Source organism: Spodoptera frugiperda, chromosome 7 (genome assembly GCF_023101765.2).
Source record: "Spodoptera frugiperda isolate SF20-4 chromosome 7, AGI-APGP_CSIRO_Sfru_2.0, whole genome shotgun sequence".
NCBI classification, from domain to species: Eukaryota; Metazoa; Arthropoda; class Insecta; order Lepidoptera; family Noctuidae; genus Spodoptera; species Spodoptera frugiperda.
In genome coordinates this window covers 270,662-342,750 of record NC_064218.1, presented here as the reverse complement: position 1 = coordinate 342,750, position 72,089 = coordinate 270,662, and the positions used below count along the sequence as shown (strand labels likewise).

The window sequence follows — 72,089 nt, the reverse complement described above, 5'->3', positions numbered from 1 at the left end:
TACCAAGTTCGCGACATTAAATGTTGCTTATAACTTGGGAACCAACTTAAAGGTTTACTTTACTCGTTTAAGTAATATCGCGCTTTGAATCCATTATGGAGTTACTAGAGACGGAAGTTTGCTAGTCAAAATGTCTTTAGAATATTTTAATTTTGACTGCATTGGTAATGGGCCCAGAGGCTTAAGACGCTTCGCTTCTCGTGAATGGGGGTTCGGAACCTACCAACGGCAAAGTATCAATGTGACTTTTTCACAGTTACATGTACTTTCTAAGCATATCTATTTTGGGCTCGCTGTCATTGCAGCGGTAAGTCCCCTCTTTGAGGAGTGGCTAGAGAGGCGCCACGGCGTCCTCACCTACCGCCTGACGCAGGTGCTTACCGGACATGGAAGCTTCGGTAGGTTCCTGTTTCTGATTGGGCGGGAGGAAACGCCCGGGTGTCATCACTGCGAAGACCGCCCGGAGGACACGGTGGAACATACGCTTGCGGTCTGCCCTGCGTGGGCTGAGCACCGCCGTGTCCTCAGGGATGTGGTCGGCGACGGCGCCCTCTCGCGTCCGGCACTGATACAAGCCATGGTGCGGAGCGAGGGGGACTGGGATGCCGTCTCCTCCTTCTGCGAAGCAGTCATGCTAGCTAAGGAGGAGGCGGGGCGCGTGAGAGAACGAACCTCCTCACGCCCCAGCCATCGCGAGAGACACTCCGGGCGTCGGGGATCGCGCGACGATCTCCGGCCACCGTAAGTGCGGGTCTGCGGACGGTGAGCAAGGGTAGCTCGCCGCCCGACCAGAACCAGACCCGTGCGTGCGGCGCGTCGCGTTCTGCGCGCGCCTCAAAGAGCCATCAGACCACCACAGATGGGGCCCAGTAGGGCTGATGCCTAATCCGGAGCTGCGGACTACCTAGCGGGTTTACCGGGGCTCCGGCTCGACGGGCAGGAGTAGGAACGGGGTGGTTTTTAGTCAGTAAGAGTCTGACACTCCCTCTCGCCTCGCCCAAGGTGGGAGAAGTCATTGGATGATTTTCCACCCTCAAAAAAAAAAAAAAAAAAAAATAGCATATCTATTTATAGACACCACTGACTAGGTAACGGTGAAGGAAAACATCGTGAGGAAACTTGGGCTTATAATTTCTAATCATAAGTTTGAAATTGACAACCCGCATGGAGCAAGTGTAGTGATTAATGATCAAACCTTCTTGTGGTTCAAGAAAAAAAAAAGAAACATAAACAATAGGCATTTTTCTAATCACTTGTTTCACCTTAGCGACATATTTACCATGCAGTTTGCTGCAGTATTTCTTAATTTTTGTGACTCGTGATTATCCAGCTCGACTGAAAATAAAAATAATAATATCTAAACAATTTTTATTAATGAAGATGATGTAATGCCAAGTGCATACGTGGAATCTTTATAGACTACCTACATAAACGCAATATCATACGATGATTTGCAATATCGTAATCTAATTATACTACGACTACCTCACTATCTTAAAAATATTTACATACCGGAATAACAACTATATTACAAAAAAACTAGATTAAACTTGTAACTAAGTTAAGCTACGCTTGCCAAGATCAATTTTTGGATGGGTGACTGATAAGACTGCTTCGTGCTTGTGAAAAAATTGCTTAAATTAAAAAAGTCTATGTAATAAATAAAAAATACTTTGTAACCTGGTCAATAGGAAAATACTGGAAAATATGAAGATTAAAATTCACATTAGAAGGTTAGAATTATATTTTAAGAAAATTACTGCATTGCAAAGACTGGAATTCGAGAACATTACAAATCTTCCAATATCAATTTGAAACAACTATCTTCCGCATATCAAAAAAAGAAGTCAATTGTAAACATTACGATCAGCCCAAGTATGAGAGAGAATTCATAAAAAATAACATTAAACGCATGCACTGACTCCGCGTCACTTCGAGCGAGACTTCAAAGAAAGGGAAATCTCAATAAAAATATTATTGCCAAAGTATGTCTGTTTGTTCATATCACGAAACACGAGGAAGGTAGCAAGTGATATTTTGTATGTATATTGTCCTGGTATTTGCTGATTGCTGATGCATCAAATAGAATAGAACTTACAGCAGATGACGCCAGTATCAAATACACATCACATCAATATAACACGTCACATCAACAGCCTATACGGGGCACTGTTGACCAAAGCCTCTTCTCGCACGGGGAAGATTTGAGCATAATTCACCACGCTTGCTCAATGCTGGTTGGCGATTTTAAAATTATTATTAGACATTATAAACCCAGGTTTCCTCACGATGTCTTTTTTACTGTTTGTTTGTGGTGTCTATCTTAATAACTTCATTACTGCATATTTAACAGGACAGAAACCGTGGAGCGCCACTTCCTTAAAAAGGTTTTAGCTGCAATCTCGAACCCGGCTGCTAAGCATGGATATTTGGCACACGCCTTTCTTTAACAATATTATAGAAGAGGCCCACAGCTTAGCACTGCACTATCACAGGCTCTGTTGTGATATACCATTTCTTCTGTATATCCTGTAGCAAATAAATATAGTGTAATGGCTTCTATGAGAGTTGCCTGAAACCCGGGTAACCGGGCGGAGGTCGGGCATGCGGCTACAATAACGGTTGATAAGGAAAACTTCTCGAAATTTGAGTAATGACGCACACACGGTATAATGGCTCCTGTAACGAGAACGCTTCATAATATTTTATTGTACATTTCCCGGTATGAATGTGTGTTCAAATTTGTCTTTAAAAATATAAAAATATCAACTGATAGTTTTATAATGGAGTCATTTACCTACCACCAGAAACAAATAGCGCTAGGAAACACAAAAAAAATCTTCAAATTTTTGGCGGTACTTCTCGACCGTGCTAGTACTTAGTGATACATAGACACCTATCAAAAACAATTACACTGGTTTTTAAATTATAATTCGTTTATTTCAGCCATTACACCCATATTACTATTGTTGAAATGAAATTCAAATACAAAATAGCATAAGATAAAAAATAAAACATTAAACTAAAACGGTATTTGTTTGGGTCAAATTTAATAATTGGCATTTAATCCTGACGGCCGGTCGATCATATATATGGTACATACTCATAAACTTAATGACCATACAAAATAAGCCACATATAAAAATATTTTTATGACCTACATGTAAATAATGTTTTTAAAATCCTAAGTCCTTAAACAAATCTAAGCTCCATACCACTGCCAGTATAAACCTGAACCAAACACAAACCACCACATTTATCTGCACTTTATTCCTCCATGTTCGTTCCTACCCCCACGTGTAAGGCAGTTAATGTAAATCTAATAACGATTGTATCTCTATAATCTGAAGGCTTGTTTTGCTATAAACCTCTGCGAAACTTCCCTATTCCCGGCACAGAGTAAATCCTTGACTTTTTATCAACAATTATGTTGTACTTATTTTTCATGAAGGGCGATGAAGGTCACGCGGTTATCTGTTATCTGTGACGACTTGTGGTGTCTCTTGATGTTGTTCTCGTTTTGTTTTACGGGGGATCCAGTTATCTTTGAAATGTCTTGTAGTGAATTTTTTACCTTTCAAATAACCCTATTTATACCCCAAGCACCCGCTTGAAAGATCTATCTGCGATAGCATCTATGGCTTCAATTTCGAAATAATGGGTAGGTGTTTTTACCCCAAAATTGAACTCATAACCTACTTCAGCTCCAATAAACAAGGCAGTATACGTATCAATAATATTATCAAAAGATTAATTACAGCGATGACTTCAAAGCTCCGATACAATCTCCACTGAACAACATGAACTAATTTATTTTTCTTTGTAAAACCTCCTAGTATTGTAAATTAAAACAGGCCGCTATTTAACGACCTATTTCACTAAGCTACAGCAATACGAGCGAACTAATTTAGCCGTCCTTCTAAAATTAATTAGCTACCTAATAAAAACTTCAACGTCCCGGAAAATCAAACAGCCTGTACGAGTTTCCACGAAAAAATAACTAACGTAAGAATAAAAATAAAATCACAAGATAAAAACGTTTTTAGCGAGCATAGGTTGATGGTACAAGGGTCGTTAAATATTTCTTTATATTATCTCGTAAAACGCGAACGTTGTGTGTGCGTACATCCCCCGCATTATACGGAACTCCGCGAGATACCAATAACTTGATTTTAGCTAGCTTACTCGCGAACATAATTTGGTTTTGATGCTATAAAATATACATCCTGTATGTTTTAGGGTTCTCTTTCGTAAAAACATATCTGCAAACTATTGATATACTTTGATATGAATAACTAGATGCATACAATATTATTAGATCAGACATAATTCTTCCAAAGTATAACATGACATTAATAGGTGATTGTGTAACCCTCAAGTTGCTTAAAAGTAGCGTAAAACCTTAATCAAGAACTACTTATTACTATCAGTTACACTAATTTACCAAATTAAGTTCAATTAATAAACATTTTCTATTGAATATCCAAAGTATACAACAGTATCATTTTATCGGCTTACTACGACAATTGCCACGTCGTATATCGCGGAAATACTGCTCATGAATATGAGCCTCTAGCATGGCCTGAAACTAGTCAAGTTCCTCGTCAAACAGTTACGTGAGTAAGCCTCTATATCTCACGAAAGTTAAAATAAAATTATATACATCAGTAGTTATTCAGTAATTGCAATGTTTTCATTGAAAGCCAACACTCCACAAACGACTTTATTAAATCTGTTTGAAACTACGTACAACACGGATTCACTAGAACAGCTTACATTTCGCGCTTGCCAGCAATTTTTATGATTTCACGTAGGAAGTACAAAGCGGGATCCATTAGACATAGCGCGCTGGCTTACAATACGTCGTTATTCTGTTATTAGTATGTTACACCCTGTATACTGCGGAGATGTAACACTCTGTATACGTGCTATGATAATAGAGAAACAGTTTAGTGAAAATATGTTTCTTTTAAGGCTACTTTTTTTTTCATGATAAAGGTTGCAGAATTAGTAAAGTACGTAGATAAAATACTCTTTGCTCAGCAGTAGACGTATTCCAAGTTATAGTAATGTTCAATTAAATAAGCTTTAAATGGCAGTCATCCCTCTTGATGATGCTGGATAAAAACTTGTACGTGAATTTGTATGTTTATGTTAGAAACATAGGAGAGATGTTAGAGTCAGTCACATTTCTTTAAGATTTTTTTTTATTAATGCAATAATAATTTTCAAATATTATAAAAGCGTATTTTTAAACAGACTTCTTTATATGCTTGTACATAATACATGTTTGTTTGTGGTACAGTTTTCAGCATAGGATTTTTGACTTAAGTGAAGGTTAGGGGATATTATGTAACTTAAAAAAAATAAGGTCCTATTCTAAAAAAAAAGATTTTTTCAGTTTATATTTTCGACGTAAATCGATCACACCTAAGCATGATGCCAGCTTATTCTTCCAGATGACGTATAATCCGACAAGATTATTATGTTAATATGACTAGTGATACTTTTGGAACTCAAAACCGAAGTTCTTTAACCTACTTAGTCATGAAATTACGTTAAAATAGCCAAATCATCATTTAGTAGGTTACCTAATATTACTGTCTCTGCCTAACCATAATTTATCACACGGCACTGTGATGTCACACTGATAGCCACAATCTTTTGTCTTATCATACGTATTTATCAGTGAATCACAAAAATACTATAGTTAAGAATCACAACAAACAGGTACAAATAAACATGATATTCATATTATAATTCAAGTCCTATCGTATTAAAGTCCAATAGAATTCAGCTATAGAACGGCTCTACATGAAATGATGAAATCAAAAGTATATGTAATTCAAAATCTGGATCTAAGTAGTATGAAAAATAAGGAATTAACAAAAAATGACAATTTATATTTGGTTAAAGGTGTTATTATTTACATTTCCAATGATAAAAATGACCTTATAGCATAATTTGCTACGGAGACACAATTACAATTTAATCAACCCTTTAATCTAAACAAACGGTCCAATTGGACCTCCACGATCGAGCTAGCCCATACAATTTTATAACCCTACAACCCACAGCTTGATAGTCATACAAACACTTTTATTTCGGTCTCTGCCGTTATCCCGTAGCTAAAAAGCGTGATACATGGTAAACGACCTTAACAGCTATATCGAAATCCAGCTTTTGAGTGTGTACCTGGCCGTAATCGGGTGACCACGTGCGGTCCAGAGTATAAGATGAAGCGATTCTGGACATTAGAAGAAATAATAATATGAGGGTGGACATATTTCTAGCTTACGTCAACAAGATATTTATTTAGCTCGTTTGATTGGTAGCGTGAATATTTTTACACATCGGAACCTGTCTCAAGTTCTATGCTATTATACAATTCTATGGTGTGAAATATTAAAAGACTGCTCGATCATAGACCACATCATCGCTTAACACCAGGCACGATGAAGGCCAAACATCGACCCATCAAATAAAAAAAAACTTACTTTAATTGAAATAAAATTCTAGAAACTTTATCAAAATCATCGTGTTGGCCTCATCGATCATAGGCATATTGAAATAGATATAAGTACATATCAATTAATCAATATTTATAATCGAGATAAAATATCGATTAAGTATGTGGGTTCTGCGCACGGTACCCTCGCATGACTGATAACTTTTGCAATTCATTTGGGGTCGTTATCGGTGTAGTATTTACTCCACACCACCCTAATATCTTATTAATTTATGCTTGGTATGAACTCATTCATGATTTTTAATTTTTTATCTCTATCATCTAAATCACTCATCAGTTGTCATGCCATGACTTTCATATTTTTATTGAACAATTTAAAGTCACAGTATACACTAGCTGAGGTATTTGTTTATAATATTTTTTTCTTGTATGTAAATGAAGTGCATTGCATGTCTATCCGCTGCAGCTTACGGCTTGTGTCCCAACAAAGGTCCAGCCGAAATGGGCTCTCACAGTTTTCAGCGCACATTTGAATGGAAACGACTATATTCAGATAACTACCCGCGATTTTATCTTGCTATATTTCATGCTCAGATTACGTGCTTGCCTCCCTTTGGCTTTGTTTTTTCGCCGTCAAAACGCCAGCGTTGAAACGAAATTAATTGGTTCGATATTTGAATGTTACTGGGTAATTGGATGGCGTTATGTAAAAGGGTTGACGTGTTTATTTTGCGGAAACAAATATAATAATGTGTTGTACTAATACGGCAGTAATCTGATGTGTACATAATAAGTTGTAATGACAAGGCACAATAATATTTACACCGCCGCCGCTGAACTCAAACCTGATTGTTACCTCATTGATAAAAATTGTTCGCCCGACAGTTGGCTAAAACACGTATCTATATTATCGCGATCATGATGACACGTATAATCTACGAACAGATATAAAGCGCCCACGCGGGGGCCATCCTTCAGTATCGCACTACGGTTCACTATCACACAGTCAACATGCCTCTTAAGATCTACAAAATGGACGCGAGTCCCCCTGCCAGGGCGGTGCTGATGATGGCCGAGCTTCTGGAGCTCAGACACGAAGCTGTGGACGTCAACCTGATGGCTGGAGAGCACCTCACACCAGACTACTTGAAGAAGAACCCACAACATACAGTACCAGTACTGGAAGATGGTGACTTCTACCTCGCAGACAGTCACGCTATTAACACATAGTTAGCATCCAAATATGGCGGCCCACTGTCTGCGCAGCTGTACCCTGCAGACTACCAAGTGAGAGCGACCATCAACTCAAGGCTGTTCTTCGACATTTCAGCCATCCAAGGAGCCACGAGTCCTATAGTAGGAGCACTTCTAAGTGGAGCAATCACATCACCCACTAAGGAACACATCGACAAATTGAACTCTGGCTATGAAATTTTAGACAAATACTTACAGAAGACCAAATTCGCGGCAGCAGATCATCTGACGGTGGCTGACATTTCACTTGCAGCGTCTGTTTCATCAGCATCCATCATGGTCCCTATTGACGAGAAGTACAGCAAACTGACGGCCTGGTTCAACGCAATCCAGCAGGAGGACTGGTACAAGAAGGCCAATGTGCCAGGATTAGAAGCATACAAAGCATTCGTGTTCTCCAGAGTGAAGTAGATTATAATTGTAAGTCCCTACCTGTTAATGTTATTTATTATTTGAACTGAATAAATTATTATTTTAATGAAATTTTCAAAGTTGTGTTTTTATTTTGTTTGTAAATAATTATTTAACCTTGTGTTATTGTTATCAGAAGAAAATCTACGCTGTAGATTACTTTTTGTTTTTGATTAAACATGGATACTCGCAGATAAGATACATTTTAAATTATATAGGTATTTTAGACACATCATTTCCTTCCTCTCTCAATATTTTAGAATGGCATAATAAAAAAAATAATAAACCTAAACTAAAAGGGTCGTTCTAAATTAAAAAAAATAAACCACGAAGTCAGACATGAGTGGATAGTACTTTTTATATTAAATTAAATTTGGAAACACCCGATGATTCAGATAACACCATAATCGTATTTATTTATATCGATTGTGTAACAGTAATCACCATTCGATACACAACACTGCGATAACAGTTACATATAAGGCCATGGCCATTTACGTCGAGTCAGTACTTCAACCGGATAGTCACCATGGTCATCAGGATATACAAGAAAGACGCCAGCCCACCAGCCAGGGCTGTCCTAATGGCTGCTGCCATCATCGACTTAAAGTGTGAAGTCCAAGATGTGGAGTTACCATCAGGAGCTCACCTTTCTCCAGAATACCTTGAGAAGAACACTCTACGTTCAGTACCCTTCTTAGAAGATGGTGATTTCTACCTAGCTGACAGTCATGCCATCATCACATACTTAGTATCGAAATATGGTGCTGAACATCGATCCAAGTGGTACCCTTCTGATTTGAGGGTAAGAGCGACAGTGGACCAGCGAATGTACTTCGATACTTCTGACCTGTTTCCTCACATTAAGGATATTGTCAGTGTGATTGTGACTCAAGGAGTGGGCCCAAATGCTGACCAGATTAAGGCAATTAATGCTGCTTATGGAGTTTTGGATCAGTATCTCCAGAAGACCAAGTTCGTGGCAGCCAATCATATGACGTTAGCTGATGTGTCATGTGTGGCGAGTGTGTCGTCACTAAATATCCTGTGTCCTGTCGATGAGAAGTATTCTTACCTCCTCAAATGGTGGGATGCCCTGAAGGAGGAGGATTGGTACAAAAAGGCCAATGAACCCGGATTGGCTAAGTTAGAAGCGTATATTAAGTCGAAGTGGACAAAGTGAGGGTATAAAAATATTTTGTTTTTCAGCTTCTTTCGCTATTAATTGGTATTTTTATATTTTTGTAGGATACTTGTAATGTGTTCCAAAAGGCTTGGATATTTTGATTTGTTTTTATTTTACAAATATACTTACAAAAAGATTTTGCATTCCAATTTTTTGATATTCTTTTTATTTTTTCAATTGTCACAATAACAACCATGTTTTCAAGTCAACCATGCTTAGGTATTATTATTGGTTCGTATTATAATGAAAAATTTTTTTTTCGAACCTATAACTTAATCACCATGCAGTAATGATCCTTTTCCACCTAAGATGTACTATGTAGCTATGCTACGAAGATGTAATAGTTACGCTGTGAAACTATGTGACCGTTTCCACCGATACTAAGCTATGTAGCTGTGCGAAGAAGATGCCCAGCTAGAGCCTGCGATGTATCGATAGTAGGGAAGCCATCCACGCATCCATAGCACGCATCTTTCCATATAAAAACATAGTCTGTCTTCACCAGTGCTAAGCTGTGTACCAATGTATACGACTGGTGGACACCAAACGCACGCACCGCAACGTAGCATAGCACATCTCCGGTGGAAACCCTTAATAAACGAACTTCCAAATGAACTAGCATCCAATCTCGTAGTAATTCTGTTTGTTATTACAATAGAATAATACCTCCATCACTATGCAAGTAATGGCACATTAGTACTGTAACTGCCATCCGCCGCACGTTTCCACTGCATTTACCAATAACAGAACTTAATTGAGGAAACTAGTCGTGGAGGACCACAGCGGCCGAAAACTTTTCTATAAGAACATAATTATCATCTTAATTATGAAGCAATGGGGAAAAAGACTGCCTTTTTTTATTAAGTGTTTATTTTCTGTACCAGATACAATAATTATAAAACTATAGCAAAAAGAAATAAATTAAAAATACATAATTGATACTAAACTTGATCTAAGAATAGACCCTGAGACCTTGGTAGTCATGCGTGATCGCCTTATTTGATTTTAGTCTTACGATTAATACGGTAGATAAATTATAATTAAATATTATTTTGTTAGTCCTAATATAACAGATATACCTATAGTTACATGGATCGCGGCACAATCTTAACTTAGCAACTCTCAAAAGTATCTCAGTAAATAAGTACAGCTTAAGCAATAAGTTCATTTAATTAATCTCACAGCTCTCCTGCTAATAAGCGTAAACAACAGAGCTGGTGAATTTAAGGCTCCCCCCCCCCACCAGCCAACGCGTATTTATAAAGGGAAAAGGGCCAAATCGTAATGATATACGCAGTAGATTTATCCCGGTCGGTCCGTTTGTCAATGTTCACAGCGAAATTAATTACGGATCGGTCATGGGTTCGAATCCCGTGCCACGTATTTGAATGGTCATTTGGGATGGAAGTAATTAAGATAAAATATTGTTTTATTTGTCGGATTTGTATTGGAGAACGGTTACCATTTTGCGGGCAAAGAGTTTTTGTGTCGTCCCATTTTTTTGGCCAATATTGTTGATTTAATTTACGAGTTATTGAAGGGGATTGACAAATTGATACGAGTTGCCAGATTACATTTATATATCGGTCTTGTGTTGCCAATCGCGTGTGGATCAATTAATTCAATGCTTAATCACTTTTAAATAGGTTGTTTTATTTTATTGCCGGACTTTGTTTTGGTTCGTTGACTTATATCTTTGCTCATATAAATTACTTTACTTTTGTGACAAATATTTATTTCATTTCATATAAATTTCCCAAAAAGAAGTGAGAACAGTCCACGTTTAAAATAAGGAAAATAACACCCCATATAATAAAACAATAATGAAATTGCTTACAACGCTATTCCTTTCCTTGAAAAAAAAACATCCCCCGTAGGTACTAAAATAAAATGATTAAGTAACTTATTTTTCTTCATCCCCCAAATTAGCACGGCGGCGGCCATTACAAGTTTCGTAAAAAAATTAGTGATAAAAAGTGTGGGAGTCAATAAAAGGGATGTTTGTACCCTCGGCCGGCACCTACCCGGGTATCTTCAGAAACAACCCCTAAAGGGAAAATCCTCTGGGAAAATCTAGTTGTCTATAGGTAGGAACACCAAGCTTTGGTAATGGTATTTGAGGAGACATTGAAGGAAAATTATTTACGTTCAGTTACTTTTCAACATTAAAATAGTTATATTAAAAACAAAAGAAGGTGTTATAAATATTATACTGACCAACCTGTAAACAATATAGATAAAATCTACCTTTATGAACTCACCACATTTGAAAAATGCTGTTTGATGTTCTTAAATAATACTGCTAAATGTTTTTAAAATTAAGGACTAATTCCAAATGTAAGAACTAAACTATTTCCCTGCTTTGAAAACGCCATCTCACACATTTGACTAAAACTTCAAACAAAGAACAAAACACGGATCAAGCACACAAGCACAAGACTATCCTCCTAATCCCTGTACAGTGGTCACCCTACGTTTAAGTAACAAATATATCGTGCCACCTTTCTTTGTTTTTCGCACAAACTCGGCCGTTGGCCTGAGTTATCGTCGTCTTACCTTCGACATCCCCCCTACCTCTCTACTCCCCCCCTGGTGTCCTACCCTCACCCCCTCCGGTCATTTGTCATGCCTGCAGTTATGTTATCCCTTATTGATTGTTATGATTTGAGGATGAGCCACTGTATCGAGTGTGTCAAGGATTTTTACAACTGGACACTGATTTTTTTTATTAAAAAAATCTATCTTTGTTTTTTATTATTGTTGGTTCAGTAAACAGATTAAAGAGTTACTTTTTTTAATTATTTGATCAAATGATAATGATAAATGATATTTATTTCTGTAAATAGATTATAAAATAACACTTTTACACGTCAATATTTCAAATAGCTAGATGAGGCCGGCATTTCCTATCCGACTACTCTGAGAAGAAATGCCGAAACAAACTCAGAGGTCATAGTCTCTTTTAAAGTCCAGACAAAATCAATTAAAGATGTCGGAGAACCGTGCAAGTTTATTCTGTAGTGGTCTTTTGAGGAAAGAACCACAGCAGTTTGAGCGGACCTGTTCAGATGGCAGCACGCATGTGTCAGTTTACAATGAGCTCAGCTGACGGCTGTTGCTGAATGATCCGACGAACAATACCAACCAAAAGAACATTTGGGTAGGCCACACAAATGCTCACACTGTCAGAATATAATTAACTAAAAGTGAAATGACTAGGCAAACTCTCGCACGGTCCTCAAACTAACAATTTTAAAAATAATATGTTAAAAATAAAAATAAAAAATATCGAATGATATTAATGTATATCATGTCAAATTGTATAAAAATGTAACTTGTGTTACAAACATGTCAACATGACCTGTGTGGACATTATAGCGGCTCACTCCCAAGCCTGACTATCATCTAAGTAGTCTTTAATTTTATAAAAAGCTTTACTATACAGTTTTTCTTTAATAACATTTTTAAATTTATTCAGGCTCAAACTTTGAATATCGCTGGGAATTTTATTGTAAAAGCGTATGCATTGACATCTGAACGAACCACTTATTTTCTTAAGTCTAGTAGTGGGAACAATATATTTGTTTTTACTTCTAGTGTTTATATTATGTATATCACAATACTTTTTGAATAAATTAATGTTTTTGTGAGCATACACTACATTTTCATAAATGTATTGAGAAGGAACAGTCAATATATTAATTTCTTTAAATAGTTCCCTAAGAGAGTGCCTCGGACTAAGATTATAAATTGATCGAATGGCTCTTTTCTGCAGCACAAAGACAGACTGAATGTCAGCAGCATTTCCCCACAGGAGGATACCATATGACATGATACTATGAAAATAACTAAAGTATACTAATCGCGCTGTATTTACATCGGTCAAATTTCTAATTTTTTTAACGGCATATGCTGCAGAGCTGAGTCTTTTCGACAACTTATCTACGTGTGGAGCCCACTGTAGCTTAGCGTCCAGAGTTATACCTAAAAAGACAGTTGAATCTACAGGGTCCAACTCCTCGCCCTTGATTAGCACGCTGGTTTTCACATGTCTAACATTTGGTGTTGTGAATTTAATGCATTTAGTTTTTGATTCATTAAGTAATAAATTATTGGCACTAAACCAGCGTACTATTTTTGAGAGAGCACTATTTACATGATCACTGACTAATTGTCCACGTTTGAGTTTAAACAATAAAGATGTATCATCAGCAAACAGTACTATCCCATGGTTATCCTTCACAAGGTAAGGTAAATCATTAATATAAATAAGAAAGAGAAACGGGCCGAGAATTGACCCCTGCGGAACACCCATCCTAACAATAGACCCGGAGGAAACTTTTCCGTTAATGTCGACTCTCTGAATCCTATCACTCAAGTATGAAATAAGAAGATCCAGAGAGCTGCCCCGTATTCCATAATGGGATAGCTTCCTGATCAGTGTTTCATGAGAGACACAATCGAACGCCTTGGATAAGTCACAAAAAATACCCAATGCGTCGGCCGAGTCCTCCCATGCATCATAAATATTATTAAGAAGTTCAACACCGGCATCAGTTGTTGAACGACCCCTTGTAAAACCAAACTGGTTTCCATGTAATAATTTATTTCTATTAAAGAATCTTTGCAACTGATATAGAATAATTTTTTCAAAAATTTTACTGAATGTAGGTAGTACTGAAATAGGTCTAAAGTTAGTGGGGTCAGAAGTACTACCCGATTTAAATAACGGAGTTATTTTACTATTCTTCATGAGATCAGGAAACACACCACGATCGACACAGTTATTAAAGATTAGAGCTAATACGGGAGCTAATACGGGATCTTCAGATCCTTTCCATTATTAGGATGCTTTTCCACCACAGATGTGCTATGCTACGTTGCTGTGGATGCGTTTGGCTTCCATCTATCTAATTCATTGGCACACATAACTTAGTGTTTGTGGAGATGGACATTGCATACTACATAGCACATCCCTGGTGGAAAAGCAGTCTTAGGATAATATTGTTATTACATCACTTACTTTTGACGACTATGTGGTCATCAAAATATGTATGTAGACAAGATAGTTTTGAGTGATTTTTGGTTCTACACACTGTTAATCCGATCTCTTTCAAAATCCTACAGATCTTACCTGTAAATTCTGTTTTTTTTTCACACAACACTTGATACTTCAGCACTTGATCTTGTCTGAAGCTTTAGACAAGTCTTCAAGTGTAATGGAAAACGAAGAAATATTATTGCTTTAGATTGGAAAGCTATTCCATTGAATGCTTTAGTTCGTCTCAAATATACTTATATCGAACAACAATACAGTGAGGATTTACCTCAAACAACAACAAGCAAAAATGATAAACAGTACTTCCGTACTTGAGCGAACAAAACACAAATATGTTTGTCATAGTTAGCAGTGGGGGGGCGGCCAGAAATAATTACCTAATAAAGATTTCTGATACGCCAGTGTTACAAGGAAAAGCTATTTTCTGGTCGGTGGGCTGATGGGGGGAGCGGTGGTGGAAGGGGGGGGGGGGCGGCTGTCAGCGCCAGGAGTTTTGATGAACACACGTATTAATGTGCCAAGTGATTGTTCCCAGCGTTGCTGCGATTCCTTCGCAGTTCGGTTAAGTATTGTCGTTGGGTGATCGAGTAGTTTACTAGTTTTTTTTTGTTGTTGTTAGATTTAATTACAAACAGTTACTATAGGTCGGTTAGTGTCATGCTGTCTGACGCACATCGTCCAGTCTACATGAGGGTATAAACACGACTGCCTTGTTGGTCGAGTGATCGCAAGTGCGACTCCGGGACATGGGGTCTGGGGTTCGATTCCCGGGTCAGGCAAAGTATTGTTGGGTTTTTTTTCGGTTTTTCGAAAAATTTTCAGTAGTAGCACGGAGTCTGGAATTGTGCTCGGTATATGGCAATAGGCTCAACCCCTATTACATTGGACTTATAACACAAATGGTAAAAAGTGGGTGTACATTGTATTTGTAAAGTAACACCAATTGGCTAAACTCAATGTCACCTTGCAGTCTACAATTCGGTCCAAAGCAGTTGTAACAGTAAATAAAGCCCTTAACATCGATAGATTTCGAACATGACCTTAATTGGAAGACTATGGACAGTACAGACACCAGCACGTTAACCTTCACTAGTCTGTAAATAATTTGTATTGAAGTTTTAACTTTATACCAAAATGATAAGGTTGAAAATTTAATGAAGGAAGACGTTTGTAGTATCAACACAAAAGATTCGGCTTTTAAACTTCCTAAAGTTTCGAAGAAATCCTACTTGTATTGATTGGCTTATAGCCTATAGGTAATATTTAGGGATAACTATACTAAGATTTAAAAAAATATCGAATTAAGTTTAGTTCTAGAATCTTGAACGAAATGACTGCACGGTTGATGCAGTAGCTGCGCAACTGGTTGCCATGTAACGTGTAGCGGGTTCGACTCCCGAGAGGTGGCCAGTAATCCAGCAGTGGATTATCAAGGACACTGCTGATAATGATGTAGAACATGTACAGATACGTACATAAATACATGTGAACATGATAACAATACCAAGTAAGCGATATAAATAGGAGTTTTCCGCTGTAATCGAGGTTAGTTCTAATCAATGGATTATTACAAGAGTCTACACAAATATTAAATGGATTTTACGAATTCAGTACGATAACATTACATGGAACATGCATTCTCATTGTCATCATTACCTACATACATAATATTACATATTGTATTAATGTATGACATATACTACGCTTAATAACACTGCTTAAAATTTACAGGACAAGCACCTTTTTTTAAGGGGGGAAATCATTCATAGACTTCTCCCGCCTTAGACGAGGGAGCGAGAGGGAGTATCAGACTCTTACTGACTAAAAACCACCATGTGCCTACTCCTGCTTTTAAAGCCGGAGCCACGGTAACCCGCTTGGCAGCCCGCAGCTCTACTGGGCGCGCGGAACGCGACGCTCCGCACGCACTGGTAGGACAAACGCCCAGGAAACGAAAAACCCATCTGATTGAATATTCTTGAAACCATTTCACGCAACGTAACTTTGAATCTAAACTCTACAGAAAAAACTAATCATTGAATACCAAGAGATAAAAAAGTTTCAAAGTAAAGTAGTATCAACAGCTGCTACTGCAGTGTTTAGAGTTCATGAGAGTAATGTGACTAATGTGGCAATCGTACATTAATTACGATTGTCTAACGTTGTACTGTTTCCATTAAATCATCTTCTCTACTCGTATGTGCTATAAAAACAAAAACTATGAAATGCTGTAAAAAGCCAACACATGTGCGACGCTATCAAGTTTCTGTAACTAACTCTTTGTCGTGGTTTTACTCGTGATTTGAAGTAGATTTTTTAACTCTAGCAGAAACTCGACTTGTTTTTTTTAATTGAAATTACTTCATTTTGTTTATCTACGTTTTCGAACAAAAAAAACTGAAATAAATCTGAACTACAAGTAAGTAGGTTCCTGAAAACGTTTATTTACATTTAGGTACATTTTTAACTGATTTAAAAAAGGAGGTCCTCTCTTTACATGTACCTATGTATATCTCGCGTGTGGGTGAACCGATTTTAACGCGGTTTTCAGTATAATATTTTTCAGACTTAAGAGAAGGTTTTAGGAATATACCTGACCTTAAAGAAAAATGAAGGTGTCAAAAAATATTGAAAGCAGGTTTCTTTAAAATAGAGGATTTTTAGAATACATCATTTCTAATACAATTAATGTATATTTTTCAAAGGTCTAATCAACTAGACTGACAAATAAGCCAGATTTTTTATTCCAATCAAATCATTTGATACACTTTTTATAATCGTGACGTATGTTAGCCTGGGGTCATAAACACCATGTCTGTCTGTCTGTGCATTAGAGCAATAAACTTTATAATAAAGCTGGCAATCTATCATCTGCACTAACTAACAGTTATCACGTGTTACAGTATAAACAAGCAAAATAAACAGATACGGGTACATTGACAGCTGTGTCTTAAAGATTTAATGATAACTTATTTAAGTTAATATTTAATTCCCGTTTTTTTTATTTATTTTATTTTCACTGTTTTAAAACTACTGTTCAAGTCGGGTATTTTTTATGGAATAGGATGCAAACGAGCATTCGAATCACCTGATGGTAAGCAATCAGCGCCGCTCATGAACACCCGCAACACTAAAGGAGTCACAATTGCGTTGCCAGCCTTTTAAAAAGGAATACGCTCTTTTTCTTATAGTAGCTATAAGCACACTCACAATGAAAAGATTTAAGTATTCACCTATATCTTCATTATCAAAGTTAAAACTTATTAATTATCTTAATTAGTTACAAAACATGCAGATGACACGAGCACCATGTTAATGGTTACTTAAATCAGAATGTTTGTATGTTTGTGCGGCTCACACCTACGCAACAACATAAAACCACCGAGGTAAAGCTAAAACAATTTATAATGCGATTTACATAAGAAATTAAGCTATACCTACTTGTACTACGAGATTTCTATTAATTTATTTATTATCAAGCCCTTTGAATGTGGCGCCACCTCGCGGCTGTTTATGCTAATCCCATGAGGAATAACTTTATAAATATGTATAAGATTAATTTTCGAAGTTCTTGGCTCTTGTATCAATGATATTAAGATTACACAGATTGGTAAATAAAAGTATTTATGTAAGATTTCATTGAGATTTGTATTTTGTTTACTGTATTTAATTATACGATAGGTAAAGAAAAAATATTGCTGTGTTTTGTGCTGCTGTAGTTGAAGGAAAAAATCCTAAGTAACTTAATCATCTGCTCTATAAAGTAACCCAGTCAAAAAATATTTAGGTCTGTAATCCATGCAACTACAGATAATATTTCAGAATAGGAAAAAACCTAATAACACTTTCCCCAACTGTTTGTACCTGGTGTTGTACCAAATAAAGGATGTTTCTTTCTTCTTTATTTCTTACTTCTACTTTCAATCTGGGAATCAGACCCATAAACTCCACAGTCACTCTTACAAACCACTCCAGCAAAAAGTAAATACACAAAACACTACAATGCAACATAATGACTTTAACTACAACAAACACACCGATTCGCAAGTACCGTCACCAACCGTCAGCCGTAATAACCAATATGGCGCCGATCACAAAGCCAGCATTGTGCTCACTGCCTCGGGCCGCCACACAACTAACTTACCGCTCAAACACACCACTATTTAGTACTTAGTGCTTACATCTCAATACCTAGCCCATTGTGCTTTTGATTACGACTAGAACTGTAGGTATAGTAGTCTGTGTCTAGGTTTTGGACCTGTTGTTAAAAAAATGATAATTTTGATACGAAATGTTCACTTTGCGAAGTCTGTTACTTTGACAAGAGTCTAAAGATAAGGGTATTGGATGACTAGCCGAAACCTTTCTTTAACATTGCCCCACACTAAGATTTTCTACATACAATTTTATATCTGATTGCACTACGATTTTTTGCTTTCCTCTTTAAACTTCCCTACACAAAGTCGCAACGCAGTAATGATTCCCCTAAATTTTCAATTTTGTTTAAGCTACGGTATCTGCTTGCTATCATGTAGGCTGTTAGTTTTGTATAAAAGCTTACACAAAACCACGTTCTATAATTCTAAAGAGGTAAACCGAAGTTTACATTCTTCTCAATTGAATGCTTGACAACAACAAATCGTTAGGACATATTATTGTATTCTAATTTTACATTTTATTTCAAAGTGACTTGATTTAATATATTTTATGCCAATAGACCTACACGGCTATAATTGGTAAGTCTAACCCCACTAGTCATAAAAAGTGCATACTTATAATTTCTCATAACTGTCAGTTACCACTGCCATGATTAATTCTGTAAATAAAAGTAAGAGTGCATCAGCTGCTATACTTTTAGCCTTTTTATAGCCTCAGGAATCCTGATTGGTGGTCTATTTCTGGCTACTAAATGTCCTAGTCAGATTATGCAGGTATCGTGGAAAGCACACCTTGCCTATAACGTAATGAAATGCAGAGCTTCTTTCATAATTCAATTTTACTTTTATGTTACCTAATAGCAATTACGAGTATGTTAATTATTGACTAGTTTCACAATTAGATGGTCATAAAATAGTGCATTTCTTGTTCATTATAAACATAAATGAGTGTTAGATATTCACGGCTTCGTAATTATAAGGATAACCAGTAATTGGCAGCATAATGATAAAATAACTTGGATATTATTAAACAAAATAGCAATTACTTGAGCACAGCACAACATGCACGAAATGGAAACATGATTTAAACTCATGTCATTGAGATAATGGAAGGCCATCCCGATCTAGAATCAGAAAATAATACGGTCGAACCGAGTAAATCGATGTCCATTACTGGGTGTCCAGTAGTTAAGTAGATAGGTCGTAGTTATAGAGCAGCAATGGAAGGTAATGCGAGGGTTATGGTGGCGTGATAGTATACATGGCTTAGGATCTATTACGGCGCCAAATGGCGGGCAATCGGTCGTCGATGTGCCACTGAAGCTGCGTTTGCGCAACTGTAATTTGTAAGGAGATTGTATAGAGCTGTTTGATGTTGCATGTATTTTCAGCAAATAGTGACGATTGAGAATGGTGTGTTAATTACTTACTTATAAAAGATCAAAAGAATTAATTATATTTTTAAAACCTTCTTTTAGAGTCAATTATAAGTATAGTGTTGTAATCGATGACACTCGATAAGGTAAGACCAACCCTTAAATAAATAATAATATGAGTACTATCACATCTAAAAAGAACTCTATATAGATTTCAGTACCTATCCACATTCACTTTTATTACAAAACTTCAACTACCTCTTACTAACATAATCAGTAGTGGTATTATCATCTCTAGGTTGTATCCACTCGGGCCGGCCATAGCCCAAAGCGTGACATTTAACACAACGAGTGTCTCAACTAAAACTTTAATAGCCAGTAACGTACCAACCTCTAGCCAGGGCTGCTACCTACCTCTAAACATGGATAACACAAGTAAATATAGTCCTTATGACATCGTAGTATTAAAGAAGAGTTTGAATTGTACCTTGACTTTTATAAAAAGGTATACTTTTTTTAAGCATCTTAATATATCATCCAATAAATGTACAAAGTCTACTTTAGATAAAGAATTACGTTTATTTATTCTATATAAAGGCGTGCTTTTAGAGTTCATTCTTGTAAAACGAGAATTCGTCTTGTTCAAGAGACATTATAATAAAATGGCTGAGACCTTCAGTCACGGTTAGTTAACCCTGTCGAGTTCTCAGATAGAATTCTAGTTTCTAGTAATGTCGTCGCCTAGTATTAGCTGTCTGGACCGAGCCTCGAGGGAAACAAGTTTGACAGAACAACCAGAGATAATATTAGACGCGTTACAAAATCTGTACATCAGAAGCAATTCAACTGGCTTGTATTAAAACCGCTGGGGTTTTGTACTGAACCACTGGGCTACAATAATAATTTGAATCCCTTGTAAAACGTAGGGCTTCGAAACTAATGATTAGTACCGCGGCTGTGTGCGATGGGATGGAACATAAGGTTGGAGACCACAAGTCCCCTGGTGAAGGAGTCCGATATAAAGGTGTATTGTGTATAATAATATAGTGTACTATTCAGTTCAATGAGGTCAATGACCTATTTAAATTTACAATAGCTTTTGTTTAAGCTTCATTTTTACTTAAAAAGTTGGTTGAACTTTAGGATGATGCAGAAATTATGTTAGTATTGAACAAGAGTCTGAGTTTAATTTAATCTTTCTCATTATGTATATCAGAAAATAATGCCTTAAAAACAGTGCTAAACAACACAAATACATACTACCACTCAATCCAACTCCAACTACACTACAACACAGCACTTACATTAAAAACCAATTGTTCTAGCATTGTACTAGCTACAAAATGATAGCGTGTCAATATCTAATTAGGGGTTCTCATGTCAATGGTCCACTGGTGGCAGCCCTGTACGGGACCATCAATCATAATAAGTAATGTGCACCAGGGTTTAGTTCAGACAAGAGAGCACAGTTTGCACACCATTCATTACGGTGTTAATGATGTAACGCTTAAAATTGGATGGATAATTGATGCAGTACCAGCGTACCAGCGCGATAGTTGTGACGGTAATTAGCCAGTACTAGGAGATCATTACCAGGTATGTAATGTCTTACTAATGTTGCTTTTTTCTTGGTAATGTTTGTACACTGGTGTGTTTGATGATTATCTGAGTGTTTCGCCTTGTTCTTTGGTTTTTTTTTTAAGGTCTTACACGTTAAAGTAACATGTACTTTTTTTTAAGATCCGTTTTTTTTATTTAAATATTGTAAAGTATTCATTCATCCTCTACTTTCAAGTTACTTACTAAGAGACTGCCTCGTTAGTGTCGTGTTCGATTTCCGGGTCGAGCAAATTATTTGAAAATTTCTCAGTTGTAGCATGCAAGTCCTAAAATTGCCCAGTATATATGGTAAAAGACTCACCTCCTATTACATGGAACTTATAACACAAATGATGAAAAGTGAGTGTACATCGAACAACTCTGCCTACCCCTTCGGGGATAAAAGGCGTGACGAAAAGCTACGTACTAGAAGAGTAATACTTGAAGGAACTTTTATTGTATCTTGTCGGTATGAATATTAAACTCGCTCTAACATTAAAATTCTGCATAACCAAAGCAAGTACCTAACGCTGAGATGAAGCAATCAAGTATTACGACGAACTGCATACAGCTGCATAACAACTCCTGTAAATAAATTACAAACATCAATATTAAACTCTTGCTCATGTTTTCTTCACATTTGAATCGCAACAAGTATATTGACACCCTCTAATGGGTTATGTCCAAAACATGTCCATCATTTCCAACAGTGTCCAATTAAAACAAAAATCCAGAACACCTCATTATGTCATTCCACACGATTAATAAATGACTGCGTAACAACTACACTTAATACTTGTCTCAAATCTTAAAACTGTTGCTTTGTCACCCTCATACATCAAAAGTACAAAGTTTAAAAACCCCGACACACACGAAAATTAACCTTATCTTTATGCGACTAAGAGTGTATACGACTGCAGAAAAAGCGTGGTCTTTTGATCCCCAAATGTTAAACTTCAAATAGGAATTAGGAGCAGTCGTGACGTAACATATTGTCTGGAGTCACGGTCTCGTGTCATTTGTACAGGAGTAAATGTATTTATAGGTAACTGCGCAGTTTAGGAGTTGTCTCTGATTATGGCACCGGTGACAGATGGCGCTGTTACTGCCAACGATGGCGGAATTGGCGCGGAACTAGTATTTTCAAAGTATTTTAATAGCCCCCCTTTCTTTAGTGTTGAAAGAAGTGACAAAGGGCTCATCCCATAAGATTCCTCCACGGATGCTTTAGATGCAAGGTGATCAAAAGACAGTGATACTAATGTTCTACAAAGGAGATCGTAAAATCATTAACGCTACTTTATTTATTGAGATATTTTCTTTAATAATGTTGTGACTTTTAACCCGCAGTTTTTAGAAACGTCTATTGTAGGCATTAATGCATCCAAACTTCACAACAAATAAAGATATTGTCTAAACAAACTCTTTATTGAGGCGACCATTTTAGAAATTACCTCTTTATAAATAACCATAAAATCGTCCGAATCGATTTTCTAAAGCACGAGTTCATACTCACTTCTGAAGCTCAAAACATGTTTCCCACCCCGGCACCATAACTTTAACCATCAAAATTATAATTTGTAAACGGTGAACGAACAAAAAACTTCCTGAACGGAGTTCATGATATTTTGACAAACACTTCGCACTACAAACATATCACTCGATTGTTGTTTAAACAAATAATTCTAACAAAAGCCCACTCGTTAACGAGCAAACTTCTGTCTGAAATCAGCTGAATTTATTGTCTGATCAAAAGAAATTGTCCTAGTAAACGTTACAGACAAATTGCAACCTTAAGAAGAACGTATAGGGTAGGATTTTATTCAAAGATTTCTAAAATTAAAATGGAAACGAAATATGCTAACTAATGGCTCAGTCGGTGAAATAAAGTGCGAACAATAAATAAGTCATTGTAAAATGTTAGGGTTTTTGTTTTTGTGATGTCAGGTGGGTTCCGTCCTCATCTTTATGAAACGAGGAAGATTCTTCAAGTGTGACCAGAGAACATTGTAACCCATTACTTGCGTCCGATGCGTACTGAATCCTTGATTCGTTTTGATTTTGAAGATGAATCACTCGGTTAAAATACAGAGAAAGAATTCGACTTTTTACAACGCCAAAATTTCTAGCTTAATCTAGCACATCATTAAATAAATAATGACTTACACATTGCGCGCATATTCTACATTCTAACCAAAGTTCGATGGGAAAATAACATCAACAATACAATTCATGATTCATCTACAAAAACACAATATTTAGATCAACACAATGTTTGGTCGTGAGCAACAGCAATATCTTCCACGTGATCGGCTCACAACACCAGATGTCAACCACTCTAGGCGCCATGTAGGTCATGCGATGCTTTCATCCTCGCTCCATTATAAACCGCTTGCTTCAATGGTGTAGAACCATAGCACCATAAAGGTAAATGACTCACATGACCCCATTCTTCTATAGAAAATAGAACCCCTTACACAGCTCCCAAAAGACGCGATGATGTCACACCGATCCTTCTACTACAAAAATAGTTCAACTTTTCCTTTGTGATCCATAGAGCTTTATGAAAACATGTGTCACGGCTAAATCAGACCCGAAATATTCACTAGTGCTCTTTTTAGTGCCGGCTTAAACGGTAATGCGGAAAAAGGACCAGGATAAAAGTATTATTGGTCCTACAGGTCAGGTACGTGGTCCTCGCGTCCGCAGCTAATGTTTGCTGGGGGAATTAATGAGGCTGCTTATGAGAGTTTGGGAAATCTGTTCAGAAATGTTTACTTCTTATTTATTTTTATGTAATTCATGTTTGTGATTGAATGTGAAGCTCATTTACAAAAGAAATAAACTTTTAAAGGAAATATCTGTTTTGTTGGAATACCAACGAAACGTAGCAAACAAAATCGGCCAATAATTCCCTTATTTAAAGTGAAAACAAATCACCGAATGTTCTCATTAAAAATCCGTAGACGTTGGACGGAGGCTTCAGCAAATTACCAGTCCCTCCATTTTACTGGCCACCGCAATTGGCACGAATTGGCATAATTTACATATAATCAGCTGTCAGTGGCAATCGTCGACTCCAAAGGAATCTATTATTTGAAGTCCATCTGTAAGTCGCTTTATGAATAATTTCTATACAAATTTTCTCATTCAGCCTTCGTAATGGGAACGGTTGGGGCTATTTCTTTAAGCTTCTTAAGATGGTCCATTTTGGGATCCTGAATAAAATATGGTTTAGTATTTGTTTTCGTGTTTATTCTGATTGGTCTGCACTTAATCTTAATCGAAATGGAAGCTTTGAGAGTATTTCGATATCTTAGATGTGAATTGGCAATCACATTAGGGATTGATGTTGTTATTATATTAGCTTCTTATTGACGTTGATAAAAACAAATGTTAGGGAAACGAAACACTACAAAACAGACATGATAACATCACGGTTATTATTACTCTGAAGGGGTAAGCAGAGACTCACGAAATGTAACTGTTTGTAAAATAAATAAAGATACAAGTTTAAAAAACACATTCGAGTCAGTAGCAGCACAGTCATACATGCTAGTTCGACTCATGATTCAAAGCAATTTGGCAGCCGCTTCGGTGAATCAGATCAATAAATTAATACACTCAAGCACTCTCAGTTTTCATCTCTAAACTATGAGTATCTTAGTGTTTAAAAAGCAACCTTCATATCATCACAATTTAATACAATTTCCATCGCACATTAGATCACGAAGCGGTTACCTTACCTTCAGTAAACCAAATACAGTTAAGTTTAAAGTTCAAAATTATAACAGAACTGCACCCTAACATAAAGTTTTAACCGTAAGTTAAAACCGTTTAGGTACCAGTTAATTTGTTATCTTGTTAGAGGGGTGAACTAACTGAGCAGGTTGTACTGTCTTATACAAACTTAGTAGAATAACCTTTAAAAAATATTTGGATTTTCAAGGCTTCCTAACAACTGGGTTAGACATAATCTGCACGGTTGGCGCGCTGGCTGAGCAACCGACTGGCAGTTTCGATACCCGTACGGAGCAACTCTTTGTGTGATCAACTTTTTTTTTATTTCTGGTCTGGGTGTTATGTACCTACATGTGAACTTATATGTTTGTAAACGCACCTACAGTACAGGAGAAAACATGAGAGTTGGGCAAAGATTTAAAAAAATCTTATCTAAATAACAAACCACATTCTACAACAACTATTCTTGTAGTCTAAACCAAATCAAAATATTAAAAAGTGATTAACTAAGATTAATAAGCATCCGACTCCAATTTCAGTAACAGTTCTTTATTTAAATAACAGTGGCATGTCGATGTCTCTGATAGTTTAATTTAGCTCTTGTATTTTCTAGTCAGGGTCACCAGGTACTCCAGATCTTCGATTATCCTAACTACTGAATGCAACAATCCCTCCATAACAACAAAGAAGTTTACTACCCAACTGTTCTTCTTCAACTTCAAAGTTCCCCCCAACGCGGCCGTCTCAAGAAAGTGCCTGTATCGTCCATAGAACCCCGATCCGTCGCTAATTAGCAGCATTACAGCTACGGAGCCTAAGGCCTATATTATTATAATGGAGCCTCAACCGCTACAGGCTCGCAGTGGACTTGACGGGCCAATTGTTTCATTTCTTCTCCACAACTTTCTGTTGTAATTGAATTTTAAACTTCAACCTAACAATTCTTAGGGACCCGTCTCAGTATCGAGTTTTGCTATCTATTTGTAATTAATATTACAATAACTTTTAATGTGACTCGTATGTAGGACAATTGATATTGAAAATCTTCACATGATCAATTAATTCATCGTACTTGCAAAAACTTGCCACTTTTTACACGAGAGATTTGCACAAAAAAGGGACCCTACAATACAAATATTATCTTAGAATAAACTCAATCCTAAATATACTTCAAGATGAACATACAAAGATGAACTTTGCGAAGAGATTTAGGTCTTTTAAAGTATAATGATATATTTAAGTAGGCCGCGCTCGAAAACTTGGCAGTATACCGTGTACTTGGAGGGTGTTTTTAAATGATCAAAACGTCATATCCGCTGGAGATTGCGAACGGGCACCGATCCAACATGGCGACCGGAAATTGACGTCTCTATATAATGAATGAATCGTAATGGAAGGAATGCGAAGTATTTTTTTAAGGATTTCGCCAAGTTTGGTAAAAGGACGGAGAGGGAGGGAAATTGAAAGTCCGTGTTCTGTACACTTTGTATATTTAAATCGAGTTACTTGTTATTATTAAGCCCTTTGGTTCACAATCAGAAACCATTCTTAAGGATCGATATAAGCGACAAAATTTTACCTTTTACTACTTCAAACAAATGCAACTAAGCAACAATAGGCCAACAGGCCTGGACTAAATAATTCACATCACTGGCCACAACGAGCACAATCATGTAGGTCCATAAATAGTCCCTGCAAGATTAATATTAGCCCTAGATAATTACGTTCGTAGCAATAAATTAGATTAGTCGCAATTGGAAGCAAGTAGTGTAAGGCCACAGTCAGCCAATGCCCACTTGTGACCTAAATCCCCAATTGAATCATGTCAGCTGGTTCATATAATCTGATATTGAGTTTCAAATTGTAATAGAACATGTATTTTTAATATTTAGTACGAGTTACACGGTCACACGGACGAGTGAGCTAACTGATTGAATCTCAATTTAATAAACAATATTTGTTGTTTGAAATATTTTGGTGTGACCGCTTTTGGGAATGATGAATTTTTGATTTATGTATTTTGTGGTACATACATTTTGAAACAGACTCTACCTATATATGTAAACTACAATTCAATCACATCTCTATGCATTAGAATAGTAATCAACCATGATTTTAAATAATCATACAAAATTTTTCTTACTCCAAAGCTAAACTTAACATTGAACAACTACTAGAAGAATAAAGCAATCATGAATAATCCTGAAAACTACAGCCAACCTAACTAACAGACTTAATTCACAGCCCAAATTATCATGACAGAAAATAGCTTTAAAATGTTCCCACCTCCATAATGGCTACTAAAACATTCTATTAACATAATAATATAGAAACAAGTATACGATATACAATACAGGGAGTCACGCGAACTTTAAAACTACCATTTTTAATTAGTGAAAATTGTGAATCCAAAACACGGTTGACGTTTAACGGCACGCAACCCTGACTGATGAGCAAGTACGCAAACCTGACAGGTTATGATAGACTACGCGGCTCTTAAACGCACTCAGATAGAAAAGTGATGCGGTTGGAACGAGCAGTTTTTTAAGGGTCGATATAATGTTGTTTGGTATTTGGTAAGTATATTTTACTTACTACAAATTTTATACATTGCAACGTCACACCTTTTATCCACGAAGGGGTAGTTAGAGGTGCACATTACGGCACACAATGCCGGTATGCAATGTACTCCCACTTTTCACCACTTGTGTTATAAGTCTCATGTAATAGCTGGTGTGCCTATTACCATGTATTGGGCGCATTTCCAGACTACGTGCTACTACATTTTCAAAAAACCGAAAAAAGCCTAGTAATGTTTTGCCTGACCCGGGAATCGATGTTAAATGTATAGTCTGTTTCTTCTCAGATGACCTTTACTGCAATTAATATCTCATCTTTTCATGACTTTTGAACTAATTCTTACCGAATGACGAATGTAGGTACCACATGTATAAGTTAAAACTTTGTATAATAAACGTTGCGATTTACCCGCCGAGTGCGTGTACTAAAATTTCGTTCATACCGAGTATACGAGTGAAACTTTTACGTGTCACTTTCGGGAAATTGCTCGCTTTTTCAGGCGATATTAGTTGTATAATAGCACGCCTGGGAACAAATTAACATCCCTAATAACTGATGAGTACAGCCTTTAATTAAACTTTTGTTGCTATTTGACTTATTGCGAAGACATTCTACTCCATATTTCAGCGTTGAATTTGTATAACACAATACCTACATTAAGACTTTATGTTTTCATTTCTTGTTGTAATGTGTAATTTGCTTTAAAATGGAAATGTTTAACATGTAGGTATTTGCTTTTACTTCCAAAGATTTTAATATTTAGTGTTCCAGCCACTTTTTTGTCGTTTTCCATGCAGACAAAATACTTGGTTGGTAGGTTTACAATTTTAATTTCATACCATGTTGGCCTTACAATAAATAAACCAAAAAACACCACAAACCGCGAACAATAACTTAAAATAAAAAGCTACTTTATTTAACCAACAATGTTATGTTAACACAAGCAGAGCTTCCTTCCGTAATAACCCGAATTTTCATTGGGGGATATATATAAAATTATACGTACGTCTGAGTGCATTGTAAAGGCGTTCCTACCGTGATATATTGCAGCTAGGTTTATCCCGCGGCATCGCCCGCCCGGGTGTTTTAAATTATCTTATGGACTAGTTTATGGCCTGCTTTAAAAGTCAACAGGGATGGTTAAAGCTAAGAAAATGTCCCCATAAACCATGTGAGTTAGTACCTATGCACTTTGGTTACTCATTTTGGTTGTAGTTTAGACTTTGTGCGTCGCGTGGACTGATTCTAGTTCTGTTTATTTATTTGTAGAAATCTAAACATAATCGTAAACTATATAGAAGTGGTTTTCGCTGTGAACGATATGATTGATTACTGACTGATTTTGATACTGAGTTTAGTCTGTTTTTTAATTTTCTAACACTAAAACCTAAAACTAAATCTGGGATTGTGTCTAGTACATGGTAATAGATACCAGCAATAAGTGGTAACTTTTATCAGTTAAATTCTGAGTCCCACTTATAAGTGACTGAAAGTTACATTATATTTCTGTAAGGTCTGTAAATTCAAAAATGAAACCGTACGCGAAGTAAAGTCGAAAACCAACAAGTATTTGGATAATTTAAATTATCACGAAGTTGAACAGTTGTTAAGGTCTATTCGATAGTAAACTTAATGCTTTTCACACTCGCACACCAGGCTGTTAGATTCATACACACACTCACATACACGCACATTCATACACATACACATACATTCACACATATACACACGCACATTTATACACACATACACTCATATTCACACACTCACCTAATTACCTCATTTTATTTGAAATTCCTATATTTTTCTTTTTTTTGTATTTTAGGTTTTCTTTGATAATTACTATTAGACTAGTCCTAAGGTAAACGCTGTATTATTGACAGCCGCGATACAGGCTGTGCCTAGTGCGGTTGTCACTGTGTAAATTGGGAAATGTATACATTGAGTTGGTAATAAAGAATTTTATTATTATTATTATTTCTTTAAAACTTTTATGTTTTCTCCCATCTTGTGGGGTTGTAAAAAGCACGGGCCAAAGCCAAGTGCTGTAAATGAAATATGTTTTTCTATGTGTTGAGGAATTTTCGGGTTAGACGGCAAGTATTTAAGATTACTGCTTTTTGAAGAAGAAGGTAGGTTGACGGGCTGATATTTAACTGGTTTAGACTGTTATGGAGGGTTTTAGGGATTACTCCCGTGGTGGATAAAATTATTGGGACAGTTTTGGTGTGGGTAACGTTCCACTGAGTTTTTATCTCTATTGATAGGTCTGTGTATTTTGCAATTTTTTCGGAATGTGTGTTGGTGAGATTGTGGGTGTTGCATATTGCTATGTCTATGATGTAAACTAATTTCTTTTGTTTATCTAACATAGTTATATCTGGTCTATTGTTATATATTGTTTTATCCGTGATGATGGTTCTGTCCCAATATAGTTTAAAATTATTATTTTCTAATACGGTCTGTGGTTTATATTTATAATACGGTACTTTATCAGTGACTAATTTTGTTTGTATAGCTAGGGATTGGTGGATAATTGCGGCAACTTGGTCATGACGGTGTTTATAATCTGTCTGGGCTATGGCTCTGCAGGCACCTGTGATGTGTTGGATAGTCTCTGAGGCACTGTGACATCGTCTACAACTGTCGTTATAGTTGGGTCTACGGATGATGAATATTTTTGATAGTTTGCTGTGTCAATAACCTGGTCCTGTATGGCAATCATAAATCCCTCCGTTTCAGGGAAGAGTTCGCCTCGCCGCAGCCACGCGTTCGATGCTTTCATATCGACATGAGGTTGCTGCAGGTCGAGGCGATGTCTTCCATGGAGGGATTTACGTTCCCAAGCTGCGATTTTGTCAGATTTGGTGGTTATACGCTCATTACGTTGTGGGTCAGAAGATTGCAAATTTAGTGGGGTGAAATTTTTATCAAGGCATGAAATGAGTTTGTGAAGCGGGGATTGTTGGGCTTTATGGAAGAAAAACTTTCTCAAGTTGGCAATCTGCTGGTTATGTAGGTTTTCAATGTCTATAAGACCCCGTCCTCCATCTTCTCTCGGTAGCGTGAGTCTTTGCACACAGGATCGTGGGTGGTGCTTTCTGTTTGTGGTCAAAGATGTATTAATGGACCGTTGTAATTTGATTAGATCGGTTTTTGACCAGCTTACTATTCCAAAAGAGTATGTGAGTATTGGGATGGCAAATGAGTTTATGGCTTTAAATAAATTACGGGATGTTAATTGGGATCTTATTAGCATATTAAGTCTGTGTTTATATTTAGTGGTTATCTTATTTTTAGTGAGCTTTTTGTCTATTTGGTGTGTTTGTTCAAATCCTAAATATTTATAGTTACAATTTTGTGTCATTGATTCTATTATTTCACCAGATTCCAGAGTGTACGGATTGTTTTCGATGTGTTGTCCTTTTAGTAGAGTAAATGTCTTGCATTTATCAATGCCAAACGTCATTTTTATGTCATCTGAAAAGGTTTGGGTGAGGTCTGCAAGTGAAGAAAGTCCTGATATATTATTACTGTAGAGTTTTATGTCATCACCGCCGTGCCCTCAGGGAAGTGATCGGCGACGGCGACCTCTCGCGTCCGGCTTTGGTTCAGGCCATGGTGCGGAGCGAGGGGGACTGGGATGCCGTCTCCTCCTTCTGCGAAGCAGTCATGCTAGTTAAGGAGGAGGCGGGACGCGTGAGGGAACGAACTTCCTCACGCCCCAGCCGACGCGAAAGACACTCCGGGCGTCGGGGATCGCATGACGATCTCCGGCCACCGTAAGTGCGGGTCTGCGGACGGCGAGCAAGGGTAGCTCGGCGCCCGACCAGAACCAGACCCGTGCGTGCGGCGCGTTGCGTTCCGCGCGCGCCTCAAAGAGCCATCAGACCACCACAGATGGGGCCCAGTAGGGCTGATGCTTAATCCGGAGCTGCGGACAACCTAGCGGGTTTACCGGGGCTCCGGCTCGACAAGCAGGAGTAGGAACGGGGTGGTTTTTAGTCAGTAAGAGTCTGACACTCCCTCTCGCTTTGCCCTGGCGAGAGAAGTCATTGGATGATTTTCCCCCTGAAAAAAAAAAAAAAAAAAAAAAAAGAGTTTTATGTCATCCATGAACATCAAGTGCGTTAAATTAAAGTTTTGTCCGGTGGTGGTATCTTTAAGGGTGAGACCGTAGTCAGAAGAGTTTAGGAGATTGGAAAGAGGGTTCAAAGCGAGGCAGAACCAAAGGGGACTCAGAGCATCGCCTTGGAAAATCCCCCGTCTAATGGGTATGTGATCCGTTTGCACTACTTTACCTAATTTTATTTTAGTGGACCAATGTTTCATGGTTTCGGTTAAAAAAAGTATTAAATCTGGGTGTATTTTATAATGGTCTAATATATATAGTAACCAGCTATGGGGGACTGAGTCAAAGGCCTTCTGGTAGTCAATATACATTGTGAAAATGTCATTTTTTTGTTTAACATTATGTTTTAGGGCTATGAGGTCTATCGTCAACTGTTCTTTGCACCCCTGACTGTATTTACGGCATCCTTTCTGCTCTTCGGCTAGAATGTTGTTTTGTGATATGTGTTTGTAAATTATTTCTGAAATGCATCCCGTGGTTAATTTATAGAAAGTTTGTAGGCAAGTTATGGGTCTGTATTTGGCTGGGTTCATGTGGTCAGAGTCTTTGGGAATCATATATGTTAGGCCTTGTGTAATAAAGTCTGGGATGTTGTAGGGGTTTTTTATGAAGTCGTTAATATGCTTATAGATAGAGGGGTGTAGGGAAGTGAGTTTCTTGTAGTAGTAGTTATGTATGTGATCTGTGCCCGGAGACTTCCAATTGTGTGCTTTTTGGATGACATTAACAAACACCTCAAGTGGAATAGCATCAAATGACATTTGTGGTAACTGCTCTAATTTCTCTTTATCGTCTTGTATCCATCTGGCAGTTTGATTATGACTAGATGTCTTTGACCAAATATTCGACCAGTAACTGTGTAGTTGTTCAGAGTTAGGATGTGGTAAATCTGTTGCTTGTTGTCTGTTTTGTGTATGTGTAGTGTCGGTAGTTAATGTCCTATAAAAGTGCCTTTCGTTGTTTGTGAACTGAGTGTTTTGGTCTTTTCGTTTAGTGCAGTAAAAGTACCTACGTCGCCTACTTGTTATAGCTGTAAGTTTCTGCTTTAGGCTGTCCATGAACTGCTCATTCGTTGTGTTTGGTTCTTCATAGCTGGAATGTGTTCTATATTTATGTTTAATTTTTTCGATGTGTGTAATTAGTCTTAAATGTCTGTTGCCGTTGATATATTGAGTCATTCTACCTATTTCTTTACGGATTATAAGTATTTTTTGGTCTAGTCGTCTCAACCATTTTGGTCTCTTATCTCTTATGTTGTCAGTATATTGCGTAGAAGATGATGTTTGGTTGTGTTGTGCAGTAGATGATGTTTGGTTGTGTTGTGTAGTAGATGATGTTTGGTTGTGTTGTGTTAGAGGTGATGTTTCGCTGCGTTGTGTTTGTGTAGCCGATGATGTTTGGTTGTTACGTTCTTTGAATTTAGTGCCATTACATAGGGCGGCAGTGTGAGCCGCACAGTATACGAGTGTGTGAGTTTTAAGAAAGTCGTCTTCTGTAGAGTAATATTTTGGTAAAACTGTGCTGTTTAAATAAGAGATTATGTGCGCGAATCTTTTTGACGTTTTTTGTTTGGGTATAAATGGTCTATGGGTAGGATCTGTAGATAAGTATTTTTGGTAAATTTCTTCGAAGGTCTTTTCTATTTTTGTATCTAGTGTTTCATCGACTAGCATAGTAGTAGTTTCATCCTGCAACGTTGTTGTATCTATATTTGTATTATCTGCTGTGCTACTTTGGATGCCAATTTGATCATATTCACTAATAAGGTTTGAGGTGTTTACATTTGTACTGTTTGCTGATATGTTGTCATGTTGAGTATTTTGTGTTATCTGTACGGTATGCTAAGACTAAGACTATTTCTGACTTCTCTTTTTATTTCCTCTAATCTGTCGTCTGATATAAGTCTATTATTAATGATTACTCTGCGCTGGTCAGCAATACGCTGTTCGGAAACATGCGCTATGACAGGGAATTGCTGCGTTATGGTAGTATGTAGTTGTTTTCTGTAAGCGGTTCTGTTAGTTTCAATATGGGTTATTTTGTAGTATTCCTTAATAATAGCTTCATTAATATCCTCTGTCCATTTTAAACGTGTGTTTTAATTTGTTGGTTGTTGTGAGTCGGTTGTTGTAGAATGTGTGTAAATTATTGTGTTGTGATCGATGTTACTATTTTGGAGTTCAATCTGTACTTCGTTTTTTATTAGTTCTAATGTAGCTTCAGGAAGCAATTTGTTTCGAAGAATGGCGCGTTTCTGATCACCGAGTCGCTGTTTGGGTACTTTCATTTCTGGGAATCTGTCAATGAATTTAGCGTGAAGGGGGTCTAAATAACCGCGGATTTTTGTATCTAGATTTGTGACAAAAAGGTAGGTGCGCCAGATGAACTCGTTCATCTCTCTCGTCCATCTCAATCGCGCGCGAACTTGACCAGTGGTGGGTGCAGGATTATTGGCTACTGCCTCCTGCACAACATCCATGGCTGCAGAATTGATAGAATTAGGTGAAGGGGTAGATGAGGGGTCAGTGTCATGGTTTAGAAAGGAGAGGGGAGAGGAAGGTAATGAGGGGAATAATGAGAAAGAGGATGATGGTCTGCTGTCGCATTGTTCGGGTGACCCGGTAGGAGCCCGCGGACTCAACTCACTACCACCGATGGTTCGTATGCTGGAACGCCCAGCATCGGCTCCAGGCGTGCCCCGGCGATCGCCCCCGGGAAGCGGCCCTATACGTTTTATTATTATTTGTGCACCTCTGTCTACCTCATCGGGAATTAACCGGTGTAATGGTACGTTATATATAGTGGCAGTATCCTGGCGTAAGTTTTAATGAAAGCTGCGTGTAGACCAGGCCGGGAGTTTAATCAGTGACGTCGTGTCCGCGCGGTGGGACAGCATGCTCTATTAACCGCTGAGGCGTTGCGACATCGCGCCATCATTACGTGATTTAAGGGGCTCGGCAGCGGTACTAGCCTGTTGTACACATAGCGAGAATATTGGTTAAATTGGTTGAACGTATTGTTGTTATTATTTTAAGGTTTTCGTTTAATGTTGAGGCTGGTAATTGTCTAAGTATTGGAATCTAAAATACTAAGGTTATCTAGTGGTCGAATTTGAACATTTTTGTGGCGTAATATTACTTTTTACTCATTTTTGTTTGACATATTGAAGATATGAATGTAAAATAATAAATAAATGAATATTACGAAGAAATCATTATGCGGGGAGTTAAGTTTCGTTTACTCATACGATTAATTTCTCATTCATATTATTTGTAAACAATTTGCTTTCTACTATTCTATTATTTCTATCACTTTCTGTTTTTCTTGTTTGTATACAGACGTTCCATGACATTAATTTTCCTGCTTCAGAAAAATGTTAGGTTTTTGCATAGATAATATATTTTGAACGACATTTACTAGCGGGTGTACTACTCAATCCATTCATAGAACAATCATTACGGGGAATTGCCCATTACTGTTTGCCCAGCCCGACATGCCTACTCTGGCCGGTCTGCCCAGTCTGCCCAAAACAATCATTTACCTACGACATTGACAGTCGATGGCGGTCGCAGTCTCTGGAAGAATTTCATTGTTAACTTGAAGTAATAACGAGTTATGTCTTCGATTCGATACAAGTTTCATTGTTTAGCATTCACATAGTTTCTACAATTACTGTAATTTGTTTGGATAGAACAATTGAATTTATGAATGTGTGTGGTTATGTGTGCTAGTTCGTGTGTAGTTTATGATTATATTTGAATTTTTGTTAAAGTGAGAGTTTGGACAGTTCCTGACACACACATAGTGTTCTGAAACCATGGTAATGTAATACGAATGAAGAGTTATCAGTGCTGTACGACGAAGTAAAAGAAAAATTAGAAACTTCTAGTTTATTAACTAATATTATATGTTTTTGAGAGACAGTAATCTGCATTAGACCAATGAAGTATACATATACATACATAAATATCGTCACGCCTTTAATCCCCGAAGGGGTAGGCAGAGGTGCAAAATATACACCCACTTTTCACAATTTATGTTGTAAGTCCCATGTAATAGGCGGTGAGCCTATTGCCATATACCGGGCACATTTCCAGCACCAATGAAGCATTCAAACATTTTAATACTTAAGACAACAAATATTCTCCAGTAATTAACCCAAACAATTCAAGACGCACCACACTTCAACATCAACAACTCTAGTAGTACACTCCCTGCAATTAAAGTACTAAACTAAAGTACTGAGCCGCAGCAGCCAGCCAACCAGCCCCAAGTCATACTCTAGAGAAATCATCTCATTGAAATCCCGGGAGTTAGCACAATAATGTGTGCAGTCGTATGGGAATAGTTAGTACACTGTATTGCAGTGTTCCGAGTCACCACTTATGTTGCCCTAGTACACTGGCGGACAGATGTAAAGGCACACTCCGTTTTTATGGGCTAAGTTTAAAGTGCGGCATTGAAAACTTACAAGTTGTGCCGTAAGGAAGGTTGCTGTTATTTGTATTGTTTTTAGTAATTTCTTCGTTGTTTAGCTTGTATTATTTTGTGGTGAATGTCTTATGTCTACCGTTTCTGTTTGCGAACTTATAAAAGTATAACAGTTAAATGCACTAGTATTTTCTAACATAGTATTTTCAAAAACATGTAAATTCTTTTCGAACTCAAGTAATTAGGCACCTACCTTCACTGACGAACAGACTGACAGACTATTATTTATTTCTTTATTTGTTGACGTTTCAACAGTACATAAGTATTTAAAGTTTAATTGGAATAATTTATTTGACTTTGGCTTTATGTCATCTGTCTTTCGACTAGTAGAATAACAATTAATAGAAAATCAATATGATCAATATGCAATATGAAATAGATACACTGGGCTGAAAATCACACTTGCTTGCAAAATATGTTCCAGCCTTAATCATCCGTTCAAATGTATTTTGATAAAACTACAAACGATTTAAAATACAGAATCACAAAAACAGAACAATTAAAAAATCTCAAGCCGCTCCGGTTTCTCGTCCGGCAGTGTAGACGGAAACTAGCCTAGAAGTTGTGTAACTATTCCGCCGAACATCGGATGCTCGTACGATCCGATCCGGCGTCTATTGTACGCAATTGTACTTGTTACTATTACAACTAAACTTGCTATTTCTATTACCATAATACCACGTATTGTTGCGACTTGCTATCATCGAGAATTATCATAAATATTACTTTGGTAAAGGCAGTAGCTCTTACAAACGATATCGATGTTTCAACTAGGTAATAAGATCTAAAATCCATCGTATTGAATGAACTGTCTTTGGTGAAAGTTGAGAGGAATGGTATTAAAGTTTGTCATTGGAAATACTACTCTAGTAATCATATGCATACGCTCACAAAAATCCCCTTTCTTTTCCATAGTAATTTGGTATTCCATACATCTCCTACCATACAATCACAGTTCACCCTCTTACATTGGAACATCGTCGTATTTCTGTAATAAGTCTCTGTTTATTACCTCCACACACTCAAAATCTTAAATTATCCCCGAAATTCAAGTATGTAACTTGAGATTTTGAATCGAAAATGCGCCCCTAATATTAGTCACTCCCTTCAAAATTACGTAAATCTTGTATAATCCGGGTGCACATCAAGTTATACTAGACCATTTTATCTTGGTATCTCTTTGTACTAACTTTTCATATATTGAGCGGTCTGTTTATCCTGGTTGTATAGTTGGAGGTGTAGCGGTGTACACAAACTGCTTCCAATCAGAGCACACTGTATGGTAGTATGTCTATAAATCGTAATTTTAATGTGTCCCAATGAATAGCTTCTTTCATCTAACGAGGTCGAGTACACTGCTAATCGCTTGCGTCGTGATGCAGAGCGGAGTCAGAAGGTCCAATGTTTGTTTATCGGATGGACTTGTACCGTACTTGAACACTTGAATGGGAGGTAATTCTTAGCGGTATTCTTTTATTTATTTACTCTTCATGCACATGAATGTGTACAAGGTGGGCTTAATGCCGTAGGCATTTTCTACCAGCCAAACCTTTAGGCGGTGCAATGAAAAACCAGTGGTAGGTGCATGGAGCAAGTAAGTACGGAAAAGCTCAGATGGAAAAATAGAATATACTTACTTATACAAATATATACCAATATATATTTAAATAATATGTTCAGGTAATTTTTATCAATGTTGTATTTACCATTTTTTATTATATGAAGCCTTATTTAAGGTAGGTGATAGTTAAATATTAGATATTTTGTGATAAATCGTAAAAATCCATCAAAAACCAATCAATTGGTTGGTAACTAGGGTCTCCGAGCTGGAAAAACTATATGTTTTGTTAATTATTTTGTTATCGGCTTACTCACGTAATTGTTTGATCAGAAACTATTGTAAAGAGGAATATGAGCTTCTAGCATGGCTTGAAACTAGTCGAGTTCCTCGTCAATTATATATGTTTTGTGTTTCTGAAATTGTGACTACGCAATAGCCTTTGCTACATATGTTTTATAACTAGCTGTAACTTGATATTTTACCAACACTACCTGAAAAACGTGGCCTATAACATATTTTTAATTTAATAAAGTAGCATTACTGAATAATTTGTCATAGTAATTTATTTTTTGTTCATAAATTATACAATATTAACTTGACCTTCTGTGCATCCTTATTAATATTCAGATATCTCGTAGCTGATCTAAATGTGCGTACGTGTGAGCCAACCTCGGGAACTGATCGACCGATATAGATTAAATTTAATGTTTGCCAACTCAATTCTGTGGCTAATGCTGGTGATTATTTGTGCCTACTAAAAAATTGTTCGTGTTTTCATTTTGTGGCGAGATTTGGTTTAAGATTACGAGTAACTGTTTATGTTGTAATGTTATTACGGAAGATATTGAGAGACGTCGCGGTATTTTATGTGTTTTGATACGGGATAATATTGAAAATGTGTCTTTTGTTACTACATTAGTGATTCGTTAGTTAGTTAGTTAAACCAGTATTCAATAAGTTTCATGTGGTTTTTGGTATCTTTATTCGGCGAAAAGTTGCTGCACTTATAATCTAGTCTAGGTTATATAAATTATTGCTTAATGGCATATATAGTTCTAATAATTTGTATTCAATAAGAGGTTGAGTTGCATCTGGACAAGGAAACGTAGCTACTTAAGGGTTTCTGTATACTAATAACTATCGTGATACGTCACGTTAGTATTTGCAGAAAAAGCTCTAAAGCTCCACTAGTTTCGACAGTACCACAGTCACAGAGGGACTCTTCATCTAGTTAAGCTTTTTCTGCAAATATTTACGTAAATAAACCATAATTTTGAGTTAATTTACTTAAAGGTTGTTCCAAGTTACATCTATGTTACTTATTGCGTTTTACTCAAAAGTAGCTATACAAATACATAATCAGACTTTCACCTATAACAACAAAAAACTCCAAACAACAGCAGATTTTTCAAATTAACTCAAACATAAATAAAAACAAACGTTCATCCTTCACACTGATAGCATGTTACCACGGGATGCGTGCGGCGGGTACCAGGGCAGCAGGAGAGCGCAGCAGCCATATATCTTTCCACAGTATTCATAACAAGTTGTATGCGACGCACAGATGTGTACTCACGCTCATATCAAGCTATACAAAACCATTTTATCGTGACCTCTCTTTATATGATCTTACATTAATAACAAAGGTCAGTTTATACTGGTTTTTTAGCTGGACGTGCAGCCATGTGTACGTATAATTGGGTCACAGCGCACGCAGCGTGTGACGCGCAAATACTCGCGCTGTCTTTAGACGCCACGCGTAAGCTTCGGCACGTCGCATCGCAAGCCTAGCTGTGTGCTCTCGGCTTTTGTTTTGTATTCAATGCTAAATGATAAAGGCCTTGTGGATACGGAGCTTCGTAGTGGACCTTTAGACTGAGGAAGAGAAGTGAAAATTAGCATAGAACCTATATTTGACGAATCTATATCCTCCACGGTGACGGTAGCTAGAAAGCAAGGCCTTTTTTTTGAGGGGGGAAATCATCCAATTACTTCTCTAGCCTTGGGTGAGGCGACAGGGAGTGTCAGACTTTTACTGACTAAAAACCACCCCATTCCTACTCCTGTTCTTCGAGCCGGAGCTCCGGTAAGCTGCTAGGCAGTCCGCAGAAATCAAGGGCTAAAGGGAGATCTCAGTTCAAACCCTGTTTATGCATTTAGCATAAACAGGGTTAAAGATATCAACCAATATAATCCAAAAATTGTCGACATTTATTATCATACCTACCCTAACTAGTCAAATAGACCATTCCACGTTACAAGTTCAATATCCACGTAATGTGTGTATCTATAATATAGATACGACACCTACATACATAAACATACGTATTGCAGTATGTCCACACTAAGCTAACGTCTCCAGCCCGATCGCCGCTAGCCATGACAGCGATTAAGGAAATCTACATGTCTATGCTCTATAGACTCTAAAATAATTTATAGCCTCTCTATACGGCCAGTGTTTGTCTATGGCCGGCCATCATTAAACCCGATTGAGTAATTTTAGAGCTCAATAAAATTCAAGAACAAAATAGCAAACTGTGGGATAAGAGGTCAAGCTCTCTGTGTCGTGTTTTGTTCGTTGAAATAACTATACTCGTATAAAAGTGATGAATGGGTTTCAATAGCTTTTCATTTCTTTATGTTGAAGTTGAAAAGTATCGTGAAAGAAAATCTGGGGGCACGGTAGTGCCCCCGTCAAGACGAGCCAAGCGAAGCGCAAGCGCAAGGGCACTACCTACCTTTTCTCGAAGCGCTTCGTCGTATTTTTGAACCTTCATAACTTGAGTTTGGGTTATACCAGATAAACAAAATTTTCAGGATATAATGTCAGTGGTAGACTTAATAAACCTCTAAAGTTTCAATTGCATAGCTCTTATACTTTAGATTTTATTGATATCTAAAATACCCCGATTTCGTCACTCACTCACTGATGATCAACAAAATTCTTAAGGTACTTCCTGAAGTCCTAGAAAACTGAAATTTGGTATGTAAGCTAGTATTAGTACCCAAACAACAAAAAAATCCTAAAACTTGGAACTTTTACCCCCCAACCCCTTAAACTAGGGGGTGAAAGTTTGTTCGAGACTTCCGCAACTTTTGACGCTAGAGGTCTGAATGCGGCCGCGGAGGGGTAAAAATCTGAAATAGGGAAACTTAATTCCTTATTTCCTACTTGAGATCTGAAAATTATACACAAGTACATAGAACACAAACTTTTCATCAAATCAAAACATTATCCTACCCATAAGTACTTAGATATGAATAATATTACTACACTTCACTTCGGTAAGTGTTTATTAATCAACCTATACTTTTGAACATAAGCATCGTAAGTATAGTATGCGCCAACTCCCGCCGCCTGCCCCCTCGTCCCCGCGCAGTAGCTAAAAATAATCGGCCCGTCAGCGAGCGCGGCACCCGAACGCGGGCAGACGCGCGAGGGCAGACGTCGTTGACGGTTGTCTCGTTGAATGAAAAGTTTTCGGAATATTTCGGTGATTTAAAAGTTTGCTATCGCGGAGAAAAAAACCATTTGCCTAATATTTAATTGTTAGTAGTTTAGTAGGTAAAGGTTTAGATACTAGTGTTTTAATTTTCATTGATAAAAAGTATTAGGATTACGTTTGCAATTTTCTTATAAATTTAGTAGTTTAGTAGGTGAATTTGTCGCTCATTTTATCTTTCTATCATAAGCAACCTACAAAAAGAAATGAAATCCCACAAAAACATTTCATGTTAAATGTTGCCAAGACGAGACCATATAGCTCGCACTGTCAAAAAGTAATCAGATCCCGTGTAGAGCCAAGTTTCTAACCCTATACTTTTGAACTGGCGAGTTGGCCGCACGGAAAGAGTTTAGAAGATTGAATAGATTTTTAAGCTCAAGCCCATATGACGAATAGCAAAAAGTCCGTGCGGCCGACTCGCCAGTTTAAAAGTATAGGGTTAGAAACTTGGCTCTACACGGGATCTGATTACTTTTTGACAGTGCGAGCTATATGGTCTCGTCTTGGCAACATTTAACATGAAATGTTTTTGTGGGATTAGATTGACCCGAGAAGTATGACTATGAGTACAAGCTTATTTTTTAGATGAATGTTTTTTTTTTATTAAAAATCACCGTTTGCTCACGTAAACTAGTACAGCCTGCTGTCTACGCCACGTTAACTCGTCTGCGCACGCTGCTTATGATGATGATGAAATAAGAGAAATGAGAGATAAGATCCCTCTGTGACTCGAAACTAGTAGAGCTTTTCTCCATAAATTTACGTGAGTACCTACACCGTGATTTTTAGTATGTCTCACGATAGTTATTATAAAAATATATATATTTTTTTTTGTGTTGGCTATTTATATTAAAGCACAATACTGCAAGATCTAAATTTAAGTTCCTGTAACTTTAATGCTATACTTGTAGATACGACCAAATGTATTTTGTTGGGGGAGAGAGAAGGAGTGTTGTAGTAATAGTCTGAGGGAGGAATTAAGGAATGTATTTATGTTTGTATATTAAACATGACTACATAATATGCTTTTGTAGATGACAAGAAAAACAAATACTCACACATCCCGATCAATTAGTCACATTTTCGCTACAATGCGTATTTCCTTCAATAATTAGGGGAGGCGATTGATTAACGAGCGGCAATGGATAGTAAATCAATCCATAGAGTAGTGTCGAGTGATTTACGGCGCGTCATTATATTGATAGTGTAGGTTAATGAGAGGAGACTAATGAGCAGGATGTGCGCACTTAAACAAATACTTTACGCCGTTTCTTAAACGCGGATTTAGAGCTTCAGATTTTGGTACCGAAAGTAGAAAATAGACAAGTTGTTGTCCTTATATGCTGTTTATAGAGAGAGTTATTTATTGCGTGAGTATTCAATAGTGACATTATTGACAACTAAGTTCTTTTATTAGTAACTTCTTTTTCCATTTTCACTCAGCTTTTTTTGTACAATCCTTGGGTAAATAATGACAGACACATCATATTCTAGATATTTTGTACGTAATCCTAACAATTGTGTTTAACCCTTAGAAAACGTCAAATGATATTAACATTAAATAAACCAACGTTTGACTTGTTCTACTTTTCTCCACAAAATATAACGTAATATATGAATTAAGCAAAACAAGCTCACCCAATTTCGAACTAAAACACTCAATTTATCATTAATTTAGTAATCCCTCAACACGAGCAAGTATCTCATTTTCCTCCATAAATTGAACACACTTGAAGCTCTGCCTACCCATCAATTACATACACCATGTACTTTATAATTACTCACTCGAGTTCCCCCACTGACGTGAGTAAATAAATATGTACTCAAAAATACTCATTTATGCAATAAGCCGGTAATTACGGAACTCAACAGCCCGAAAAATATATCTTATTATTACTAATACGGTTTTAATACGAATATATCGTCAATTACTTAATTACAAAGAGATCCGAGTGTGTTAACTGGGTTTCTTGTAAACTGTTTCGGGACTAAGTTGAAAAAAATTGCTTAATAATTGTTACTCTGCTAATAAAACGCTGTTACACTCAATTTTTTATTTGACTGTAGTTATGATAGTTAATAGTGGTATTAACTTTCTCAATTCTAATGTAGATTGAGTTAATAAGTAGCTAAAGTGACTTTTAAATGGGAGGTGCTGGGTTTGATTCTTAATTCGGAACAGATGGTTTAGTGAAGTTTATGTTAGTTTAATAATTGCCAATAGCAGTATGACGCCAAAGAGCTAATGTTTGCTGAATGAGTAAAAATATTAAAGTACGATGAATGAGTTTTTGTATATCCTCCAAGAAAGAACAAACTAGATTGTGTGTGAATCTTAACATTTTCTTAGCAATAAAAAACAATATAAACACCTTTTTTGTAACAAGTAATTATTACGTTTCCACCGTGTCCCATCAACCTGTCGGTTCGTAATTTCCCTAACACAATCCAAACATTTTTTGAGTAAAACATTATGATTGGCCCCGCCCAGTGACGTAACAGTGTAACCACATTGACACACAGACTGACAGACATCGCATTACCGAATTACTGATAATTGTACACTACGTCTTATCGGTGCGTGAAATATTGCACAGAGTAGTTTTGATGCAGAGACCTCATATCTAAATAGTATGATATTGACAGTAACTTCTAGATTACTTGAAATCTTGTTGATCGTTGTTATTGTAAGTGTGCGGTGCTTTGCCATTGTTTCTAATGTAGTTTTACATAGTACACAAACTGAATACATTTTTTTTTAAAGATACATAATTGATTTTTAATTAAAATGTAAAAGGCGTATTCTATACCTAATCATCATCATCATCATCATCAGCCGAGAGACGTCCACTGCTGAACAAAGGCCTCCCCCTTGGTCCTCCACGTAGAACGACAAGCCGCCACCTGCATCCACTGGCTCCCCGCCACTCTGACGATGTCGTCGGTCCACCTAGTGGGAGGTCTGCCCACGCTGCGTCTTCCGGTCCGCGGTCGCCACTCAGTCACCTTCCTGGCCCAGCGGCCATCAGTCCTCCGAGCGACGTGGCCTGCCCATTGCCACTTCAGCCTGCATATTTTGAGAGCTATGTCTGTAACTCTTGTTCTTTGGCGAATTTCCATATTTCGGATTTTGTCGCGCAAAGATACTCCGAGCATAGCTCTCTCCATCGCGCGCTGGGCGACTCTGAGCCTTTCTAAAAGGCCAGCAGTTAGGGACCATGTCTCGGTACCGTACGTCATCACTGGCAACACACACTGGTTGTACATCCTGGTCTTCAGACACTGCGGGATTTTTGACGAGAAGACTTCATGCAACTTCCCAAATGCTGCCCATCCGAGTTGGATTCTTCGGGCGACCTCTTTCTCGAAGTTGGACCTACCTAGCTGGATGATCTGACCCAGGTATGTGTAGTGGTCTACAACTTCGAGTATATCGTTCCCAACGACAACCGGTATAGGTGCAACATGGACATTTGACATGATTTTCGTCTTGTCCATGTTCATTTTAAGGCCCACCTGTTGGGAAACGGTATTGAGGTCGCTGAGCATGGTGTTCAGCTCTTCCAGCGACTCTGCCATTACGACTATGTCATCGGCGAAACGGAGATGAGTGATGTATTCGCCATTAATGTTGATGCCGCGTCCGCTCCAGTCCAAGAGCTTAAAAACGTCCTCCAGTGCGTTCGTGAATAGTTTCGGAGATATAACGTCTACCTGTCTCACGCCCTTCCGCAACTGGATTGGCCTCGTAGTCTCTTCCTGGAGTCGGATGCGCATGGTGGCGTTGTTATACAAACACTTCAAAACCTCGATGTATCTATAGTCGATGTGGCACCGCTGGAGAGACTGCAGCACCGCCCAGGTTTCGATTGAATCGAAGGCTTTCTCATAGTCCACAAACGCCAAGCATAGTGGCAAGTTATACTCCTCGGTCTTCTGTATAACCTGCCGCAGCGTATGAATGTGGTCTATGGTACTGAAACCTTTTCGGAATCCGGCTTGTTCGGGAGGCTGGAAGTCATCAAGCCTGCGTTCGAGACGGTTCGTGATGACCCTCGAAAACAGCTTATACACATGGCTCAGAAGTGAGATAGGTCTGTAGTTCTTTAGCAGACAAAAAATACCTAATACCTTTTACAAATAAGAAAGAATTTCTATTTTCTAGCTCAACTGCTTATTATGTCAATTTCATTACCACAAAAAACTACATACTTGAATACATTTTTGAAGGAATTTTCAAGATGTCCTCCGTACATTGACCTCAGAGTCTCTGAGTGTCTGTAGGCTGCCCTGTGATTGTTGTGTACTCTGTGTACTGGGTACATATAAACTGTTTCCCTGGCCACTCCCTCCCAATTACTATTACACTCGCGCCGCGTTGAAGAAACTCACATTATTTTTGGGAACGTCCTGTGTTCTAGAAGATATACTTGTGGTATAGTCTTGCTATTGAAACGATAATCCCAATTATAATTCTTAGAATACTAATTGTTTGTTAATTACATAGAACATACTAAGTCGTAGTACAGGTAAATAGGTAACTTAAAGTGTGGGAGAGCCATGCTTCGGCACGAACAGGCCGGCTCGACCGGAGTGATACCACGGCCTCACAAAAAACCAACGTGAAACAACGCTTGCGTTGTGTGAGTGAGGTTACCGGATGCCCAATTACCCCCTTTCTTATCCTATCCATCCCCCGATTCCCCTACAACCCTTAAATTCCTTTCCCCCAAAAGGCCAGCAACGCACTTGTAACGCCTCTGGTGTTTCGAGTGTCCATGGGCGGCGGCGATTGCTTACCATCAGGTAATCCGTCTGCTCGTTTAACGGCTTATACCATAAAAAATAAATTAGATATTAAACTATATTCATTTGAAATCGTTTGATAATAGTACAAAACTTCATGGATAATATTTTAAGCCGTGCTTACAATACTTTAAAGGATAGTTAAAGTTATTAGATCCAAGGTCAAGTAAAATATGACTTATTATTGGTTATTTGTATTGTGAAACAGTTATTAGTAGCTCGGTATATATTCTACTGTTGTCTAGTAATGAGAATAATAACATAATTGACTTGAAATGGATGAAGACTGTACAGTCTACAATGTCGACCTCGGAGTAAAGTTATATTCGTAAGTATATTTTTATAATAAATATCGTGAGTATATACTTAACTAGTAAGTGAGCATAGATATATTTTGTATTTTTTCGTACACTTAAATACTTGCTAAAGTATTCCCTCCAGTTGAAAGTGACATCACAGAGCTATAATAACAAAACCTATAGAAAATTTCCAATGTGAGCAACATCAATCATAATTTCTACAACAACAATTTGCTAATAAACCTTCCTTTTTATTTTATTTTATTGAACTCCCAACAAAGGATACACTTACATGCTAAAGTACAACTTACAATAATTTACATAGTCTTTTACCTACCTATAACCACCATACCACAACTAACAACTTAAAAAACAAAAATCATTAATTCATCTTACAAAACAACAAAACAAGCAAATAAACAAACAATTTTTCCTAACACCCTTTATTCAAGCTAAACCCGAGTACACAACGCACGGACAATTCATTACAACAAACCAATTTACGCTAGTTGTAAAAATAGTTAAGCGGGCACACGTACGTAACGTCGGTTTGTTCCCTCCTACCCCGCACTACAATCCACGCCGCGCTCGCAGATTTTAATCGTATTAAGCCGAGCACTGATGTAATTTAATTTATCCATCGAGAGCTAACGTGTGTACTATGCCTTATGTTATGCTTAATTTCGTTATACAGGGTACAACTGTTTTGTTATTAAAACATTGTGATTAAGCGTTTAGTTGGAGTTAAGGTCATGAGTTATTTACCTTAGTAAGTTAAGTTTTAATAGATATATTTCGGTTAGATTTCAAACTGACTGAAATTGCTACAGGTCCTATATAAATGTCACGATAACTTATCTTGGTGGCATTTTTAACTGTCTAAACCCCTGTAACAAAGTACAACATACACTATTGCCGTTATCTTGTCGACATGTCCTCTATAATTAGTTCCAAATTAACAACTTCCAAATGACCAGGCAAACACACAAACAAGCACAAAACCAATGATATCTCGATCACGATCTATTGTAGATAATTCTGTTAATACAACATGAATGCTTCACTCGGTCACAAATTCGATTCCCGAGTCAATTTAATGGGGCCTATTGAAATGTCAGCGAGCGATCATTTTGTAGATCAACGAGTATGACTGGCGGAACTGATTGCTATTATTTGATAATGACTGTGTGGGCCTAAGTGCTCTAATGTACTGTTTGTGACGAACACAGCCGTGTGGAGAGAAATATCATTCAGGCCTCCATTTGATACACTTCTCTGGGAATGGTGCTGCGAATGTGATGTGTGTATTCCAAATGGGTAGGTGCAAAATGTGCTTTTTGATTATTGACTTCATGATAGAAATGGTCTTTGGCGTTCAATAATGATTAAAGGTCGGTATTAAAAGACTTCCAGTAAGAGACGCAAACTAAGAAATCTAGCTTTTCTTACAGAGACTGATGCAGAATTCTATTCGAACCTTTAGAGAGTATTTGTGTGTGAGATTCATTTTAATAGAAGTTTTGACTTTAAAAATAAATCGATAATAGTAAGATCATTAAGTAAGTATACATTGTCTTCTAAGAATTATGTCATGTCAATTCAAAGCTCACTGCCAAACCTCATTAAAACAAAATGTCAAGGATCCAATAGCTGCTTGAATATTAGAAACAGATGCATTTCTGATCGAACCAGTCGACAGTTGTCGATACTGACCGTGACACAACGCGGGTTTTATTAGTAATCTACTACTTTATAGTACTTCGAGTTATATTGTCACTCTTAAGGTCTGATTAAAGTTTTTCTTAACTCAACGTCAAATTACACTTACGTTGTGTGAGTGAGGTTACCGGAGGCCCAATTACCCCCCTTTCCAATCCCAGATTCCCTAACCACCCTTCCCTTAAATTCCTAACTACCAAAAGGCCGGCAACGCATTTGTAACGCCTCTGGTGTTTCAGGTGTACATCGATCGGAATTGGATTCAAGATTAAGCCCCTGATCTGATTCGGTCATTTACAATAACTCTGCTTCTAACATAATCTTCTATTAAATTCCAAACTTCATATTACACGTAACTGTATTCGTTTCTACACCGGTTTACAAATACAAATATTTTCTTCAAAATAAACCTGAAAAACTACAGCATCGCATACATCGCATAGAGGCGGAGGTGTAAATTCTCTAGATATATTTTTGGTTGCAACGCGAAATATTTTTTTATTGGAGAATCCTAATTTCGATATACGCTGTGCTCCAGTGGAACGAAAATATTTTGTAACTTGTAGTTTGTTTTCAGATTTCAGATGTGTCTATGTATAGAGGTAATGTTTGTCTTTGGTAATGTAATCTTGCAAAACGTAGTACTTACCAAATGTGTAATCCACGTGTGAAACTAGAAAGGTGCCGGTAAGTATTTTCCTATAATTATGCACACATTTGTGTTTTTTATTTTCGAAATTTCCTATTATTGTTCCAATTTCCAATATTTTATTTCTATTTTTCTTAATACATATTGTTATTGTTAAATTAACTAAAAATCATAGTTCATTCACGTAAATTAATGGAGAATAGTTCTACTAGTTTAGACGCCTGCGCTGCGGTGACATAGCTGCGCGACGTCGCCACGTCTGTACACTCAGTTCAGGTTAAAGAGCCCCTCTGTGACTCTAAACTAGTAGAGTTTTTCTCCATTACACGAGTAAACCGTGACTTTTAGTTAATAGTTTTCTTAAGATCCATGCGAGACCTTCATTAAAAACAAACTAAAAATAAACCATGTAAGAACTAACCACCACAAAACAACTGCGGGACAATAATTGAGCCTCAAACTCTATTGTTTGCTCTAAACCGTCCGATTAAAATATAAAGAGCAGTTTACAAAGTAGTCCATTAGTTACATTGTAACAAGTCCACAGTGGCTATTACAGTAGAAAGTGAAGTAAGAGCCAATTTATCTGGTCGTCACATCGCAGCGAGCTCATTGCCTTAATGAGCATCATCGGGACTGCGGCGGGCCACGATACGAGCGGAAGATAGAGAAGTCAATAGTAGTGGCTTTTGTGGTTTTAATCACAGTTAAAGTTTTCGAAAAAAAATGAGCAATATTTTAGGTCGTCGGTATTTTAGCATCTATGATTTTTGAGAAACAGAATACTTACTTTAATCAAAGCTAACAAACTAGATAGAGAAGAAAAAGGTAACGCATTTTTCTTTAAAATAGAATTAGGTAAAGATTACATACTTAGCTTAACTAACTTGAACTCTATCAACAAAGCCACAATCTAGTAATAATACTTTCACTACAAAAATAGCTTTTATAACTTAAGCAATGAAGACGATGTTAGTGCAGCAACTAATCAAAATTACTTTTGTTCCAGCACTTCTAGTTACAAAGTATGCTGCAATTACAGAAGAGTTTTAATGGCAACGCATCGAGAAGCTGAGGGTTACTATATCTAGCCATCACACAGCCAGCTCGGGGGCTTACCGCCGTACTCAGAGTCTTTAATAGTTACTCAACCCAGTCCAGTACGGCAGTTAATGAGTTACTGGTGAACTACAATGAGCCACTAATACAAAGTAGTACTATAAGAGACATTAACTATTGTTGATGTTTTTGGATTGATGTTAATTTAAAAACACGTTTTTCTTTTGGATAATACTCACTTAATCTTTATTAGCACCTCAGAGCAAGTGTGAATAATATTAATCAGGTACAAATAAATCCTAACACAGAGATGTCACTTTTACTCCAGCTTAATTTCGATCGCTGCTCCCGTGGCCCCAACCTAACAATTAATACGTTTCCGATGATTTTCAAATTTAATTACGCGGGTACAGTCCACCCCGCAGCGGCTGCCGTTAAATACAACGTTTTGTTTTGTCCCACAGCGAAATTATCGGCGTGATTGTACACCAGCTCCCAAGTAATATAGTGGAAAATGATTTTTATTCTGTTTGTCGTTTAAATGAATTAATTAAACGTGGATATGGGTTTAATTTGGGTTAATAGCAATATTGATTTTGATTTCGTATTAATATTTGTTTTGATGCCGTTATTTTGTCATTTCCTGTTTGTTCCATGCTGTAAACATGGCGCATGTAATGAACAAATGAATTCGGGACGAGATTGAAAACCAATTGTTCCCTACATTAACATCAAATGCTGTTGATATAACTTTGAACGTATGTGTATTGGGATTTGGTTTGCTTTGCATAAAAGCAACATAAAATACTGGTATACTATTCAAAATTCCATTACCAAAAACTACATAATAAAATGTTGGGCGCAGATCGCCCCATCTGCGGTCCATTCAGTCCTCGAGCATTGTTTAAAGATCTAAATCAAACCCAACAAAAATCCAGTGGAGTATATCCCCACAAAATTCATTATAAATATCTCTCGAGCGGGGGATGATCATAACTCACGCGGGATATAAAAATGCCTATCTATACCCGTGCTAGATAAATGCCCGGATGAAACTAACCGTTGAAAATATCGAACGACTGTATAAGCTGAAAACTACGATATTTCATAAAGCACACCCACTCTATCTAGTTTAGTCGAGTTTTTAGAAAAAAAAAAACTGCGTTTCACCATTTTTCATGGGTTTTTGGGAACGGGTTCTGCATGTTTGTTGATTGAGATGTGCGGGAGCAGCCAATAAATCTGACGTTTATTTGGCTTTTGAAAAATACCAACTCTTTGAAGTGGCGCCGCGCGGAGCTTGCTTACACTAACAACAAATGTGTTTCGAACCAGTTACATCGAGAGCACTTGGCGTTTATGAAATCAATACTACCAATAAATAAATATCAATATTGTCACGCTTTTTATCCCCGAAGGGGTAGGCAGAGGTACACGTTATGGGGTGTAATGCCACAGAATAATGTACACCCATTATTCACAATTTATATATATATATATTATACTTTATTGCACACACACAAATACAAACAGATACATACAATTTTGAAAGCTTATGTACAAAGGCGAGCTTAACCCAGAATTGGGTTCTCTGACAGCAAACCTTAAAGCTAAACAGAGATTTTATATAGGCGGGTAATCAACGTGCGCAAAAAATTTTAAAACTACAAACACATTCTATAAATAAAAACTACTAACTAAACAACAAATATCAAGAAAAAAAAAACTACACAATAGACAAAATAATACATACAAAATAAAATATAAATTAAATACATACATAAATACATACATACATATATGATCATGTCGACAAAAAATGTTCTTTAATTCGTCTCCTGAAGACATCTAACGATGAGCTCCCGCGTATAGTATGTGGAAGAGAGTTCCAAAGCCTCACAGCGTGAACAGAGAAGGATCCACCATAACGGCTCGAAGCATGAGGAGGGACACGGAGAAGTAGAGATGAAGAGGAGCGACAGGGTTTGTCTCTGGGAACAAGAAATTCAAAACGTTCCCGAAGATAGCTTGGGGAGTGGGAGTTGTGAAGAAGAGAGTAGAGAAACGAAAGAATATGAACATCCCGACGTCGCCGAATAGGCAGCCACTTCAGCCGGCTCCGAAATTCAGACACATGGTCGTATTTCCGGAGGCCAAAAATGAAGCGGATGCACAGATTCTGGAGACGTTCGAGTTTGTCAAGAAGTTCCTCAGTCGCATCAAGGAAACAGACATCAGCATAGTCTAATAGGGAGAGGAGAAGCGTCTGAGCAAGAGTAATTTTTGTTTGAAATGGCAGGAACTTCTGGAGCCGTTTAAGTGACTGAAACGAGCAAAAAACCCTCCTGCTTACTTCCGCAACGTGCATACCCCATGACAGGTTGCAGTCCATTAGGATACCCAAGTTCTTGACGTGAGAGGAGTATGGTATAACAGTGTTTTCGAAGAAGACCTGTGGAGGAGACTGTAGTTTATTAAGAAAATATCTGCCACCAATAATGAGAGCTTGTGATTTGGCAGGATTGACTAAGAGTCCAAAACTTTCAGCCCAGTTACCAATGTTTCCAAGATCATTATTGATGGCATCAATTGCATTAGAGATTTCCTCAAGTTTAAAGTGTTGATAAAGCTGCAAGTCGTCTGCATAGAGATGGTAGTGTGAAGCAAGTGACTTGGTGACGGCGTTAATAAAAACGGAGAAAAGTAAAGGAGAGAGAACGCCACCTTGAGGAACACCCGCAGCGAGGTCGCACCACTCAGAGGAGGCCTCATTACAGCGGACCGACTGCGAGCGACCTCGAAGATAAGAATTAAACCACGCAGCCGCAGAAGAAGATACACCTAGTGAGGATAGGATACCTAGGAGGATGTCAAAATCAACTGAATTAAACGCACTGCTAAAATCCAGCAAAACTAGTACTGTTAGAAGCTTATGCTCCATGGCCAGTCGGATGTCATCGGTAATTTTGACCAGCGCCGACACTGTACTATGGCCAGGACGAAAACCAGATTGGTACGGACTTAGCAGACTGTTGGAGGAGAGATAATTAGACAGTTGATTGTTGACAACACTCTCAAGGACTTTAGATAGGATAGGAAGTATGGATATAGGGCGGAACTGGGTAACCGAGGATGGATTGGAGACTTTGGGCAATGGCAACACATGAGCTTTCTTCCAAGCTGACGGAAAGGAACTAGTGAAGAGGGAATAATTAACAAGATGGAGAATGACAGGAACGAGTACATTGAGGATAGGAAGAAGCATTTGTAGGTGAAGACCATCGTCCCCCACAGCTTTTGTGGAAATGGATAGGATAGCACGTTTAATATCTCCTTCCGCAGCCGGGCGGAAAGAAAAAGAAGAACAGTTTGGCAACGAAAGGCTGGAGAGATAATTAAGAGTAGATGACTTAACATTGTCATCTAGCGTTACTGGTGACTTTGAAAAGTGTTCATTAATCGCATTAAGATTAATTTCGGGAGCGCTATCATTAGCAACTTTCCCAATGCCAAAAGACTTTAGAAATTGCCATACTTGTGCCGTGTTGAAGTTTTTAATGGAGTTGTGAATATGGCGCCTCTTTGCATCTCTGCACAGACGACTGCAGCGATTTCGTAATTTCTTGTAGGACGACCAGTTCTCCTCAGTTGGATCTCTCCTGTACCGTCGCTTAGCCTTATCGCGTTTAGACATCTGTTGCTTAATACCATCAGATAGCCATGGGGCCGGAAGATGTTTAACCTTTACCTTCTTAAGAGGAGCGTGATTATCATAAAGTTCCAATACCAACTTATTAAATAAAGATACCATAGAATCTACATCATTGCAGTCGTAAACAGGAGACCAGTCAATTCTGCCCGCATCTGCCATCAAACGATCCATATCAATGTTCTTGAAACTGCGAAGGAAAAGAAATTTGGATTTACGCTTAGGTGGACGGATCTTATAAGATAGAAACAAAAGGTCGTGATAAGAGAAAGAGGCAGAGAGCTGCCCATGAGTGGCAACCTTGCTGGGGTCTGAAACAATTATGAGATCAAGGAGTGAGGGATTGCAATGAGGGGCGTGATGAGTGGCATTAAGCTGAAGAATGTGCATATTGACAGAAGAGACAAGGGATCGGAGTTTACGGCTACGCCCGTCATCCCTAATCAAGCACGTGTTGAAGTCTCCGAGGATTATCGTGTGGTCATAGAGGGGAGTGAACTGTTCAAGTTTCGACTCAAAAGAGGAAAAGTAGTCGAAAGTGCAGGAAGGATTATAATAGACACCTAGAAGCACCTTGGTGTTATAAAAAGTAATTTCAATAAATAGGTGTTCAGCGAATTTAGAGTAATCACTCGGTGACTTGTCAACAATTTTAAAGGAGATATCTCCACGGAGATAAATGGCGACCCCTCCGCCTCCCTTGCCGGTTCTGTCACTACGCACGAGCTTGTAGCCGGGCAAGGAATATTGCGTGGAAGGAAGTGCTGGTTTGAGGAAAGTTTCAGAGACAAGGATAGCGTGAACAAAGTTGGAGTCAAAAGAGGATAATAAGTCGGCATGATGAGCAGGAATACTTTGAGCGTTTATGTGAACCGCGTTAAAGAATTTACTGTAAGGAGAAAAGGTATTAAAGAGTTGTTCACGGAGATGTACTGAGTCATCACTAAACGCGCCAGCAAAACTCTCATCAGAGACACAAGAAGACGAATATGAAACAAAACTGTCATCAAAATGATCGAACATGACATATACTTAATAAAAAAAAAATATATATATATATATATATAAGTATATAAAGAAAAAAAAATAAATAATAAAAATACAAAATCAAATAAAAAAAAAAAAAACAAATTACAATAATAACAGTTACCTGTTATTTCGACACCTTCGATGCACTCGTCAGTTAATTTGTCATACGTGGATAAAAAGACTCGTATTCACGGACAGTGACGTTTCTGAACGAGTCAAAGAAAGAATCTATAATCTATGGAAGATAGATGTCAACTTGTTAAAGCAAAACAAAAACATTTTTAAGTGACCGACAAAGTAAAAATTAAAATAAAAAACAGAAGATTATTTTGCTTGCCTTCGCGGTCTCTTGCCTGATGGAGACTTGTTGGCTGTTGAACTTGACTGTGCGCCCGCTGTCGGCTCACCAGTAGAAGTAACAGATGTCGGAAACTGTCTCGCTAGTTGTTGTAGCTCAGCTGGAGATTCTATTTTCCGCCGCGACTTGTCTGGTAGCAATACCACTATCTTGCCCTCAGATGTCCAGCACTGCTTCATCCCAAAATGCTTGCGGGCTGCCAGGAAAGCGTCATGTCGGGGCTTGGTCAGGAACTCCGAGAAAACCAGTCCAGAGCCCTTTAACAGAGTCTTGCTTCGCCACACTTCACTGCGTAGACTGTGGCTCTGGAATCTAATTAGAAGAGGACGTGGCTTGCTCGTGTCGGCTCCCAGACGATGACATGACACAATGTCTGCAGAAGAGACATTGGGCATCTTTAACTTGTCCGCTACAACTGTAAGAGCCCGAGATGTATAGTCTTCATCCTTCTCTTCTGGAAGACCATGAAGAAGGAGAACCTGCCTGCGAGAAGCCATTTCGTGTCGATCTAGGCCCAGTGACAACAGTTCCACCTGCATTTTAAGGGCACTTATTGTCTTCAACATGAGGCCCTTGAACTCGGTGTAGTCCTTTGAGAGGCTTGCAATGTTCTTATGTGAAGCCTCACTACTGTTCACACTCTTCAACTCCTCCTCATAGGCAGCCATCCGGGAAGTAAAAGTGGTACTCAGTTCCTCCATACAGCTTGACAATTTCGTGTATAGGTCCATTTGAGAAGTGATGTTGAAATTATAGTTTTAGTAAACAATGAAAAAGAATTTTTTAGATGAGTGAGTGCATCAAAGGATAGTGCAAAGATTTAATGCATGTGCACAGTGAAATTAACACTATTAATGTTTTTAAATAAAATAAAACTTGGGAGCTACTAATTTAAGATGTGTACGTTTTGACTACCCTCCAAAAAAAAAAAAAAAAAAAAAAAAAATTATGTTATAAGTCTGATATAATAGGGCCTCTTTGCTCGTTGCCCTCTGCAACTACGACTGCCGGGCAAGGGGTCTAGACTTGAATTCCCGCGTCGGGCAAAGTATTGCTGGGTTTCGAAAAAAATTTCAACAATACAACGTTGACCTTAAATTGGAATATGGCTAACATAAAAACAGAGTTTAAACTAACTACAACTAAGATAATAATTCCATTCACAGCGACTCCACAACTTATGTAGGTGAGTTCCGTGCCTGGATCCGGGTTCCGTGCGGAAATAAATAATTATACATTTAAAATACTAGGGGCACGGGGTAAGGACGTGAATGGAGAAATAATTTTATATGCTTTCCTGTGACCAGCCAGGGAGGCGGACTCGACACAAAAGACACGCCACGCTGCGCCGATCTACATGATAATGATGATATTTCGTTGGAAATCGGAAAATAAATAAAGTTCTTTGATTGGTTAAAATGAAAAGCCTTTTCTGTATGTGGCAGTGGCTACGTATTTTGGTACACCTACACTGCAAGTCGACCAAAGCCTTTAATAGTATGATTTTAATAATAATATTTTAATAAGTGTGTTGTGAAACCTAAAGAACTAGGTACATACCTAGAAAGCTAAATGAAAAAGCGTTTATTCAAAAATTAAAAACTAAAACTAATACATTTACTTCTGCTAAAATGCATACCTACAGTTTGTTGATGTAGCTCCCATGTTCATGACGTAATAGGTGTCACTCATAGAAGTTACCCACATAATAAAAGTGTGTACTTTTGTACACGTGTATCTATGGCACCGTCTGGTATTCATTATCACTTGATTAACCTATTCAAACTACACAGAAAATACTACTTTATTGTGTATGACTTTAAATACATTTTCAATAACAAACAGACACTATATATGTAACTATATACATTGGTTTGTGACCAGTATAAGCGATATAAAAATTTTAATTCAATAAAAAGTTTTTTAAAACGATAAAGTGCCGTCCCGCGATCCCTAAGCCGCTGAAAAATCTGTAAAGCGGCTGTGAAGCGTGGACGGCTTACTCGTGATTTAAAAAGAGGCTTACTTTTACCCGACTGTGCTGAATGGGTGTTGTTGAATAAATGCTGCATGGGTAGTGTGAACAATGAGACTGATTGTTGTGATCAGTAATTGTAAGTATATTAACTCTTATAACAAGATATTATATGCGCCAGGGAAACATCTATCAGGCGAATAACGCAGTAAAAAAGCTAGATATATGCAGAACTAAAACTAGGAAAAGTAATTTAAATAGTAAGTAGTTAGGTTATCTCTAAAGGTTGGATTTTTCTTACGTCAATAGTCAACACATAATATGCTATCTTTACTAACTTACGATATATTCTGAAACCTGTATTCCCAGAAATATTCTCGTCTCAATAAAGTGTAAGTAAGACAGAAGACACGTCCAAATTACCGTGAACCACCCACAATAATAATAAACTTTCCGTTTCAAAACATCGACGAAAAAAAAGTGTTCCAAGAATTTGTATAAAATTTTTAGGCGACGTACACACGGCAGACTTACGCGAACATTTCCGTTCGACTCGCCAATTTCGAAAGCACGTGAGATCAGAGCGGAATGCCCGTACGTGATCCGCCTTCCGAATGTCGAGGACCAGCGTACCATGACCTGTCCAGCCCACATGTACCAAGAAGGAAACGTAAACACGTATGGGTCTCTTTACCTTGGATTGTGGTAAAGAAATGAGTTTTAAACCCACCTAGGTTGGTGTCGGGTAAGAGCTGAAATTGAGCGGAAACTGTGTCGCTTAAGATTAGTGGCGCTATTGTTTTTAAGTGCGTCAATTGTTTAATTTGGGGATTGAATAATAACACATCTACGATTAACTGTTAACAAAACATAACACAGCTCTTATAGTTGACGTTCAACCTCATCTCTGCTACATATTTTAATCTATCTGACACCGCACTTTATTAATCTACCTCACAGTGTGAGGGTTAAGAAAATAGACCCTCCTCGGTTAACCCTATCCCCCATATCCCTCAACTAATAATTCCCTGAGGGCCTTATAGGCCGATAATCTCTGGATTCCCCACTTTTGGACCAGGAATCACAAGTTACTGGTGCTATAAACATAAATATACATCGAGTGTCAATAAAACCGGAGCCTCACAAACTATGAACCGAACATTATTTTTAATTTATACCACCTATTACACCAAGGCAGTTTATACACAAACACTTCGCTTCCAGAGAGTGTAATAAAATGGGTATAAACTATGTGACAACTAAACTATGTTTATTTGACGTCTCATTCAAGGAGCTCTTGTAATTTATTTAATTTTTTTCTTAAAGTGTATAAAAGCTGATCCTATATACATAAGTGATAATCTTATAAATATTATTTTTGCAGAAGAGAATCTATGCACCCATTAACAGGTCGCATTTTTTTTATTCCAACAATATGAACAGAACACTAAGTAAATAAAGAACTATTGTTTACATGTCAATAAGCAAATTCAGTCAATCATTAAATTAAATGGAGTTTTGTCTATTTCCTAATAAATACAGGTTCTTCAAGCACTTCCTCAGTATGTACTAAGCCTAAACAATCGTGAAACAATGAAGAGTAATCCGAACCGCGGAGTGATAGACAAACAAACAAAGTTATTATAAATAAATGTAACGATTGACGACAACCGGTGCCGCGGTGGATGGTGGATGTTGTGGATGTTAGTGGATGATTGTAAAATATCCGTTACGTTGGCAAACATGAATGTGTCTTAACGAGGTTCTGTAAAAGAGGGAGTCGTGTGGAAAGCCTACTTTATTGCGTACGATACGGGGACGACACGATTTTTCATAGTGATTTTAGTTGATGTGATTTTTGTATGTTGTAACGGTAATAAGATAACAAGAGTTAGAAAAAAGCAAACTGTACCATAAAACCTTAAAAGTGCTAATGCACTTTAGTCATCGTAGTCTTAGATTTAATTTTATGTATAGTTATTAAACTGATGATGACGACGACGAGGAAATTACTGAAATAAAATAAAAATGAAAATATTTACTTAAAAACTTCACATCCACAGAAACTTTAAACAAACTCAGAAAACCTATAATATTGTCTCATCACAACATTAACACTCATGAAAATACTTCATTATTCACTAAATCACTAACAACTCTAAACTTTAACACAAAACATAACCAAACTAAACAAACAAACAACATGATTAGAAACCAAACAACTTCACCAAATACGTCACTCATTCAATAATCGTGCGATATAAACCCGGGGGTGTATTCTACCCACCAATTACAGTCCGCGTCTCGATAATGTAAGACTAACGAACGATAACAACTTGTGTTTACTCCGCGTGTATCGTATAAATAATTTTACATTCGCTTCTATCCGAAGCGCTCGCTTTTTGAATTATTATTGCTTATTTGTTTCATTATGACGAGTGCTTTGAGAATAGGCTGTTTTAGGTCTATTTAAAAATGTACTTATTGAATTTTGAACCAAAAATATTGGGCCGTAGGGCTTGTTTCACATTGGATAGCGGCTACGTACTAGATAAAGAACGCATAAGTTTATTGGTTACTTGTATGCTTGTGGTAAAACAATCTCTCAATGTAAAGTATTTGTGTTCTAGAGAAATACTTCAAAATTAATTTGCAGCAACTCACAACTGTGAACATTAAATACAAGTTGCTTAATTAAACACTTTTGTGGTTAAATTACGTTGCACAGAACTAGATAGCACAAGAAAATGAGAAAATAAGAGAACGAAAGCAAATTGTGAGAGAAATAATGCAGTATACATAAATTAGTTTATTTCAATGAATTCATAAAGTTGTAGAATATTGCAAACATACAACAAAAACGTTTGTAGTAAAACAGCATCCTCATGGAACATAAAAGTAAGACACGAAACTTACACTTAACATACATATGTAGGCGATTACATAAAATATATGCAACTCAGTCTATTGTTAATTTTACCTTTTCTCGTAAAGAAATCGCAACCGTTCGCAGTCCTATTGGCCCGTCCCCATTTGTATAGTAAGATGTCTATAAAAACGTGTAATGAAGTCACTTGAGCACAATGTACGTACATATAAATATATTGGCTCCACCGTCTCACCGACAAACATACTTGCATGCTATACGGCCTCCATTCTCCCGACTCTCTTTACCCCCAATAGGGGTAATTTAGTTACCCATGTAAATAAATTCGGTGGTAAAAATCACGGCGGATACATCCATAGAATATTTATCATGATATTCCAAACATATTTCTTTGTTTTGTATACATTACTGTCTTACTTCTCAACTCGTTTTTAAATAAGAGATTCAAACGCGCAATGTATCAACGTTTGCCCAAGTTAACACAAGTCAAACAAAGGTGTGTGTTATATAATACGGAGGTTTAAAAGATATATTTCCCGTAGACGGATGTGTGTGTAACATTAGGATCGATTCTGTAAATAAACATTTCTGTTTATGTCATATTTCAGCTACAGCTATCTCTGTGTACTGAGAACTGTATCTATTTTAGTACTTTTCGACTGTGTATAGCGTAACACAGTTTTGTTGTATTTTTACAATATTGTAGTAGATATGTAAAATATCTACAATCTTAGGTTTGGGAATAATTTGTATGATCTACGATTATCACTAGAGACACAACGTAGTGCTACGGTAAAGTCGTAGCACTAAATCTCGTAGCCGCTACGCCGCGTAGCAATGCTACGAAAATCGTAACCAACTAATGTAAACTGGAAAAAGGTTTTAATTTTTTACTTTTCGTTACACAATACCTTATTCAAGGCTCCTTTTCATGACACAAACACATTATTACCAAAAAAAAACACTTAAAAACACAGTATCGCTCGCAAGGATGTACCTAATAAAACCCGGGTGATTTGCCCGGAATACCGTATTACCCGGGCGGATGTACCGGACAGCCTCATTACACATAATTACCGGACTGCTGACGTCACACTGCGACCCTGTGACCTCTTGATTGGTCTATTAATTTATGTTTTAGGACGCGTTGAAGAAAACAGAGGTACTTGTGTATAGCAGTACAATTTTGTTACACTTTCAGTAATAAAGTTTTGAGTGACACATTATATATTTTGTATTTTAAGGTTTTGGCTATAAATTTTTTGTCGTTACTCCCTTACGCGACGAATTTTCTTTGCGTAACTCAACGGTAAGACATTAAGTGTAAAAATAAAGATTTATAGCGTGCCAATCTTTTTATATTCCATCCAACAGTGGGATTGACTCTTACTTCTACTATTATACCATAGTTAAAGTTCAAGAAGTTGCAACAATAAGGATGTTAAAAAAAAAACCTAATTTAATTATACCGTAGTGATTTAACCCTCACCGCTAATATTTAATACCATTTACTATCTGTAAACTGTTCTAAGATTACAAAGTAGTATATCCCTCTTCCCTCCTTAACCTATTTACCCTAGACATGCAGTTGGCTCACACGTGCACTCTCAAGAGGATTCCCCCATTACTGCGGGGGAAATGACGGACTTCCCCAATATCCTCCATAGGTAAGACGCCACCACACGTCTGAACATGGTGTTGATACTAATTAGAGCTAAGTTATACATTAATACCATTTATCAGTCCCAATTTTGGCGTTAAGTTATTATTGAAAGTATTAATAAATTATTAGTTCAAACTTTAAATGTCTTATTATCCTCATTGAGTACATTCTGGAGCGGGTGCTGAGTAAAATAACTATCCCAAGTCCTCTCGTGGATGGCGTAGGAACAAACACAAAAAAAATACCGAGACAAATCTAAACCTTCAAATATGTGCTCTTTAAATCGTGTGCCAAGCGGCGAGATCATTGAAAACCCGCTTATGTTAATGAAGCCAATAGTCCATCAGTAGACTACCACAGGTTGTTGACCTTATGTTACACGATAAACAATGATTATATACCAAAATGTAAACATGACCAGTTATCAAAATATCCCACGAACCTTTGCAATCAAAAATCTTAATTAATAATAACAAACAAAGTGAACTATCTGGAAACTTGCGACCCCTTCGCAATGTTCCACCAAACTTCCTAAACAGCTAAAGTAAAATAGTTCCAATAATTTGTGGAGCCGGAGCCGTGCCGTATCAGATCCGTCTCACGTCCGCGCCGGGCCCGATACGGCTCCGATACGAACACAATTTACCTACATCAAACCTCGTTGACAGCCAGCCCTTCATTCCGATCACGTGTCGTTAAGAAGTCTTTAAAAAACCTTCAAATGTTTTGTACGAAGGATACGAATCCGTACGTCGATGTTTTTATATTGGTTTTCAAATCCTTGTGTGATTTATTGGGGATTCTATCTTATTTCGTTACGTCGAACGTTCCAGTTGAAACGTGTTTTACTTTGAATTACATATACTGTGGCAGTTTAAAGAGCCTTTTCATTTACTTTGATGCAAAATTTCTTTAAAGATCGAGTTTAACAAAACCACATGGTCCACAAAATCTGCTTTATAATAATAATATCAGTTGAAAAACTACAAAGCTTAACTAAAACCTATCGACGTGCATTACGCCGTGAATTATTTAATTAAACCTTTCTGAATATTAATCAAAGTATGGAGCGTTATATTAAAATAGGTTCATTAACATTGGAGCGACATTGTCTAACATGTGAATTCAGGCTTACCCACACTGTCTGGAACTTTGTCTAGCAGAGGGTATAAAGTCCACACATCCAGCGAACAAATATTAAGCTAAAACCTTTAGAAAATTACGCGCAACCACAGAACGTAAAAGGTCATGTTAAAAACATCGTATTATTAGATCAAACTCCCTTTCTCGTGAGTTCACTGTTCCGTGCATATTATTATTAAGTAGCTACTTAATGCTCAAAGATGGGGTAGACAGGTGGAGAGGTCGGGAATCAAATCTACGACACAAAAGGAAGCACTAGGGCGAGCCACATAAAGCTACTCCGCTACAAGCGAATGCGTGGCTGATGTAACATCGTATCGCTATGTGTAGCACTCGGAGATGCTTATGAGCGAATATAATTTTATTTCGTGGCATTTTATCGGTGTTCCTGTGGTTAGGTACAGTGCTGAACAAAGTACAATATTTATTTTAGAAACATTAAAATTAAACTTGGAATTATTGCTAAGTTGTGTGACACTAAATAGCGAATTTCTATGGATATGGAAAACAAAACTAAGTTATGAAAAAAGCGACTAAATAAAATAGAGCTAACGCAATCGTTAGCTCTTTCTCAACATAGTAAAGTCAATCTCCAAACACAAGCAAAAAGCATTAAAAACTCATATAAAAAATGAAGTAGAAAACAGTAAACACGGAGCAACCAAACAGAAATCTCTTTCGCAACACATTCGTGTGTATGTATGTATGTATGTACATACGTAACTCAGGAAACGGTAAGTTAGGAATTCCGCCGTATGATTTGTGGCTCGTTTTCAACACAGCATTCAGAGCCTGGCCCACGGAATAACACGTTAGCCTCGCGCGCTTTATTCCGAATAAAAATCCTCCCTTCCAAGTGCCAAGCGCGTTGTACACGGGATGTGAGGAATATTGCAGCTAAGTGACGGTGGCTCCACTTGGTGTATTTATTGCTGACGAGGAAATATAATGCGGTATACAGGGTGAAGTGTTAATGTTACTAAGCCACTGTAATCTGGTAATAAGGTATGCTGAAACGGGAATCAAATATTTACAGTTAGTACCTCACATGTTTAACCTAACATAACTATTTCAGGATTAGTAATTAGTTTCGAAAACAATTAAAGATGTAATCCTTGTAAATCAAGATGGAAGTCCTTGCTACATTAATCATTGTGTTGTTGAACAATAACCAAAAACTTTTATTATTCAAAAACTAAAATACCTAAAATACGAAACCTTGAAACAAGTTATTTGGGAAGGTGAAAAACAATCAAGTTATTTGATAGCGAACAAGAGTCGGCAACACAATACTTGGGGATCTTATTAAATTGTCTACAATGTCAGCCGCCGCGCGTCACTCAATATTGAAATTATAACGAGTCCGCCCCTGTTTTAATATTTGCTGTTTAATAAAACGAGTACGACCCTGCCAGCTATATTATTTGTTGTTTAAAATTTCCCCAATAAATATGGCGCGGTCTCGTCGAATTGAAATTGAGTATTTGTTTGATAAATGTAAATACACGTATAAAGAAATGATGCTGTAAATCATATTCTGAATATCCGAACGCGATATATCAGCGTCTAGTCCCTTGTACTGTCGACCAGCGAATGAACAAATATCTAAAACTGAAAAAGTCAAATGGCTTCGGATGAAGTATTATTTATAAATACGAATGTGTAATGAATCTTTATTGTATTTTTGTAAATATGTTTGTCTCATAGCAAAAATTTATTACTATTTAAAAGTAAACACTTCATGTAAAATATTCTTAAAATGTATATATATCTTTACTTATGTTTCTATTTACCGTTTTTCTCAAAAATATACTTAAGAAAATTGTCCAACGATGCGGATCATCTAAGTACCTACCACCAAGAAAGTAAGCCACACCTCCTCAAATAAATAATAGTACAAACAAAACAAGCCTATTAAGCCTCATGCAGCATACTATGTCGGTGCGGCTCCGACGTACTACGGTAATAAAATGTTAAATGATAATTTCGCGAGATGTCCGCTCCGTTTCCGGGCGAGGACTTCCGGCGACACGCATTAGCCATTAGCATGGCGGCTGTCTGTGACGTCACATCCGCTCATCCCCTAACGATATTGTTGGGCGACCGTTTGTTTTGGCGATGCGATCCAATTGATTGCAAACGTATTTGCAGTAAATTCGGAGCGAATTATACTGGAGCGAGATTGTGTGATAGCAAGCCCGAGGTGTGCCGCTGCTTTGTTTAGAACAGGAAGATAGCACAGGTACGCACATACATTCGCGGTGAAACATTACAGCCGGTTATTTTTCCGTTTGATAACAGGTTTAGATTATTCGGAAAACGAACAATTTCACCCTTGTTTTGTTGCAAAACAAACAATAAAGTGTATCGCAATTTTAAGCAAAATAACTCAATCCAACACAAAAATCTTTATCGATAAACAAAACCGATAAAGTTCGTGTTAAAACGTACATAAAAATGAGGTCGCTTCTCATTACCATCTCACGGCGCGCGGAGTACGGCGCGGGGCGCGGGGCGCGGGGCGCGGCGGCGTCCCAAACAAAAGTTCATAAACTAAATATACTGGGAATCGCTATTTTAACATAATCTCTACGCGAATACCTGCCCAACTTTATTGTGCTATTTATTTATTCCACTAGAATTTTGTGCACGAATTTTAGTGTCCTTATATGTGGGCTAGGGAGGGGATCGTGGGATAGATAAAAACTATCGACAGATATGGACAATACGTCTCAATACTGTTCATTGCTCTCAAAAAGTCATCAGGTTCAAACGCCACTAAAGACAAAGTCCCCCACAACCCACATGCCAACTAACGAGCTCATACAAAACTAGTTTCCTAATAAATCATTTCCGAGCAAAACCTTTTGACGAACTGATGGGCGTCCTGCAGCGAGCGTCTATGGGCGGCCCGACCCCCGAGCGCCATGTATTCAAATATTGGCAGAAAGTCAAATTTCCAAACGTATTTTGCTTGGACATGTGACTGATTACTTCATTACTGGGCGTGGGTGAACGAGTTCAGTCTCGTTTCCCATTAGGCTGTCACACGAGGTATCAAAGCTGAATGTATGGCCGCGCCGCCTTGCACCAACACGCTGTTAGTACTTCGCGTGTACTTATTACGTATTCTGATATGAGTGCCATTCATGTTCAGTTTGTGTTTTCAGTTGCACTATAAATTATTTATTTTAACTGCTTCGAGTAATGCCTATTTTTAAGGTTAAGCCTTTAACTGCCATCAGAAAACTGTTGAAGGCAAATCCTCTACAAACGTTGGTCACCGGTGACCCACGTGGCAGTTAACGTGTTAAGATTGAATTGTTTAATTTAATCGAAACCTTATAAAGTAGATATGTTTCCAAATAGTGTTCTTTTAATACTTATTTAATAACCACACAATACAGCGTATTCTGTATTAACGAGATATAAGTTTTAATTCTCAAACAGTCACTTTCAATTGTTGAAATAGCCGTAGTATCGACAAGTGCCGGCACATCCCTACGGTATAATATCAACTTTTACGATCGCCTCTTACCATATAAATGTCATTTGCTTTTGTGAATAAACTAGTCCCCTTTTTATTCTTTTTATACGAATGTTTGTTAGTATGGCAGGAGCTTTGCTTTCGGGTGCGAGTCCTGGCGAAGGCGTGGTGCGCAGGGTCCCGGGTTAAGTGTCCCTTTACCTGCATCGTAAGGAGGGATCTTCTGTCTTACTTGCTTTATTATGCTGAGTAGCCGTCACACTGTTTTATTACCAACACGAATAAAGGATAACTGACTTTATGGCCAACTGTCCTTCGTTCCAAATCCCTCTTTACATCACTCTCGCTTTCAAACATGGAATCATTCAAAACTTTCTTGTTTGAAGTCATAAAGTCAGCCTCATCTCCTGTGTAACACATTAGCACTAAGTTAATACGTAGACCAACAAATTCCCGACCATTAACACGTACAAACACAGACTAAAACTTAGCTCAGTTGGAGATATAATCTGAGTTTGTGCCTAAACTTGGGCTAGACTGAGTGTCAATACGGCTGCGGCCTGCCAGCTTAATTTAGCGTTAACTGTTGATCTAGCGGCGCGGGTATCAGCAGTAATAGTACCTGTAAGTAAGTAAATACTACAATGTTGGCATAACTTGATGAGATCTCCGTGCACTACACTATGTAGTGCAACTATATCGTACTTGGCAAGTAAGCGCAGGTGGGAACTAATGGATTGACTAATTATAATTATAATTAGTCATATAATTATATGCCACCATCGCAGTTTGCTCGCTGTTATTTACACTTCATCGTTCGAAGTGATTATAGTCTAATGGTTTGGTGACAATGTATTGTAGTATCTCTAATGTTTTCATAGTGGTATTGTTTCTGTGTTCCATGGTAGCTCTGTCTGTCGAGACGATGAGCTAAACGTTCAATAACTAATTCTCTCTTCTACATTAAGTAAGTAAGTATTATTTCCTATACTAGACATCTCCCTAACTGCCACCACACTACAACTCCCATCTAATTTACGAAAACAAAATCAATTATAATTATTTGGATTCGCGTCCGACCACAGACCGCGCTGTCATTTGTAATTCCGTTTCATTTACAATTTCTCAGCACAATTTAATAGAACGCGACGAGTCCAAGTCGTCACCTTATATTTGTCGGTTAATTGAAAATTTGGCGATTCGCCCCTTGTCACGAGATACCGCCGACTGCCGACGGTGGGATATTGTATTCCCCTGTCGCATTTTAGATACGAGACAGCCCTATTGTGGCCAGAAAAAATATTGAACTAATGTAGCGTAATTATTTAGTTAACGTGAATTGCTATTTGTAGCTTTATAACTCAGTTTAGGTAGTGTTTATGATAAAGAACGTATAGTATAATAGAAAGTACATAGAACTTGAAATTATTACACAAAACTTATAAGTTCCAGAACAGTCTCCTACGTTGTATAAATAACCGAAAAGAAATCTACTTTAAAAACATCGTCGGATTCTAAGCGTAACGTAACCAATATTTCGTTTAAATACCTGGAAGGACACGCAGATATATTTACATTATTATCAGCATAAATATGCTATCATATCGCAAATGTTGTTTCGTAATAGGGCCTCCATTCTTCGACCACTAACTTCTGTAATACAATGGTGACAAGATCTTCCAAATATACTCGACGCCAGCGGAACATAGCTAACACAGCGCTGAGAGTACTGTCTATGGAGCGTGGGATAGAAAGAAAGTCAATAACCATCTAAATTGGGTCGCTGTATAGTGTGGAGTGAGGTGATATGGTGTCACTATACCTACAGTGTGTGTTTGTAATTACTTAGATAGATTTTTGATAGGGAATAACTGTGTCTAGAACGACTCTTTAAAGGGTAAACGCTAAGTCTAAAGGTACTCCATAAACCACCACAAAGGAAGCGTAAATAAAGTAGATAAATAAAATCCTCATATGCCGTACAATATGTACTCCTGCCTCTATTGTGATCCGCGTAGTTTAGCGGCTATACCTTAGACCTCTGCTTCCTCCGGGGAGGGACGCCTGAGCGCTCCTACAAAGAGACGATGCATCCAGCGGAAAATCCACAATATTTACGAGTACCATAACATGCACAACACTGACAGCCTTGAGGAAAATCACATCCACCAGCTACAGAAAAAACACCTATTCAGAAACCCCTTACCTTTAGGGTGGGAAATACCAACTTACATTTGCAGTTCAGGTAAGCAACCGACAAATGATTTTGAATTTTATTACGAAGGACATAAAGCTCGAGCTAAGATTTCCAAATTGTAATTTTAAAGTTTGCAAAATAAATCTGAAATCACAGTGGCAACTCGTTGGCGCAGAAAGTGCGTAACTCCTTAACGACGATAATTTCAAATCAAACCAGTGGAGTGAAGAGATAAATTTTGGTATTCGCCTCTCGTGCCCACAAAACAGATTTAAATCGGCCATTTTGTGAATTTGCGAGTTGCTTGCGAGTCGCCGGTCGTGCGTAAGGAGTAAGGTGCCTCCCAGAGGTGTTATTATGTAACTTTTAATTGTAACAGTTGAGCAATGATTTCGGAATAATTGCGCGAGTGTTTTGTTTACTCGCCGCTGATATCGCCCCGCTCGAGATTGTTCCCATTGTGTTTGTGAAATACGTGAACATGTTTCTTGCGTGGAGCGGAGATGGGTCGTTGTTTGCAAGTGTTATTTGTGCTGCTGTTAATATTCTGTGTGTACCTCGAGAAACTAGTGAACGTACGAATCGAGTCCTTACAACAAATTATATAGTTTGTTACAGCCCAGAGCTTGTTACGTACCGGATTATGTAAAAACTAACGCAGAACAGAGACAAACTACTAAGAATGTAAATGTATTCTAGAAATACGCAGGATCAATCTATATTTAACAGTAAACACCAGTTTTAAGGGCAGGCGAGGCTGGCGGGTGGAGGGGGGGGGGGGAGTTCGTAAGATGGGCCTTTGTAAGCATTATGCTAAAACTAAGGACGAGGGTACACCGGCCTGCCGCACTTAATTGGCACTTCACGACTAGTTCATGTTCTAAGTACTGGATGAATGTCGCATGTATACTCCGTGCCTTATATAGACGGTGCACTCCGAGTGCTTATTAGCGGTAAATGTTTGCTATAGCTGGCGATGATACACAGCTTCCATATTAAGAGTGTGTACTAACATCCATTGTCCAAGTGTCGACCAAAACTCTTCTCCCAGCTGACGCTTTCTCCTGGTCACCCCACAACGAGATTGAAGTCTTCACAGTTTTAACTAGATTCAAGTGAAATTGGTGATCAAAATCCGTCCTAACTCTTTGTGATGTGTATATTGAAGTAAATATTGTGTTTTTTTTAAACTCTAATGAATATAAGCACGTCCTAGACCAGGTATTTTTGTACCTAACAAGCAGATAGTAGCGTGTATAGGTATCGCATGGCAACGAGCGGGCGAGCCGCCGCGCCGTCTGCCGGCCGCCGGCCGCCGACACCCGATATGCAGGCTTACACGCTCTGCCGCACTCCCACGGATTCCGGCTCTAGTGTCACACGTATCACGCCTCCTGGCTGCACTCGTGTTCACAGCTATCGGTTTAGTTTTAGACTAGGTTCACTAAAAAACTACGCACAGAATACATAGGAATGTGAAACTTATATTTCAGCTTGTTTGGGTTTACAAAACCAGAGTTATATGCTGTTGAACAAGTTTGGATACAAGTCGGTTAATTAGAGAAAATCGAATGTTACATTTTCCCTTCTATATTTGCGAGCTACTTCTGCGAGAATTCATTGAAACAACTTCTGGGCTGGATGCCTAGCTTACTTCCAGTCTCAAAAACCGCTGGTAGAAAGTAGTATGTATATAAATAAAATACTCACGCAGACAGACACCGCTACGGACCTCCTTGTGGAGTAACACATTGCACGCTTTCTGGGTCTCCTCGCACTACTTGCGCTGCTTGGAACTGTTTGTGAGAACTGAGGAGGTACCTGGTACTCCGCTACCCACAGAGGTATCGGTTGACATGCTAATTATGATGACGGGTTAAAAAGGTAGTTTAAATGACAACCTTGTGACCGATCATTAGTTTAATTTGAAGCATTACTTGAAATAAAATCATCTAAGTTTTAGACAACACTATTTGAATCCTCCGTATGCGTAAAAATATACGCCCATATATAAAAATGGATAATCATATACTCTAAAGGCATGTGTCAGACAAATCATTTTGCAGATCTTTAGGAGTAAGCGTAGAGGAAGACTACACTACATTAAAATTCGCCCATTTCTTCACTTACATCGGGTACAATTCCAAACTATTTCTTATACTAAAGTCTTAAGACCAGTGCACATTACGGCACGCCATGCAATTTACCAAACACCCACTTTTTACCATTTGTGTTATAAAGTCCCAATGTAATAGGGGTGAACCTATTGCCATATACTGGGCACAATTCCAGACACCGTGCTACTGCAGAAATTTATGAAAAACCGAAAAAAGCCCAGTAATACTTTGCCCAACCCGGGAATCGAACCCGAGACCCCTGACCCAGCAACTACTAGACCAACGAGGCAGTCACTGAAAATTACAATCTTCAGAAAAAAAAGAACCCAATTATATGAGCAATAAGACTTTAGAATCACACACTTGAAAGAGGCAATAACTAGCTACATACTTCAGTCACATCGAACATGAGTACTAAGTAACACCTAAACAAGTTCAACATAGCTCCTAAAAACGTACAAACTCGTAGATAACCTCAGTTGACCTTGTCTGCGTGTTCAATTAACGCTAAACATCGGTATTGTTAAACAAGTGCATAGTACAAGCTCATTACTCCGCGGCTTATAAAGCCTTACGAGTAGGCGCGCCTTAAATATGCATGCCCACAGCACAGGGTGTTCTCCGTGCGCCTTAATATTTGATGCGCGTGGGATTAGCCGACGATTCCAGCCACAATTGATGGAGACCGCTGTTTCTATGGAGAATTATGTGTGTCGAGATTTTTTGCTTTCTGCTTTTCTTTTTCTGTTACTGCGAGCTGTCTGTTTGTGTTTTGTTCGCTGGGTTTTGGTGTTGGAATTTGTTTTTGCAGATAGAGTGGAGTGTGTAAGTAGTAATAGAATAAGGCTCGATCATAAGAGACATTAGTTAAGAAATGAATTATGTAATTAAATAGGTTTCTAGTAACTGACTGCACGGTTGGCACGGTGGGTCGGCAACTGGCTGCCGTGCTACGTGTAGCGGGTTCGCTTCCCGCACGCACTCTTTATTCGATATACAATTATACTATAAATATATTACGATCCAGTTTACAAACGCACGATAAAAGAGAAAATGTTTTTTTAAGAAAAGTTTTTCAGCATACTTTCACTGCATGCGGATTGGATTGAATTGGATGCGGAAATAAGTGTTATGGCACGTCATGAAAGAAGTTTGTATTCTGAAGTGGGCTTCCATAAGCTAATGATGATAATGGTATGCACACTGAGCGTAATAATTCCTATTGAGATTTGTTAACAAAAAAATATTAAATATGTCCAATAAATGATGTGCAAGTTGGACATCATGATGTATACGGAGTGTGTGAAGGGCGCGCGGCAGATACAGTTACCGACAGCTACCGCGCGGGACATCGCCACTTACATATGGCACCCTGTTCTAACATAGCTTTACCATACACATCTACAAATACATACCTATAATAATACGTCTATCAATGAAACGAAAAATGTTAAAAATAGTAATGTAAAC

At 37.7% G+C, this 72,089-nt stretch overlaps 1 protein-coding gene and 1 non-coding gene across 2 annotated transcripts; one reads left to right on the top strand and one right to left on the bottom strand.

The window, feature by feature from the left end:
* The first annotated feature begins 7,424 nt into the window (after nucleotides 1-7,424).
* On the top strand, nucleotides 7,425-9,396 carry LOC118266190 (uncharacterized). The gene is made up of 2 exons (XR_007705484.1): nucleotides 7,425-8,131; nucleotides 8,607-9,396. It is a non-coding gene; the product is annotated as an uncharacterized LOC118266190 (transcript).
* A 45,456-nt stretch (nucleotides 9,397-54,852) lies between these two features.
* On the bottom strand, nucleotides 54,853-56,080 carry LOC126910865 (uncharacterized). The gene has a single exon (XM_050694778.1). It carries the CDS (start codon nucleotides 55,879-55,881, stop codon nucleotides 55,117-55,119), a length of 765 nt encoding a protein of 254 aa, XP_050550735.1. The 5' UTR covers nucleotides 55,882-56,080; the 3' UTR covers nucleotides 54,853-55,116.
* Between the last annotated feature and the right edge of the window lie 16,009 nt (nucleotides 56,081-72,089).

Bases quoted from the DNA above. Each gene is read 5' to 3' on its own strand.
- LOC126910865 (XM_050694778.1), bottom strand. From the start codon at position 55,881: ATGGACCTATACACGAAATTGTCAAGCTGTATGGAGGAACTGAGTACC.